This window comes from Rattus rattus, chromosome 9, assembly GCF_011064425.1.
Source record: "Rattus rattus isolate New Zealand chromosome 9, Rrattus_CSIRO_v1, whole genome shotgun sequence".
NCBI lineage: Eukaryota > Metazoa > Chordata > Mammalia > Rodentia > Muridae > Rattus > Rattus rattus.
Window position 1 is genome coordinate 90392849 of NC_046162.1, and position 72089 is coordinate 90464937.

General features: G+C 40.2%; 1 protein-coding gene and 1 pseudogene across 1 annotated transcript; one reads left to right on the plus strand and one right to left on the minus strand.

Moving 5' to 3' along the window:
- Positions 1-4439: 4439 nt before the first annotated feature.
- On the minus strand, positions 4440-50356 carry Suz12 (SUZ12 polycomb repressive complex 2 subunit). The gene is made up of 16 exons (XM_032911911.1): positions 49854-50356; positions 47705-47751; positions 47560-47624; positions 42286-42354; positions 30979-31028; positions 28092-28177; positions 24876-25107; positions 23092-23185; positions 18682-18787; positions 15132-15309; positions 12946-13037; positions 12179-12322; positions 11495-11652; positions 9022-9220; positions 8488-8567; positions 4440-6706 (listed from the first exon to the last, which is right to left on the minus strand). Exons 1-16 carry the CDS (start codon positions 50122-50124, stop codon positions 6361-6363), a joined length of 2217 nt encoding a protein of 738 aa, XP_032767802.1. The 5' UTR covers positions 50125-50356; the 3' UTR covers positions 4440-6360.
- Positions 50357-68413: 18057 nt separating this feature from the next.
- Positions 68414-68930, plus strand: LOC116910015 (annotated as a pseudogene).
- Positions 68931-72089: the final 3159 nt, after the last annotated feature.

The window sequence follows — 72089 nt, forward strand, 5'->3', positions numbered from 1 at the left end:
CACACACACAATGTATGCAAACTCAAAATTAAAATATGTATTGGCCAGGCGATGGTGGTGTACATCTTTAATCCCAGCACTTGGGAGCAGAGGCAGGCAGGAGCATCTCTGAGTTTTAGACCAGCCTGGTCTAGAGTGAGTTTCAGGACAGTCAGGGCTACTCTGAAAAACCCCGTATCAAAACAAGTACATGTTGTTGTCCTTCTCAGCTCTGGCCTGCTACTTGTGAAGGAATGAAGGCCAATCTGATTGAGCCGTTGATAAACTGGAGGTTGATGTGTGAGATGAGCCCTAGGGAAGCTCCCCAGTTTCTTCCATGAATTTGTCCGTGGCCATGTGCCTCCAGTCCTTGCCTGTGTCTGTACAAGGTTGCTACTCACACTTATTTACATATGCACGTATGTGTCTGCTTGCCCACGTGTGCCACACCATCTCTGTGGAGACCAGAGTGATTAAGGTGAGCCTCACTTTACTAGGCCCAACAGCAAATACTTCCCCCACTGAGCCATCTCAAATGCCCTTACTGCCTCTTAGGGATTTTAGTCACACCCAGATAATCCAAATGAGGGAATTTCAAACTTACAGGTTTGTTTTTATTTTTTTACACCTTTGTTTTGTATCTCAAAAACCATTTCCCAAAGTATGGCCACTACAATACAAAAAGTATTCCACATTTGAACCTGTGCATGTCTTAATCAGTGGCCCTTTGTTCCAAAACACATGTTTAGCTGGAGTGAAGCAACAGGCGAGGCTGCCTCTCTCTCCATGCTTTAGTCTGAGAGTGGACTTTTGTTGGTGTATGCTAGGTTGTTTCTTCTCTTCAGTCTTATCTGGAGTAAAGACGATGGGGATAGGAATGCCACACCATGTTGTTTTCATGTCCTAAAGCCCCTAGCCAATCAGCTCTCCAAAAAAATGAAGACATTTTAAATGTGTATATTGTGTACGTATGTGAGAGTAGTGCCCACAGAGACCAGAAAAAGGCATCCGATTCCCTGGAGTGGAAGTTACAGGCAGTTTTGAGCCTGCTGAGGGCTGGGAACTAAACTCCATCCCTCTGCAAGAATGGCAAGTGTTTCTTAACTGTTGAGTCACCAAGTAGGTGCTAGGAACTGATACCAGGTCTCTAGAAGTGTAGCCAGTGCTTTCGGCCACTAGCCTCTCTGTCCAGCTCAACTATTTTAAAAAAAAAAAAAAATTGATCCCGCTCCGTGCTGGCTCCAGCTCCTGCAGCCTCCCACCCAACGCAGGCACCTTCGCCCGGTCCAGTCTGACGCGCCCCTGGCCGCCTAGCGCGGCTCTCCTGGCGAGGGGAGCGATGGAGGGAGGTCTCTGGCCAAGCGCTGCGAGGAGTCTGGGGCCACTCATCGCCAGGGCGCTCCATTTTGCCTCCACCTCTTACTCTTCCACAGCGGCTCTCCTCCTCCGGGTAATAATCTTTTCAAGATGAATGCAGGTTTGCCTCTTAGGGCTCTTGAAGGCCAAGGTCTTCCAAGTCTAAGCATGTTACAGGCTTTGGCTAAAAGTCTTTCAAATTCTCTTGACGATCTCCATGAAACTATTCTTGATGACCCATCAGGACAAGCAACCATTTACTCTCGCGAGTCTGGATGCCCCTCCGTTCTTGATGTGCCTCAGCACTTCTGTGAGGCCCACCCAGGGCCTAACCAGCAAGAAGGGAATTCATCTCTCTGTGGGGAAACCCACTTCCCTTTTCTCCCTTGGCCACAGCATTTATTTAGTTCAAACCTCTCCACTCCTAAGGAGATAAACAGTTCAAAGTTTATCTTCTTGATGCGTACAAATAATTTTGCAACATAACAATTTCTAGTAGTCAAACTCTTGCTGATGCTTTGTTCCTGAGGCCCCTAGCCTTTTCAGTTTCCTAACATCCTGCACATAGCACTGCTTGTCTGGATAGAGTGTTTCTTTTCAACTCTAAACTAGATGCTAAGTCTAATGCACTGAAGGCTTTAACCATTCACAAGTCTCTGCTTTCCACATTAAGCTGTTGAAAGGGACATTTCTTTTTTCTTTTTTTTAAAGATTTATTTTATGTATGAGTACACTGTAGCTGTCTTCAGACACACCAGAATAGGGCACTGGATCCTATTAATGATTGTGAGCCACCATGTGGTTGCTGGGAATTGAACTCAGAACCTCTGAAGTCAGTGCTCTTAACCACTGAGCCACCTCTCCAGCCCCGAAAGGGACATTTCTTAGATTCTCAGCTTGAAGAATTCTCAGAGCTCTTACTGTCCCCACAGAGTTATGTGCTATAATGACTTGGTCCTATAACCTTGAGAACTGAGCAACTGCAGGCATACAGGTCAAAACTGAGCCAGTAGACGTCTCTAAAGAGTCTTTTGGCATATAGCTGTCATCTAAGAAGCTCTGCAAGAGCCTGATCAAAAACAAAAACAAAAAGGTTGATACTCGAAGCCAACCATTGGACTGAGAACTGGGTCCTCAATGGAGGAGTTAGAGAAAGGATTGAAGGAGCTGAAGGGGTTTGCAACCCCACAGGAAGAACAGTATCAACCAACCAGACCCCCCAGAGCTCCCAGGGACTAAACTAGCAACAAAAGACTACACATGGAGCAACCTATGGCTCCAGCCACATTTGTTGCAGAGGATGGCCTTGTTGGGCTTCAATGGGAGGAGAGGAACTGGGTCCTTTGAAGGCTCAATGCATCAGCGTATGCCAGGGTGGGGAGGAGGGTGTGGGTGGGTGTCTGGGGGAGCACCCTTAAAGTAGCAGGGGATGGGGGGTGGGATAGGGGATTGCTGAAGGGGAAACCAGAAAAGGTGATAACATTTGAAATGTAAATAAATATACCCAATAAAAGAAAAAAATGACCTTACTTATGAGTACATTATAGCTGTCTTCAGACACACCAGAAGAGGGCATTGGATACCATCACAGATGGTTGTGAGCTACCATGTGGTTGCTGGGATTTGAATGCAGGACCTCTGGAAGAGCAGCCAGTACTCTTAACCACTGAGCCATCTCTCTCAGCCCTCCCAGCTCAGCTATTTTAAGAGAGGTTTTATGTGTGTACATGTCTCAGGGCATGTGGGTGCCAGAGGCTCTCAAGCTGGCTGAGCTGCTTGACATGGGTGCTGGGAACTGAACTCACGTCCTTTGTAAGAACAGCAAGCGCTCTAACTGCTGGGCTGTCTCCTCAGTCCCTTACTGACCTTTTACAGATCATGATGGATGATACATTCCAATAAAGCCATTCTTAAGCTGAAAACATCAAAAGGAAACCATTTACCACCAAAACAGTATTACCGTGAGTGCACTGCAAACTGGCAATTACCAACACCATTAGGCAGCTGTACAGAAGGTTGGTGCCAGCTATCACTACCCCAGGAAAAAATAAGAGTCTAAAATCAAATTGGTGCCTACTGAATCCAGCCTAACAGTTTGATATCATAATGCAACAAGTTAACTAATCATTTCATGTCTTTACTTGAATTGCTACTAACATTTTGGAAGACCAAGAAAACTTCACTTTTATTTCAAACACTGAAAAAAGCCACATGTGGCCTAGAGATGGTACACATGCCTTAAATCCCTGCACTTGGGAACCAGAGGCAGGTGGATCTTATTTGAGGCCACCATGGTGTCCAGACTGAGTTCCAGGACAGCCAGGGCTACACAGAAAAACCCTGTCTCAAAACCAAACTAACCAAGCCAAAAACAAAACAAAACAAAAACCCAAAAACAAACAAAAACACAAACAGTAAACAAAACACACACACACAATAACTAAATCATTTTTAAAAGAAAGTCAGGTGTGATGGTGTACAACTGTAATCCTGGGGGTGGAGTGCAGGTGAGGGTGGACAAAGGCAGACAGATCTTTGCTGCTAACCTGGTCTACAGAATCAGCTCTGAGCCAGCCAGGGCTAGGTACACTGAGAGAAACTGTCTCAAAACAGTAACAATAAAAGATAAACAAAACACACATATATTAAGACAAAAAGCAAAAACAAAAACTACCTACAACTGGAGATACCAGTTTGAGTTACTGGCATTGCTCTGAACTATGTACTTAGGGGAACAATTTGGGGCCAGTAGTATTTTCTAAATGAATTTCAAGAATAGCATTTGTCTAAATGGCAGAGGCACTGACTAGCGCAGGCCAGGCTCCAACATCACACACAGCAGGTCAGAATCACTGTACTTGACTGTGTATCACCTGGAAGTGTTGAGAGCAGATTTTTGTTTTTCTTGATTTCCTACTAAGCTCTCTGGTTTCCAGAGTTGAGTTCTAAGACAGCCAGGGATATACAGAAAACCCTGTCTCAAAACCAAACCAAGCAAAGCAAACCAGTGTTCTTTTCTGGATCCTTCTTCCTAGCCATCTAAGCAGAGCCTAAATGCACACATCTACAGTGCAGACCAGGGATGAAGGAAAGCAGGACACAGCTTTATATTAATGAACTTTATGTACAAAATCATTTCATTTCAAATAAACATTTAATGTAGAAACAAACGCTTCTTTTAAACTGAATTTTTTTACATCTATTGTACCATTCAAATGCTTTATCATCTTACATGATTTCTTCAAAATTTGTTCTCAAAGGTACATATAGAAAAGCTTTTTTTTTTTATAAATAGAAACAAAAGGCATTTTTAGCTTTTATTATAAGATGACATAAAAAGTTTACTCAACAGAAGTAATTTCATTACTATTCAGGGGAGGGAAATCACCAATTTTTTTTGTGTGTGCAAACAATGCTAGCCTTCTTTTAAGCATTAAGAGCATAACTGCTTTAAGAAATGACATAAGCAATAATTCTACACCTACATCTTCCCTAAAATAATCTATTTTTTTTTTACATATGTGCACAGCTTTAGCAAATTAAAGCCCAGGAGAAATGCTTAGAACCCACTACCCAGAGGCAAATGAGAGTTCAGTGAACTCACAAGGAGAGTTTACCGGCCAGGGAGCCTACAATGAAAACTGCAGCTTCCCTCTTTCTTATTTTTTTTTAAACACAAAAACCAGTAACTAAGAACTTAATACTGGATGACAAGTCACATCCACACTATTTAAATAGCCTCACAGTTAAACACATCGTAAAGACCAGCCAAATCAGTATTTACATTTATAAATCTCTGAAGACACCATGAGAAAGCTTATGTCCCTTTACTAAACAAAATAAGGAACTGCATCTGATGGTGGTGGAATGAAATTAAAACATTAAAAATACCAGTATTTACAGCAGCATTGATCCTTTATAAATAAAGAATATGAAAATGCAGTATCTTTAAAGGATAATAAAAAATTGAGGTGATGTTATTCAACCACAGTGCTTGGAGTTGGATAAAAACCTATTGGTGCTCATTAATATGCCAGTAGTGAAACCACTTTCTGTTGGAGAAAACCCAACCGCAAAATATGTGCATAAAACACAACACAGGGAAAATTGCTCAAAACAATTCAAGTCAGCTTATCTGTATGGATATTCTAATCATGAAGGACATCACAAAGGAAACAAGGTGTGACATCTTCTGGTTCACGCTCAGGACACTTCCACCACAAAGTGGTGCCTTTTTAATCTCCAACTCTTTCTCTTGCTTTAGCATCCTAGTGCAAAGTGTGCACGGAACAATTCCCCATGGGATACCTAATCAAAAAGGGAAAACTAAAAACATGCCCAAGTCAAAAGCTAAACTGGGAAGTGATCACTAAAATCAGCCACTTAAAAACAAATAGTGACTTCTATCAGTGCACATGACACTGTGTGACTGCATGGAAAGGTCACATCGCTCCCAGCAGGCAGGAGGCGAACTGGTGCTGTTTTAAACCTTGTAACAGGAACTGATGCAGAACTTGCATTTTAACTTCTCATCCCAAATGCACAAATGATTTCTGAACAAACAGTCAAAGTTTGGGGAAAAGTGGCAATGTAATAGTTTCACAAAAATTCTCCATCTCTAAGACAGCATTAACATCCCAACCTTCCTTTCCCAGAAAATGTCTCATAATTACAAAGCAGAAACAGTCACAAATGAAACAAGCATTAAAATTTAGGTGTGAAATTTCTAGATTAACCCAATATATTTAAAAGGATGACTGTTACAACTAAGAAAAAAAATTAACTATTTGAAAAACTGCTTTTCAGGCTATAAAACCAAATTGTGAAGACATCACTAAAGCTGATAAGCACGTGAGGAGAAGCGAAGCAGACCCACAGAACCTCCGTGCTGATCAAAGACATCATCTAACACTGCCTGTTCCAAATCCATGATTAAAAACCAAACAACCTAAAACCAAAACTCTTGCTAGAGGCTGAATTCCCTAGATGCAACTTCAGTGTCTGTCCACAACACGGTGCCCGATCTCAGAGTTTTTGTTTTTTGCTCTGTTTTGGAACCCCTGAGACACCGTCTGTTTCCAAAGCTTTCTCTTTTGAGTTAGTTTCACTGAATCCATTTGCTGTCCCATTTTGTTCCTCAGCTATGTCTTCATTTGCAGGGGCCGCAGATTCTCCTTTTTCTAGTTTTTGCTGCATTTCTCGGAGCTTGGTAACAGCTTTATCTATTGACATTATGCTAATAAGATTAAAGTCATGCATGCTGACTAGATGAAGCATGAAGTTTCGACATAAATTCTTCTTAATTATTTTCTGTCCATAATTTTCTACAAACAGCATACAGGCATGATTCATTTGATTGTCAGCAATAAATCTATTCAAGAAAAACAAAGCATTAATGATACAAATTCTTTGGGAAATCAACAAGAGATAAGCAATGTGTACTATGACAAACACACCCAAGCATGTTACTTAGTACAAAGTCCCTACTAGTAAGACATGATATTTCAATCACCAGGAAGACTAACCAGGAGCCTCAACAAATAAACCTTCATAGCTATCCATACTTACACATTTAGACCAGGAAATTGACTAAAATCATGACTTCCAAGATGTGAGAGATGTTGCTCTATACATTCTAGGTAAGCAATCTACTTAAAACATTGACTACATTTAAATGGGCGTATCAAGGGGGGAGGAGGGAAACATTTAATCCAATCCTTATGAATGTTTATGGATCTTTAATATATACATATATGAAATTTTTGCCTGCACATGTGGCAGCATACCACATGTGTGCCTGATGGGGATTGAACCTGGATGCTTTGCTCTTAACCACTGAATCATTTCTTCACTCTTCCATATTTCTTTTTTAAAAGTTTTATTATTGTGTATGTACATGTGTGCATCAGGACATCTTTGTGGAGTTAGTTAAGTCCTTTTATGTTTCTGTAGGTTTCCTCTGAGGCAATCAGGATTGTGTGGCAAGCACTCATCACATGATTTTCCTAATTTTTAAGCACATCATATTTTTTGTATTCAGTGGCAATATAAAGAAAAATGGAATCAAGGATGGTGGCACATCGCCATAGGTTTAGGTATTTGGGATGCTGAGTCAAGTGGATGTGGTGAGGGGCTAAAGAGAAGACTAAGTGGTTAAGAGCATTCATTGCTCCTATGGAGGACCTGAGTTTGGTTCCCAGTACACGTGGGGAGCACTGTAAGCTCAGGAAACTCCAGCTCCAGGAATATAATCTTCTGGCTTCTAGCGGCAATAGACACACACAAATACACACACACACACAGACACACATTCATTAAAAAAAAACATAAACAAGAAAACCTCCATATGTATAAGTACTTTAGACAATCTCAAGGCCCTTTAAAACCATGGAGTTCATTCTGTAGCAATCATTGGCTAGTTTAATTACATTTAATATACTTTTGGATGAAGGTAATATTTAGAAGACTCATTCTGGCAGGTGAATTCTCTCATCATTACCACACTCCCTTTAAATCTTTGCAAGGCACCATGTGAAAAACGATCTTCGATGGTGTGTGGTACATCTCTTTAATCCCAGGACTAGGGAAGCTGAGACAAGGAAATCTTTGTGAGTTTGAGGGTTGCATGGTTTACAATAATGAGTTCCAGGACAGCCAGGGCAATGTAGAAAGACCCTGTTTCAAAACAACGAAAGTTTTGTCTTTTCAAAAGGACAGGGGAAACAAGATGTCACAGTGGAAAGGCATGTGTTCCATGCTCTTTCTATGACAGGAGGTATCTGATAACCAAAGATCTCCACATGAACAATATAGCATGTGTATGTCAGCACCCACATAATAGTAATGATAATGGTAACAACAGCAGAGTGAGTCACATATGGTCTTGCACATCTATAATTTTAGCATTGGGGCAAAGAGAAGGTGGGATGTCTCTGCTTAAGAGAATATTTTCTTGTAGATGCCCTGGGTTTAATTCCTAGCATCCATGAGGCAGCTTACAAGTGTCCTCTGGAGCCGCTAAGCACACAGAAAGCACACAGACATACATGTAATCAAAACACCCACACACATAAAATAACTAACAAAAAAACTGCAGACTCATAGAATGAGAAGCAGCAAAAAGAACATAGTAATGGAACAGAAACACTCTACCCATGCTTCATGACATGGAGATTCCACAGTTTCATTACTTCTTTCTCTCCTTCATTCACATCAGAAAATTCTTCAATTTGCTGAAAGGAAAAAAAATATCTATTACATTTATAACATATTAGTATTTTTAAGAAAAATAGGCTATCAAAGAAAAATATTTTGGAACAGAAAAATAGCAAAGATGTAGCTTTTCTTTCTTTTCAGAGAGGGTCTCTCTACACAGTCCTGGCTGTCCTAGAACTCACTCTGTAGACCAGGATGTCTTCAAATTCAGAAATCCACCTGCCTTAGCTCCCAGAGTAATGGGACAAAGGCACGTGCCACTACATCCAGCAGCATTTAATAAAACCAACTTTTATTTAAGCATTTATCTTAGAAGAAAAATTCTACATTACAAAACAGCAATGAAGTAAAAATGAAAGTATCCAATGAAAACTCACACAGGAAAGTAAATTTTTCCTTACTTAACTTTGTAAATGACAGTTATAAAACTTGTATGAGACTGCTGGGGAGGAGGAACATAAAGGTAATTACAGTAATGGTTTTTTCTCTCAGCCATTCCGGATCTTTCTCATCTTCACTATCTACTTCCATTTCTTGTGGCCGAAGAGGTAAGCAGGTATCACTGTGGAAATACAGACGATTGTGGCCACTACTGTATGTTCTCTGCTGCTCTACTTCTCCATCTTCAGATTCCAGAAACTCCGACATGCTTGCTTTTGTTCGCTTTGGCCTAATGAAATCAAGAGATCAAACAAGACAACTGCTACTCCCATATGATATTGAATATGAGCTAGTATCTGTAAGGTTACTACACTCTAAAACAAAGAACATAATAGTACTTGAAGCAGCAACCTCTTATACTATTTTTTCAATACATAATGCAACATATAGCCCCTCAATAGCCCCAGTTCTACTTATTGAACAAAGTTTCAAAGACAACAATGGCTTTCTGGTTATGAAAAATAAACTTACATACAAAGAAACAAAAAACAAACAAACAAAAATTAACGATGTATATGAGAGCCTGGCAGGGGTTGCCCACATCTTTATTCCAGGCAATCATGAGGCAGAGGCAAGCAAGCAGATCTCTAGGTTCAAGGCCAACCTGGTCTACACAGTAAATCCTAGGACATTGAGCAACCCTGTCTAAGAAAGCAAATAAACAAAAATGCACACAAGGAAAATTAATAAATTGCTAGGTAGGACACATTAAAAACATTCAAGGGGAAAGGTGGGGTGGGGCAAGCCTTTGATCCCAGCATTCCAGAGGGGTTCCTGAAGCACCTTGCTGCTTCCAAGGACTTGCAGATAGCAAGCCTGGTGTTTTCTTCAATATTGAACTACAGCTGCCTGATAACTGCTTGCTGAAAGGACCTGGCTGCAACTGCTGAATCTTATGTGGTGTTTGCCACAGGAATGAACTGCTGCCAAAGAAGATGAGGCTCGCCCTCAAAAGAACTATTGTTAACCAGGTCCATTTGTCCCACATCCTAATAACTTTTCTCTTCCACTACCTCTGTTGTGTAATGCACTAGAGGTTCAATCCTCATTAAAAGTAGGTTGCAAAAAATGTATGTCTACAGTGGTCTACAACCTGAGGTTCAAAACGGGCAGGGCTACACAGAAAAACCCTACTACCCCCCTCCCCTGCAAACCCAAACAAACCAAAAAACAAACAAGAAGGAGACAACAAAGACAAAACAAAGAGGAAACACTTGAGGGAGCTGGATAAATAGTTCAATGGTGAAATGGGCTTGCCGAGGATCCTAGTATCACATGGGGCAGATCCTAACTGCTTGTATTTCCAGCTGCACGGGATCTGACTCTTTTGGCTTCTTGGGCATCCACATGTACATGGCATATACTTACTCATAAATGCTATGTGCTGCATAGTGAAACTGTCTCACATACATTATTATACATTATTTTGGTTGTGAGCCAACCTTTAATGGCTGAGCTACCTCTCCAGCCCTATATTTATCTGCTATAAATGGACTAACACAAAGTAGAACAGTTACAGATACACATCTGCCAAAATTTCTGACTTTTAGGCTTTATGACTGCTGCTGTAAATTCACCGCTATTGTATGGTCACAAAGCTCATTAAAGGAGAAATAATTGGCTATCTTGGTATAGCATCTCATAAGACATTACGAAAACAGGGGAAGAATCATTTATATTTAACACTACCCAAATAGAATATATCCCTTTTTTTGCAGGTTACTGTGTACATATGCACACAGACCTCAGTTCTTTGCAAGAGCAACTAATTTAACCATCCAGCCACCCTGCCAGCCCCAACGCGGGAAATTCTTTAATTCCACAAATCAATGTAGGAGTGGCAACATTAAAAATCGCCATCCAGGGGTTGGGGATTTAGCTCAGTGATGAGCGCTTGCACAGCAAGCACAAGGCCCTGGTTTGGTCCCAGCTCGGGGGGGGGAGATCAACAGCATTGAAGCAATTGTTTAACGCTGGGGTTGGGGATTTAGCTCTGTGGTAGAACACTTGCCTAGCAAGGGCAAGGCCCTGGGTTCGGTCCCCAGCTCCGGAAAAAAAAAAAAAAATCACCACCCAGGCATGGTGGTACGCATGCCTTTAATTCGAGCAATTGGGAAGCAGAAGCAAGTGAATTTCTTTTGAGTTCCAGGCTAGCCTGGTCTACAAATGGAGCCAGGGCTGTTATAGAGAAAAAACCTGTTTCGAAAAAACAAAGAGTATACTACTTCACTGGCCAATACTGAAATGAAGATTCTACCAAAATACTCTTTATCTCCATCCCCTTTGTTATTCTAACATCAATAAAGGTAGGAGACATGCTGCCAATTTAGGTCTGACTGCCTAAATTCAATTCATGGAACCCACATGGTAGGAGGAGACACCAACACGAGCCAGTTCACCTCCTGCCCTCCCTCCCTCCCTCCCCTCCCCCCCCCGTCTCTCTACACACAAACACACACACCGATAAAAAAAATAAAAGAGCATTATCTATCTCTCTGCCCACCTGCACACAAGAATGTGTGTGATAGGTGTTCTCTTTACTGGTCCATTTCGACTAAAGGCAAATCCAGGTTGTCGATGAATGTCCTGAGGATTTCCTGCATAGGAGCCATCATAACACTCATTGATAGAAACATCTATCCTAGCACCTTTTGGATGATACTATAAAGAAAACAAAAACAGGGTGTTTAGAAAAAGAAGTTATTAATAATCGTATATGAAACAACTAATTTTTTTCTTTTAATTTAAATAGTTAGAGAAAATATTATCAGTTTAATGGAAAAGCATACCTTAAGACTTAAAGGGAAAAAAAAATGCAGGCCAGGCCCTGTGGCTCTACATACAATCCCAGTTCTTGGAAGGCAGATAGGAAAACAAGGCAGCCTAACTACAGAATCGGACCTCCTCTCACAAAACAAAACCCCTACAAAAAGTGAGTTAAAATGCTAACGGTCTCCATTTATTGGTCTGGAGACGTTATATAAACTATTTTTCTTAATTTAGAAGAAAATTCTCCTTAAATATATTCAGCAAATATGATATATGCAAATATTATTCAAAATATACAATGAACTGAACCACCCATTGTAATGTGAACAGAACTTACTGTTTACATGCAAAGTGCACGTTATCTAAGGCACTAAGGTGTGATGTGCACTCTTGGTAAACACAAAGCAGAGCTACTTACTACATAATTGAAGATGAATCTGCTGTGGCAGAGTTTTAGATGCTTGAGTAAGCTGTACAGTTTCCGGCAGTTGAGAGTGCACCACGGGCAGTGCAGGTCGTCTCTGGCTTCTGTCTGTTGTCTTGTATTATTGTTATAAAGGAACTGAAGAACAAAGAGTGCCAAGCTCACAACTTGCACCTTTCTACACACTGCTTCCTTGTAAAACAGTGTACCATTCAAACACTCAGACACTGCTTCCTTGTACAACAGTGTACCATTCAAACACTCAGACACTGCTTCCTTGTACAACAGTGTACCATCCAAACACTCAGACACTGCTTCCTTGTACAACAGTGTACCATTCAAACACTCAGACACTGCTTCCTTGTACAACAGTGTACCATTCAAACACTCAGACACTGCTTCCTTCTACAACAGTGTACCTTGCTTCCTTATACAACAGTGTACCATTCAAACAGACACTGCTTCCTTCTACAACAGTGTACCATTCAAACACTCAGACACTGCTTCCTTGTACAACAGTGTACCATTCAAACACTCAGACACTGCTTCCTTGTACAACAGTGTACCATTCAAACACTCAGACACTGCTTCCTTCTACAACAGTGTACCATTCAAACAGACACTGCTTCCTTCTACAACAGTGTACCATTCAAACACTCAGACACTGCTTCCTTGTACAACAGTGTACCATTCAAACACTCAGACACTGCATATAGAAAATGGATTTTCTGATTGTTTTAAGACCAATCAGTTTTATTTACCTGATAAAATATTCTTAACTTCTGTCGAGTTTCATTTGAAGTATCCTTTTCTTTTCTTGTTTGCATCTCTGTAGTCAGTGTCTCCTTAACAGCTGAAAATACATACCCACATAATTGATGAAAGACTCACTTCTATAAAGTATCTTGCCAAAATTATTAAACAAAGATATAGAATTATGGCATTTCTGTTAATTTCAACTGATAATAAAAGGCCTATATTGAGGACTCATGACACTGCACTCCATAATTCTGTCTGTATAGTCCTTGCTGTCCTGGAACTCTCTCTGTACACCAGGCTAGCCTTGAACTTAAGATATCCACCTGCCTCTGTCTCCCATGAGCTTGGATTAAAAATATACACCACACAGCCCTGGGAAAACTTTTTTTCTTCAAAAAAAAAACAAAGTCAACAAAAATAAAATAAACCCAAAACACCCAAAGAACTCCTTGATATCCTAAGCCACAACAAAAAAATAAACCATAGTGAACCACAGAGTTTTTTAAGGTCACAGCTATTTTTGTTGTTTTGGGTCATGCTGTGGTTTAACCCAGGCCCTCCCAAATGATAATAACCTGCTTTGTCACTGAGGTTCAAAACCCAGGCCTGACTGTGGTTTTGACTGGTTATTAGAAAGTGAAAACTTGGGCTGGAGAGATGGCTCGGCGGTTAAGAGCACTGACAGCTCTTCCAGAGGTCCTGAGTTCAATTCCCAGCAACCACATGGTGGCTCACAACCATGTGTAACAAGATCTGATGCATTCTTCTGGTGTGTCTGAAGACAGTGACAGTGTACTCATCATATATAAAATGAATAAATAAAATCTAAAAAAAAAAAAAAAAAAAGGTGGGTTGGGCATTTAGCTCAGTGGTAGAGCGTTTGCCTAGCAAGCGCAAGGCCCTGGGTTCAGTCCCCAGCTCCGAAAAAAAAAAAAAAAAAAAGAAAAAAAAAAAAAAAAAAGTGAAAACTTTGGTTTTAAAAATCAATCCACCCTCAAATCATCCTTCAAGTTTTTAGTACATTTCACCAGACTTAATATCAAATATTTAAGTAACATTATTATTTAGTGTGGGACAAAACTAATGATCTCACATATAATCTCCTGTCGTAAAGCTTTGTTTACTGGTTTCCCTGTAATTTTTTTACCCATTTCATTAGCTCAAGAATACTTTGAGAAGTGACCAAAACACGAATTACTTAGGAAATGTTTCCCAGGACAAGGAGCACTTCTTTCTTAGCTTTTAAATTTTATTCATTATCTTTGTATACAAGTTTTAACATTTGTTAAGTGGAGTGTTACAAAGTGGAAACTACTTACAAAATCTGAATTATTGTTATGTGGAAACAACTGACACACCCCCCAGAATTTCAGACTTTCCCCCTGAGATGCCTAAGTACCATGTACCAGGCACACATGTGGAGGTCAGAAGACGACTTTCAGGAGTCAGTTCTCTCTTTTCACCATGTGGGGTTTGGGAATCCATTTACTTTGTCAGGTGTGTGTAGAAAGCAGATAGGGTCTCACTATAAAGCCTCCAACCTGACTCTTCCTGCTGAGAATAAATGTATCAACTGCAGGCCACACCTCATCTTTTGATGCATGTAACACTTACAAATGATCATACAACATCAAAGAAAAACCTCCCCTCTTCTGAGAGATAAAAATACTTAGATGCTCTAAAGTCAAGAGCAGTGTCCTGATGAGATGGATTTAAAATATCTTTTAAGACTTAAATACAACAGTTCTTTAGGTGCAGAATAGGGGTTTGAACCCAGGGCTTAGATCATGCTAGGCAAATATTCTACGAAACCCCATCCTTTACATTTTAAAAATGTATTGAAAACCAATCACTTTATCTGTGGCAAATTAGTGGAAAAATGTGTTCTAAACACAAGGATAATTAGAGACACACTTGAAGGTAGTAAACTTGACATATCAATACTGCTAAATTTTAAAGACAAAGTGGAATTCCCAGAAACATGTCACAAAGGTTCTAGAGAGGGGACTGCTAGTCTTTCACACAGAAGTCTACATTCAATATAGGTGAACTCAGCACAGATAATAACATGGCTACTCAGTAAGACAAACAGTACCTCCTGACTAATTAACACAACAAAACCAACTGAGTTACTTACTTTAAGCCTAAAACATTAAAACCAAAATTTAGATAGCAACAGTATTTTTACCAATAGTTTGTGCAGGCTTAACAGAACCAGGCTTATTTTCCTGATGAAGGCTCTCCGAATTTCTAGTGGCAAGGGGCTTGGCAACAGGAGCTGTAGACTTATCATTGGTTTCTCCTGTCCATCGAAGAGTAAATTGCAATGTAGGTCCCTGAGAAAATGTTTCAAATGGAGGCAGTCTCTAAACAATAAAAAGAAATCAATAGATAAAACAGGGAAGAGCTATGACGACGTCAAAGATTTTGCAAAAATGAAGATACTCATTATAATATGCCAGTGTGGATTTATTTAAAAATTAGTATTTTTCCACCTTTAATTTTAAAATTATATATAAGAACATGTGCACAGCTGTGGTGTGCTTTAGTGCAGTGCCAAAGAAAGCAGGAGGAGGGCATGAGATACTCTGGAGTTGAATCTTGAACACAACATTGATGCTGGGAATTGATCAGGTCCTCTAGCATTATTATGGGAAAACAACTGACACAAAGCAGACTTTCAAAATTTTTTCCTCTGAGATTCATAAGAACTGGAACTAGGTTCAGACTTCTCAAGAGGCAGAAAACAAATTTTCAATAAAAATCTCCTTCAATTATAATTTATCAAAAATAAAGCCAAACAAGGCGGAGTGTCATAGAGCATACTCAGAGATCCCAGAGATTGGGACATAAAGACAGGTAGATTTCTGAGTTTGAAGCCAAGTGGTCTACAAAGACAGTCCCAGGACAGCCCGGGCTAGATAGTGAGACCTCTTATCTCAGAAAATTGAAAAATAAAAACTAAAAGGTAAGACAAAGCAAAGCAAAATTGACACCAAAGACTGTCAACCATCCACTACAGTCTTAGGTGACCAACCCTACCACAGTAGAGTGACACGTGGTGATTTTTTCTCCTTGACTGCTCCCAACATGCTTGCTTGTGTTTCTTTGGTTTGGGGACAGGGATTATCTCAGGTGTCTGCTGCTTCCCCTAAAGAGGGAATTTGTCCTAGGTCTCCATCTGGCTGACTCAAATCTAGCCACTTGCATCATTCTCACAGCTATCCTTCAGTAATTTATCAATTATAATGACTGTCACACAATCTCATGTCTCCAACAGCCTCTTACATATAGCCATTGATTGTATTCATGTAGCTTTGATGTACAATATGTTTAAAAATGAATCCATTACATTTTCTCTTAAAATATACACTTTTGCCTGGCAACGATGGCAAACACCTTTAATTCCAGAATTTGGGAAGCAGAGGTAGGTGGATTACTGAGTAGAAGGCCAGCCTGATCTACAGAGTGAGTTCCAGGACAGCATGGGCTACACAAAAATCTGTCTAGAAAGAAACAAAAATATAATTAAACAAAACCACTCTTTCCGAGGTATGATTTTTTTTTTTTTTTCTTTTTTTTGGAGCTGGGGACCAAACCCAGGGCCTTGCGCTTGCTAGGCAAGTGATCTACCACTGAGCTAAATCCCCAACCCCGGTATGATTATTTTTGCCCCTGGCATATATTCTACTTTACCCTTTTCTCTATTGCTCTTGTGGAATGACCTTGTAGAATGTACAGCAATGATAAGAACAGTTTCTTCTGCTACAGTATCATAGCTGCTTCCCCTAATTTTCATTCTCAGACAAAGAATTTGCAAGACTGCCTTTTATTTTTCTCAGAAAGTTTTATCGAATTATGTGTTTGTGTCTGCATGTGGGTATGTGCACATTAAGTGCAGCATAGTGCCCTCTTAATGGCTGTAAGCACCTCAACTGTGCACTTGAGTCCCCTAGAAGAGCCAATGCTTAAACATTAAGCAATCTCTCTAGCCCCTCAAAGTCTTCTTTATCAATTTCAGTTATACGAGAAAAGCATCCGTATTCATAAAAATTAAAGTTATTTTCATTTTTGCCCATATGTATGTCACAGATGTGACTGGTGCACTCTAGAGATCCCCTAGAAATACACTATGTAGAGGGGAAAAAAACCTTTTTTTTTTTTTTGGTTCTTTTTTTCGGAGCTGGGGACCAAACCCAGGGCCTTGCGCTTCCTAGGCAAGCGCTCTACCGCTGAGCTAAATCCCCAACCCCCCCCCTTTTTTAAATTTGTTTATTATATATGAGTAAACTGTAGCTGTCTTCAGACACACCAGAAGAGGGCATCAGATCTCATTACAGATGGTTGTGAGCCACCATGTAGTTGCAGGGAATTGAACTCAGGACCTCTGGAAGAGCAGTCAATGCTCTTAACTGCTGAGCCATCTCTCCAGCCCAGGAAAAAAAAAATCCTGAAGTTGAATTTTCTACTTAAAGCCTCATGAATTAACAATATGCTAGAAATTATAAACTAGGCAGGTTTGGTAGCACTTTTAATCCCCACACTCAGGAAGCAGAGAAAGACAGGTTATCTCTATATGACTGAAGCCACCCAATTCTGCAGGCCAGTCAGATATACACAGTAAGACCTTGTCTCAATAAATAAAATTCTTATTTGAAATTAATTCCCATTAACCCACTTTCAGTAATTTTAAGAAAATGTAGGTTATATGTAACAATAAGTAAAATTAAGAATAAAAAATCTTGCTGGATGGTGGTAGCAAACACTTTAATCTCAGCATTTAAGTGGCAGAGTTAGATAAACCTCTGAGTTTGAGACCTGTCTGGTCTCCAGAGAAACCTGTCTCCAAAAACCAGACAGACAGACAGACACACAATCAGAAATCTTGTCAAACTACCATCTTTCTTAATAACTAGCTGTTTAGATATCGCTTCTTCCTGTTCTTCACTAGCTAAAACTTGCTGGTTAATGTTGAGATGGCTCAGTGTAAAAACGCTTGCTACAAAGCCTAATGGTCCAAGTTTGATCCCCAGGATCCTTATGATAGAACAATTTATACAAAACATATTTCTTTTTTTTTTTGGTTCTTTTTTTTCGGAGCTGGGGACCGAACCCAGGGCCTTGCGCTTCCTCGGTAAGCGCTCTACCACTGAGCTAATCCCAACCCCACAAAACATATTTCTAAATATGATATTTCATTAAAAAAATTTTTAAATAGAATTTCATTCTTATATTTTATCTTTTCAATTCTAGTCCTCATTTGAAGAAACAAGACATTTGCTTAACCTTGCAAAAGCAACAAAACTAACTAGCAGCAGAGATGGGACAGCCAGGTTCCTCAGCACCGTGCCCTCAGTACATTTTCTGACTAGGCCATTTCACTTGTATTTTTCTAAGTATTAAAACCACAGGGAATATAAGGGCAAGTAATATGGCTCAGTGGGAAAAGACACTCCACACCAAACCTGATGCCCTAAGCATGTCACGTTGTACAGATTTAGTGCTGAATGTGATGCATGCCTTTAACGCTGGCAGAGGGATCTTTGTGCCTTTGAAGCCAGAATGGTTTACAGAGTTCCAGGAAAGCCAGAGCTGTATTAGTAACATCTTATCTCACAAGTAAGTAAATTAATTATTTCATGTGAACTAAGACTCCTTATTTCAAATAAAATTTCCACTTGGGAATGAAAACATTAATCAAAATAAAAGTTGACAACCAATCTTTAAGTAATCCATACCTTCCCATCAAGAATAGTCTCCCATGTTGCTCTTTTCTTGCTTATTGGACATTCTTCCATTTCCTGCATGGCTACTTCATATTCACCATCTAAAAGTTGTAAACGCCTGGAAGAAAAACACATATACTTTATAAAGTAACTTGTGTATTACAAAATCTAAGAAGCATTAAAATGGTATACTAGCTTGCATACATAGCAGGCTTTAAATGACCTACAATCCAGATCTGACAAAAGCAGTATTAACAAAAAGAGAAAAGTGGATCAGGTATTCTTTGGTTAACACACACCCAGCTCATTCTTCAGCACAAGTGTTTATGAACATACCCACATTTTTCTGAAGCTGTAAAATGTCTACATTTACGTTCATAAACATGCTGGAAAGTTGGCTTTTTGAAACAGGGTCTCTCTATTATGTACACTCAATGAAATCCACCTGTCTGAGTGCTAGGATTAAATTTATGCACTACCATGCCTGATTAGTATTCTGGAACTTACTAAATATCTGTTTATATCCACAAAGACCATATCAAGAGAAATTTGTATTACTGTAGCTACACAGACATAATGCCCATTTCAAAACCTAGTTAATTTTCTGCATTAACTGTAAACTATAAAGCAGATTTCATGCTTTTAAAACCAGGACAAGAGCAGTGCTACAATTCTCCCTTCAGGGAGTCATTACAAAGTCTGCATGTCAGTGTTTGAACTGCAATCATTTTTGCCATGTTTGCTCAGTAAACTAATGATATAATGACAAACCTGTAAACTAAAGATACCTAAGTGAACCTGGCACATACAGGTGCTCAGTAAATGATGAATCAAACAAGGTTATACAGCACAGCTTTAACATGTGTGGACATGTTCATGTACTACATGATTTACATCTTATTTCCATGCTTATACAGTGACGTTCACTACTATTCTAAACCCATTCCTTTACTGTGTTAACAGCAGACTACACATAGGAAGACTGTGGCTTTTCTTCTACCTCAAAGGTCCTGTTAGACGATGACACTTAAGGTGTACTGAACACTTTAGCCTGTGACAGGCACTGGACTAAATGCTGCTACTTTAACCTCCAACATCCTTACATTCCAGGCCTTGTAGTTTTTAGAAAAGGAATGCAAGACAGAAATACTAAGTATCCTGCCTTAAGAACAGTAACAATAGGGGTTGGGGATTTAGCTCAGTGGTAGAGCGCTTGCCTAGCAAGCACAAGGCCCTGGGGTTTGGTCCCCAACTCCGAAAAATAGAAAAAAAAAAAAAAAAAAAAAAGAACAGTAACAATAGCCAAACCTAGCAAGTGAAAAGCCAACCACTGAAGCCTGATTCTCACTATCAATTGTTGAGAGTTAAGGTTCTTTTGAGCTCATCTCCATACTCTTACTACCTGAATTTAGTTTTTCATGGTGTAACAAGTTAATTCAATTTTCTTTTAAAAATTAACTTTGGATGTTGCAGAACACATCACTTTAGTGGGAAACACAATCCTTCATTATCAAATTTAAAAGCCGTCTTCTTTCTGCTCTTATACAGCTACACAATATTCTCTATTATGGGTGTTCATTTGACAGCTACAATCTAAACCACTTTCCTACCTCTGACATGTTAGAAGGTTTTTGCCCCTCACCCTTATAAACAGTGCTTTATCAATGTTTTTGATTTGTCAATCTCATTAAGTGATAAAATAATGTCTCAGTGTACCTTTACTTCAGATATCTTATCTTTTTAATTGTTTAAAAAGAATATACATATTCTCTTTTAAATTTATTATATACTTTGTTATTCTACTGAATTATGGGACTAGTTTGAGACAGTGTCTTTAAGGAAGCACAGGCTAGCATCTAACTTGATCTATTTCACTTTCCTTAGGCCACAGTCCTTAAAACCTACATAGTTTTCACTGTGGCTATAATAGCTTATATTCTCTCAGTCTTAGGTTTTTACTTCTGCTCAGTATTTCAAACTCTCTCTACATGGTTTTTAAATTTGGGCTATTCTCTCAGAAGACATCAATATGAGATTACAAGAAAAAATTTGATACATCTAACCGTAAGATTGTGGTTCATAACTATAATTTCTTTACTAAAAGCAATACCAAGACTCAAGTAATAGAAACTCTCAGAAGAATTAACAAAAGGACATTTTAAGTTTTAAATAAGGAAATTGTAAAGGAAAAAAGAAATGCTGGAATCTGCTTGAAAGGGCTCCTCATACCCAAACTTGGGATAATCTGAGCAGCCAAATGAGTACTAGCATGGTCAGATGAAAACTCACTCACTAAAAATAACATGCTAAGGGCTGGAGCGATGGTTCAGTGGTTAAGAGCACAGACTGCTCTTCCAGAGGTCATGAGTTCAATTCCCAGCAACCACATGGTGGCTCACAACCACCTGTAATGGGATCCGATGCCCTCTTCTGGTGTATCTGAAGACAGCTACAGTGTACTTGTATATGATAAATAAATAAATCTTAAAAAAAAAAATGCTAATTCACACTGACAAAAGTCAAAAAATCCAAAAGAAAACATCCCCTCATAGAAAAAAAAAATACCATTGAAGAAATGATGAAATGATGGGAGAAATAAGGAGGAAAACGCATACAGAAGGCCCTTTGTTCAATATTCAGCACTATTAATAACAACAGCAATGATGATGATGACACTGTTAGCCCCTCTGTGCAGGTAAGTGGCTGTCAGGAAATGCCTTTGTTCTTTGGCAACACATTCTGAAGCATAGAGCAAGGCAGAGAGGAAGCATATGTTTCAAATGTTTCAGCACAAAAATGAAACAACAAAAATAAACCATCTGAAATGTTACAGTCAATATAAAGGATGTGTGGATGTTACACAAACAGTAGGTCTTTGAACTTTCCTACACATTTTCGAAATTAAAGCTTAAGGAAAAATTCACCTAGTTTCTTCTTAGCATTTTTCTTCATTGAAACAAAAGCAGTAGTCTATTCCATATAAATATATTACCTCAACTGAAAAGCCAAAACAAATTAACTGGGCAGTGGTGGTGCACACCTTTAATCCCAGCACTTGGGAGGCAGAGGCAGACAGATCTATGTGAGTTCTATGCCAGCTTGGTTTACAGAGACAGTTCCAGGTCAGGCAGGGGAACACAAACTAAACCCATCTTGAAAAACAAAACAAATTATTTAAATTAAAAAAATGCATATACACATATGCTTATATGGTCCAAATGATGATGATGATGATGAAGATGAAAAAACAAAAATGTGCCCCTAGCTGCACAGAAGACAGTATCAGTGAAGCCTACAGTGGGTACCTCCTCACCATTTGTCACTAGACTGCATCACTGTTTTCTAGTGTGTCTACTGCTGTTTTTCTAAGCCTCTCCTAGTCATCCTATTTGGGATCAAAGCCCAGGTCATACACATGCTAGTTTAGCTCTCGGTCACTGAGCTGCCTCCTTCCCTCCAGGTGTTTTCAACTGAACACATTGATGTACAATCAAATCTGACTTTAAGATTTATTCTCTTGAATTATATTGCTAAGCACCAATAATCAGCCTAGTGTAAGAAGTCATAGCACCTCAGATACCATTCAATGGTTTGTTAAAAAAAAAAAAATCTATGTATTTCCTACATCTTTTTTCTTTTTCTTTTTTTTTTTTGAGCTGGGGATCGAACCAGGGCCTTGTGCTTCCTAGGCAAGCACTCTACCACTGAGCTAAATCCCCGACCCCACATCTTTTTTTCTTATGCTAAGAGTTTCACTCCTTGATATCCTGTGCCAAACATACAGACGGTCACACAGGACTATAGGAAACTGGCTTTCTTAGCTTTAGATGCTATCCCAACATTTGTCTATAGCCCATGTCACCTTGGCCTCATACAAATACACTTTTTTTTTTTTTTTTTTTTTAAGATTTATTTATTTTATGTACAGCATTCTGCCTGCATATGTGACTGCAGGCCAGAAGAGGGCACCAGCTCCCATTACAGATGGTTGTGAGCCACCATGTGGTTGCTGGGAATTGAACTCATGACCTCTGGAAGAGCAGTCAGTGCTCTTAACCACTGAGCCATCTCTCCAGCCCCAAATATGACTTCTAATATGAACAATAGCGACTTACTTGCTAATATTTCTTCACAACACTTGCTGATATTTTTAGAGTTGTCTGTAGCCTACATTAGAAGCATGAAGAAAGGAATTTTGTGCTTCCTCTCAGTTTAGAAGTATTTGTCAGAGCAGATACTCAGAAAATACTCGAATAAACAACTGAGGCAAAAACAGTTCCTTATCTTTGTTCTCTGCTCTCTAAGACAGAAAAATATTCAGTATGTGCATATTCAGTAGAAGAACAAACAGGAGCAATTCCACCGACAGAGTAAAAACATTTCAAGAACAGTACTGAAGCCTTATTTGCCCATTACTATTACCTGTTTTTGTCAAACACTGTCATTTGTGCAACAAATGTCTTTTCCCCATCTTCACGATTTCGTTTTCTTCTGGCTGGAAGTTCTTCACTGACATCTGAATTTAAAAGACAAAAAAAACCCCCAATTACTTATAAGAAGTACAAACTGCAATTTCTTGTTTTATTTGTGACAGGGTCTCTCTGTGTATCCCTGGCTGTTCTGGAACTTACTCTGTGGATCAGGCTGGGCTTGAAGTCAGAGTTCCACTTGTCTCAGCCTCCTTGGTGCTAGGACTAAAGGCATGCGCCAGCACTGCCCTAGTCTATAATAATGTTTTATAAGGAGGGTCACTTGCTTCAACTTTAGGTTTTTAACGTGTGTTATGACCTTCATTTATTTGTCTACATTATGATCTCACAATATATCCCAGGCTGGCCTGGAAATGGCTATACATTGGCTGGCCTTCAACTCCAAACTCTATGACTTGCTGTACTGGAGGAGCTGGGACTACAGGCCTCACAACTCGCTGGGTCTGCCCTTTACTTCCTAACATTACTGTCAGAATTTACCTTTGCAGGCGCTGACCTGTTTAGAATGATGACTCATGCTAGGCAGGTTCCTCATCACTGCTCAGGAGTTCCAGTGTGAATAAAAGCCTTTCAGAGAGATTTGTTCTTACTCTCTATGTAGGATGTGTTTGCCTGCACTTACACTATGTACCACACGTACACAGTGCCCATAAGAGCAGATCCTTCAGAACTGAAGTTACAGACAACGATCAACCCACACGGCAGCTGAGCCCTCTCATGACTAACAAGTTTCTAGACCAGAACCATCTCATGTGTGTTTCCAACATTACCTCACATATACCTCTATTTACAACTGTTCATTTCAATGCAACTTTTTAATTCTTATCTATCCCCTAAACTGAGTTGCAAACCTTCTGAGAATAGCATTGCTTGTTTAATTATCTTTGTATTGGCAGCACCTATATAACAATCAAATCATTACCTCAAAGATGAATTCAGATCTGCTGGAAAAAATAAAGAAATGGGTACATGGTTCAATATGTAATATGAGCTACACTGTTCATGCTCAAGTTAGCACATGGACATGCACCTACAGTTCCAGCATTTTGAAAGCTGAGCTTTAAGAATCATGAGTCCAGTTTGAGACCAGCCTAGGCGATGATGAGACTATTTCTCAAGACAGAATGAAAGTAAGAAGAAAAAGATAAAGAGAGGAAGAGAGATGTAGGAAGAAGGGGAAGCAGGTAGGCAAAAAGGGGAAAAGCTCATGGTTAAGTACTGAGTAGACATCCAGCTTAAGGAAGGTCTAAGGTCAATTTCCAGTAAAGTAAGATAACAGTCTTATCTGTTAAGAGAGGAAACAAGGTTTTACGGGGTTGTTTTTAGTTATTTTATTATTATTTGGTTTATTTTGCTCTTGAACAATGTCTTGTTAAATTATGTAGCCTAGGCTAGCCTCAAACTCATGTTCTACTGACTCAGCATTCTGAGCACGGGATTAAAGGAACAAACTACTTGGCAGAAAGTCAAGGTTAAAAAAAAGGAAACTTGGGGTTGGGGATTTAGCTCAGGTGAGCGCTTAGCTTATAAGCGCAAGGCCCTGGGTTTGGTCCCCAGCTCCGAAAAAAAAAAAAAAAAGAACCAAAAAAAAAAAAAAAAAAAAAAGGAAACTTTACACGCAATTATAATATGATGAAAAAATACCAGTTCATACAGTTCGACAACCACTTTAATCTCCAATAATAAAACCTCGTGAAATTTCAGAAATAAAATTACCAATATTTTCATTGGTTTCTCCATTAATCATTCCATTAAACTCTCTTCTTCCAGGACGAGTTACTCTGAACAGCAATGAGTAAGACTTCACCATATGGCTGTTACTAGGCTCAAATTCATTACTGGAAACTGCCAGGGATGGGAAATTTCCTGGTTTTGTTTGATTGAGGTCAGGATTCAAAGGCACCTGCTTTTTACCAGTAGGAACTTGCCTTATTGGACAACTTACATCCTGCAAAGTAAAGATTCATAAATTATACTTACATAGCAACAACAGTAAATTATACTTAAAACTTAAAATCAAAGCTATAAGAAATGCAGTATAAGTCACAATTACAAAATGGAATATTAATATAATATACTGCTGAAAATTAGGAAGCAAAAATTAAAATTGAACATTAAGATTACCAATAGTAAAGTAATTGAAGATTAGTACGAATAATAAAAATGATGATACAATTTATCCATTATTGACCTGAAAATACTTCCAAGTTTTCTATTACCATCATGGAATAAATGGGTTGGAGTAGAGATATGGGCCTTGGAATACAGAACAGTGGTTAAAGCACTTGCCTACCATGTACAAGGCTTTGGGTTCAATTACCAGCAATAAAAAAACAAGTAAGTAAAACAAGACTAAGAAGGTAATGCAGGTGGTAGAATTTCCCTTGTATGTACAAGGCCACGAGTGCTGTGCTGTATGAACAGGCATGGTGGTACAGGTGGAGGATCAGAAGTACAAGTTCATTCTGGACTGTATAGTAAGTTGGGACCGGCACAACTATTTTAAGACTATTCCTCAAAATAAATGAGTAAAGTAAAATTAAACCTAAAATATAAACAAAATAACTAGAAATACAAGAAAAAAAAGTTAAGGGGCTGGTGATAAAGGTCTGTGGTAGACCATGCATGAGTCCCTGGGTTCAATCCCAAGCACTACAAAAAAATAAATAAATAAAATAAAATTGAGTAGTGATGTTGGGTGCCTTAATTCCTAGCACTAAGAGGCAGCAGATATCTGTGTTTTAGGAGTGCATAGTCTACATAGTGAGATCTAGGACACCCAAGGATACATCAAGAATTCCTGTCTTGAAAAACAAAAATACCAAACAAGCAAACAAACAAAAAAAAAAAAAAAAAAAAAAAACCCAAAAAACAAATAGAGAAAAACCTCAGAAATTAGAAGGCATGTTTAGGGCTGGAGAGATGGCTCAGTGGTTAAGAGCACTGACTGCTCTTCCAGAGGTCCTGAGTTCAATTCCCAGCAGCCACATGGTGGCTCACAACCATCTGTAATGGGATCTGATGCCCTCTTCTGGTGTGTCTAGAGACAACTACAGTGTATTCACAGCAAACAAACTCTTAAAGGCTTTTTTTTTTCCCCAGAGCTGGGGACCGAACCCAGAGCCTTGCACTTGCAAGCGCTTTACCACTGAGCTAAATCCCCAACCCCCAAACAAACTCTTAAAAAAAAAAAGCATGCTTCAACTCCCCCAATTTCAACATTTCCCTTAATTTTCCATTTTGAGTAATAAATGGGAACATCAGAAAAGGAAAATACGTATAAACACCATTATAAAACAGTAATCTGTAGCTTCTTATGTTCCTTAATAGAAGAAACAGCAATCACCTGAAAAAATACTGTCACTACATAACTAATTATGTAGAAGTATAGCCAAAAAAAATAGTGCATCTTATGTGCTAACTATATTTTCAACAGAAGGTTGGCCTCAAGCTTTGATGCTCCTAACTCAATCTTCCTTGTGGTGGGAATGTAGACATGCGCCTACACACCAACATAGTAACTTCTTTTAAAGACATACAACGAGGCTAGAGAAATGGCTCAGCAGAAAAGAGCACTGGCAGCTCTTCTAGAAGACCCAGGTTTGATTTCTAGCACCTACATGATGGCTCACAAGTTCTAGAAAATGAGATGTTATCCTCTAGTCTCTTCAGGCACCAGGCCTGCACATGGTGCACAGATATACAGACAAGCAAAAATAAAAATTATGGGGTTGGGAATTTAGCTCAGTAGTAGAGCGCTTGCCTAGCAAGTGCAAGGCCCTGGGTTTGGTCCCCAGCTCCGGAAAAAAAGAAAAAAAATTATATATATATAAATATAAATAAAATGAATACTTAGGGATGAAAAAAATTCTACTCTACACAAGATATCTCACTAATACCCTAAGCTTTAGATTTCACAAATGACTAAAACCTTCTGGGAGAGCATCACCAGCAGGAGCAGTTCAACTGCTGCTTATGGTGTAATGACACATCTTATTATAACATAGTAACAAAAAAATCCTCAATCACTCTTTTCTGTGCTTACCGAACACCCTCAGACACACATACTACTCCTCTTCTTTTGAAATACTTATTCCTATTGTAGCCTTATTTTTTTTTTTTTTTTTTTCGAGCTGGGACCGAACCAGGGCCTTGGGCTTGCTGGCAAGTGCTCTACCACTGAGCTAAATCCCCAACCCCTACTGTAGCCTCATTAATTTTGTTGCTGTTAATAAAAGACTCAAGGACTTAAGTCCATTAATTGTACGACGTGTAGGTTTTAGTGGGTTACTTCGGAAATCAGCACTATGACAACTGTTTCTATCATGAAATGCCTGTTATCTTTTAAATAAAATCTGAAGCAATGCAATAGTAAGTTAATGGTTGATAATGTTGACAGTGAGTTTTTCCTCTGTACAATAAAAGACGTAATCCTTTATGGCTAGAGAAATGGTTTGGCCATTAAAGGCTAGGTTTACAACCAACTAAATAAACAAATGGTCCATACTAATGTATTAGTAGATACAAGCTAAGAGACTAAATGGTACAAGCAAAGCGGCTGAATCTGTCGTAAGGCCACAGCTTCTTCCTATGACTCCTACTGGATGTTTGTACAGATGCTCAGACCAAGGTAAACAACAATGGTGGCAACAGGCTATATAAGTGAAAGTCAGCTACTAAGTAATTCTCTCCCCATTCTTCTCTAAGACATGGCCTCACTATGTAGCTCTGGCAGGCCTGAAACTCACTGTGTGGATTTGGCTTGCCTCTGCTTCCCAATTGCTGGGACTAAAGGTGTATGTTGTCATGTGCAGCCTCAACATCGTTCTTATTTCTAAGGTTTTAAAAACGGCTCACGAACTTAGTAGCTATGCAGAAACATGTTCAGTTAGAGATTATTCTACTTCATCTACTACTATTTTTATACATTACCTTTCTCTTTTTGTGGCAAACTTTCACAAGCAGGACTTCCAGAGTAACAGAATTTTGTTCATTTTCTGAGTTTTGTGATGGCTTATCTAAATAGAAAAATCAATGTCTTAAAAATTTTTTTTAAAAATGTATACATAAGAAAAAATTTTTAAGTTGAAGAATCTCTCAAAAAAGGCTTCCTACAAGGAAAACATACCCTCCCAATTTAGCTCCAGACTTGGAGCTCCATTCTTTTTAAAAATAAATCAACATAAAACAGATATTCACATCTTCCTATAGATTTTTTTTCTCAATTTAAATAAGACAGCTCAATTATCTTAATTACAGTAAATCTATTTATTGATCACATTTCATTTGAAAACTTAACATTTATTTTTATGATGGTAGAGAAAATCTTCTCTTCAAAACATACAGAAGCAGGCAAAGCTTCTTGGCAGGAAGCTTGATTTAAATAGTTATAGGGAAAAAGTATGTTGTCCTTCTTTCAAAATCCATTGGTCAAAAATGTATATAGTGAGACACGGTGGTACACATCTTTATTCCCAGCCCTGGGGAGGTAGAGGAGGGCAGATCTCTAAAAGTTTCAGGACAGCCTGGTCTATATAATAAAACCTTGTTTCAGAAAGTGAGCAAGAGGGCTAGAGAGATGGCTCAGCCATTAAAGGCTAGGCTCACAACCAAAAATACAGTTCAGTTGCCGGCAGTCACTTTATGGATGGGAAACCAGGAAAGAGGATAACATTAGGAATGTAAATAAACAACAACAACAAAAAAATCCAATAAAAAAAGAGACTAACTCAGAAAGAAAGAAAGGAAGGAAAAAAGAGAGCAAGAGATGGAGAAAGAGAACTGATCTAAGTGGCAATAGGAAACTTAAGTTTTTATTTACTACTTGGCGATGCTTTGGCTTACGAAACTTAGAAATTATAGTTTTGAGTATGAGTGTATAATTTCTGATTAAATAACAAAAACCTTTGCAAGCAAAGACTCATCTTTAAAATTTTCAATAGTATTAGTTCAAACCTAAATATTTAAACACTATACTTCAGTAAAATGCAAAACTATTAGATCATTAATGCACATATATACATACATACATACATACATACATACATACATACATATATCAAACAACTGTTTCTTTTCTGACTTAGATTTTTAGGTAACTTTCTTTTTAGCATAAAAATCTGTCTTTTGGGCTGTGGGCATTTTTCTCAGGGTTTGACTGCTTTTCTAGTATACTTAAGGCCCTGTGTTTGATATCTAGCATCCAAACCAAACGAAAACCAATAACTAAAAGCGCTAAAAAACCAAGCAAACAAATAAAACAAACTCATTTCATCCTTTTTATGCAGAGTATACGTAGGGAAAAAAAATGGCTAAATAAGCTTTTTGAAAATTATAATTGAATGAATGTATTTTAAGACAGCAAAAATAATCCAGTGTCCAAAATAAAGATTGCCATACAATGCTTACCATGAAAATGGAGCCCTAACAAAGTGTATAAATTCTCAGATCTAATAATTACTGCTATTTTACCCATTTGGTTTGTTTGACATGGATTCATGAAAGCTAGGTTGGTCTGGAACTTCTGATCCTCAGACCTAGGCCTCCTAGGTACTAGAGTTGTAAACAAAGGCACATGCCACAATATCCAACAATGTTAGAAACCTTAATCTGGCTTTCTATTCTGGGTTTTTAAGTGTTCTTTTTAATAACAGAAAAAAAAATCTTTATTCTCTCAAACTTCTGTTCATTTTGTTTTGAGACAATGTCTACTGTATCTGTGGCTGCCCTGGAACTCTTAAGAGATCTGCCTGCCTCTGCCTCCTGAATGTGGGATCAAAGCTGTGTCCCAACACATTTGGCAAGGAAAAATTTGTTCCCCAAAAATACCATTGTAGTAAAAATATGTATGTTTTTAACAAGTCCCTAGAAACAGAGCTAATGAATCCAAAAAAGTTAAACTACAGCTCAAATGAGTTCATATGAGTACTGCAGAAAACAAATTGATAAAAATAAGAATTGTAAACAATTACGAATTAAGAGAAAAAAACCCAGAAATTCAGAAAAAAAGACCCAGTGTAAGACAAAGCCTAAAAAACTATTAGCTAGGAATATACATGATTTGATATTTAGTTTGTAATATAAAAACCATGGATTTTGTATCAAGCAGTTGCCTCATTACTTTATTAACCCCTGTAGGGCTACAGACACAAGGCAGAATACTGCCTACTAAGCAACCTTTGGGATGTTTTTGCTTTTTGAGTCAGGATCTCATTATGAGGTCATGGCTGGCCTAGAACTCACTATAGACCAGACTGGCTTTGAACTCATACAGATCTGCTTGCCTCTGCCTCCAATCTGTATATACCACCATGCCTGGCCCTTATCCATTTAAAACAACAACAACAACAACAACAACAACAACAACAACAAACAAAACTCAAGTACCCAATCATGCTTTGATTAAAACTAATATAAAATACTATGTATTTTGTCAGTATAACTGACATTATGACAAATCCCGTTAGTAGTAGTGGTTATTACAGCTGTTTATTGTTCAACTTAAAACAATACCAAAGCAATGCTGATGACACAGCACCAACTCAACACAACTTGGTCAGACCAAGATCACTGGCCTCTGACCTTCTGAGGTAACTATTTAGAATTTTTCAGCATTATGTTTTTAACTTAAGACTGAAAAGCATCATCAGCGGGATATGGATATAGGTCAGCAGTAACACAGTTGCTCTGTCTGAAAGGGATACTGGATTTAATATCCACCACAAACAAAAAACAAAAACAAGAAACTCCAACAAATAAAAATAAGTTGAAAAGAACACAAAGAACTCAGAATCAACATCTTTTCCATTCAAATACTTACCATTTTTGTGGAAGAAACCAGTAAATGTAAGTTGTAAATGCGCAGACAAGCTAAATAAAACAAAAAGTTGTTTTAAAATTCTGTAATACAGCACAGACCTTAAAATACTCAGAGAGGAAAGGTTAACTTATAAATGTTTGATTTCTCTCTTAACTACTGTGGCTTAGGAACCCAATGCTTCTCCTCTTTAAGTGTAGCAATCAAAATAAGCCTACTTCTATTGCAATACATAAATATTCTATAATCACAGTACTTTATTATCTTTGATATAAAGTGGAAGGTGTCTTATCATTCCAGGTTACAAAAGAAAAAGTTGCCAAAAGAAGGTAAGTCAATGTAAGAAGTATTAATATTTTCCCCACTGTGCTGGGACACGTTAGGCAAGTTTTCTACCTCCCAGCCTTTAAACACATTAAAGCAATGGAAATTCATTCTTCCTAACAGATTATGTAGAGCCATTACTTTATTCTACAATTAAAAGTAAAACACAAGGGGTTGGGGATTTAGCTCAGTGGTAGAGCGCTTGCCTAGCAAGCTCAAGGCCCTGGGTTCAGTCCCCAGCTCCGGAAAAAAAAAAAAAAGTATAACACAGTCACAAAATTACTATGGATGAATAATTTACTATTTTAGCATGTCGTTTTCACATATGAGTTAGAAGCTCTATAATAAGAAAACCAAGCATGAACTGCCAGTAACTTTTAATCTGAAAAATTATCTAATATAGAAAAACTAATGGGGCTGGAGAGATGGCTCAGTGGTTGGTTAAGAGCACTGACTGCTCTTCCAGAGGTCCTGAGTTCAATTCCCAGCAACAACATGGTGGTCCACAACCATCAGTAATGGGATCTGATGCCCTCTTCTGGTGTGTCTGAAGACAGCTACAGTGTACTCATATATATAAAATAAGTTCTTTTAAAAAAGAAGAAAAATGATTAGCATGGGATAATACAAACAGAAACAACAGGCTTTTGTAGTATTTTTAAACAGGAAAAGAGAACATTTGTTGCAGTTTCTATGGTGACAGAGAATCCGGGATTACAGAAGACTAAATAGAAAAGACAGCAGACAAGAACAAGGTATTTTTACATAGAACTGAAATAAACAGCAACGGAGCTCATTAAAAGAAAGGCTATAAATGGTACTTAGAAACCTCATAAGGTTAGGAAACCACATTTGTGGATGAGGCTAGGATGTCAGTTCTAGAGCAGCTAATGAAAACTGGGACCTAATGAACAGATTCAGAATTATGAAGACATTATTGGGACATGTGTCCTCTATGTCCCATCTCTATTTTCTAGCTGACACGATAGGGAGTTTACTACCACTATGTGTTTTCCATCCCATGGACTGAGACTTCAGAAAACATGAGACATAAATAATGTCTTCTTATTTTGGGTATTTTGGTTCACAGCTACATAAAAGTCATAATCCAGTACATAAGGTTTTGTTAAATGGTGAGGACACTCTGGGTATTTTTATAGAAGTGGTTGTTTCAGAGAGACAGTGAAGCAGGCTACAAAGTGTTACACAAATAATGACTGGAAATGAGAACATAACAGAGGAAGCTAATACAGAAAATCTTCCCAGGACTTCCCCCAGTAACAGATATCTTTATTCTTAGTAGAAAATGACATGAAAACTTGCCTTCTAGAATGCTACAGGGTCAGGAGTGCTGAGATGGCATTTCAAGAACAATGCTAAGAATGCAAGAGGAGTCCTAGTTTAACAGAGCAAGTTCTAGGACAGCCAGAGCCACACTGAGCATCCCTGTCTTGAAAACAACAAAATCCAACCAACCAAAAAAGTGTTACCAATAAAAAACAAAACTATGGGGGTTGGGGATTTAGCTCAGTGGTAGAGCGCTTGCCTAGGAAGCTCAAGGCCCTGGGTTTGGTCCCCAGCTCCGAAAAAAAAAAACCAAAAAAAAAAAACAAACAAAAAAAAAAAAAACCTATGGAAAAAGACAAGACTATGGAAGTGTAGTAAAGACAGAAGCGGAGTTAGAAAGCATAAAACATGAAGGAAAAGCAACAATCATAACTCAAGTAGCAACAAAACGGATATACAGTGGGATTGGGATTCATAAAACAGGACTGGCTTCATGGTATATGCCTGTAATTACAACACTCAAAGAAGCAGCAGGAGGACTCAAAGCCATCACTAGCTACATAGCAAATTTAAAGCTAGCCTCAACTGTATAGTTAAGTTTAAGGCTAACTTGGCTACATGAAACCCTGTCTTTGTTTTTGTGTACCCCTATTTTCTAGTACCCAATACTAGAACTCAAGAGATCTACCTGTCGCTTTCTTCTAAGTGCTGGGAATGAATACCCCCATTTCCCACTCTCAAAAAACCCAAAAACCAACCAACAAGCCAGCCAGCCAAACAAACTGTTCTGATGAGATAGTACAACAGTTAAGAGCACTGGCCACTCTTCCAGATGACCTGGGTTCAATTCCCAGCACACACAAAGTGGCTCTGAACCATCAGTAATTTCAGTGCCATGTAATCCAATAGTCTCCTCCTCTGCAAATGGGGTAGACAAACAAGCCAGCAAAAAAAGAGTAAATATATAAATTATAAATAGCAATTTAAACAAGAGGCAAAAGAGAACAATGCAAAGGCAATCGATCATTGCACTCCGGAGGAGGACGTTCACAAATTCAAGGCCAACCTAAGCTACATAGATATATCTTAAATAACAAAAGCAGAAAATGATTCATGTGTTGCAAACACTTTCTTATTTATTTTATTTATATGAGTAAACTGTAGCTAGTGTGTCAGACACACCAGAAGAGGGTATCGGATCCCATTACAGATGGTTGTGAGCCACCATGTGGTCACTGGGAATTGAACTCAGGACTTCTGGAAGAGTAGTCAGTGCTCTTAACCACTGAGCCATCTCTCCAGCCCGCAAACACTGAGCATAAAGTCCTATTACTCCTAACAAAGAAGTTATCCACAATGGATAGTTCCTAGAAGGAAGAACGAATTTTCTTTAAAAGAGCGACACTGGGTATATAAAATCACACTTGCTATTAGGCCACATGGTCAGAAATAATTGGCCAACACAAAACAGATTCCATGGTTTTGTTTCCTGAGACAGGATCCCATTATGTAGCCGTGGCTGGTAGAACTCACTGTGCAGATCAAACTGTCCCTCTAAGAATTTTGGGATTAAATCCACAGACCACTGCACATAGCTGGATTTCTGCTTTAGAAGACAGAGAAAAAATATAAAATCAAGTGGATATATGAGAGGTCCTTGAAGGAGCTGGGGGAAGGGGAAAATGAGAAATTAAAATAAACAAATCTGGGGTTGGGGATTTAGCTCAGTGGTAGAGCGCTTGCCTAGCAAGCGCAAGGCCCTGGGTTCGGTCCCCAGCTCCCCCCCAAAAAAAAAAAATCCAAAAACATGGAGTAAGGAAAGGTTGACAGTATCAGTGGCAAGAATATTCTAAATGTTTCTTTATCATGTCACATCTGGGTTTGACAAAATGCAGAGCTACATATTCAAGAGTGAATGACCACATGTAAATGATACCTTAAAAATAATAAGAAGAGGCCAGGCTGTGGTGATGCACGCCTTTAATCCTAGCACATCCTAAGTTCCACCCCTGGGTGGAAAGGTGAAAGAAGAGATCCAACACCACAAAGCTGTCCTCGCAATACACACACACAAAGATACAATAACAAAAATATTTTTTAAATTTAAAAAACAATCACAAAGAAATGTAAGAGTTGGCATAATGGCTAACTAGGTAAGGGTACTTGTCATCAAGCTTTGGTAACCTGAGAATTTGATCCCTGGGGCCCACGAGGTAGTAAAAAATGACAGTATAAAGTATTCCTCTGACCTCCAGTTGTGCAGTGACACACATGTACTACTTGTGTACACACCCAATAAGTAAATAAAGTATCTTGTGTATACCAGGCTGTCTGTTAAGCTCACTATGCAGCCATCAATCTTCCTACCTTCTTCCCTACACTGTGACTACCGGTGTATACTACAACAAGCCTAATAGACCTCTTCTAAGAAAAGAATGACAATGTTCCCTTTCCCTCTCCTCTCCCCTTTTATCTGCTGTGTCCTCTTTTTACAACTAGGTCAGATTAGGAAAAAAAAAAACATGGAAGGTTAGTCAGGCATATTTGATTTCAGGCTAAATTGTTAGGATAACCAGGATTTACATAGCTAGTTCTAGGCCAGGCAGGGTAGTTGATTCTAAGATTAAATACCTGACAGCTCTGAAGCAATCTACAGAAAAAGAATAAGCAAATCCTTAAGGGACTAACATTCTGAAACAAGATTCACATACAAACCTCAAATCTAAATACTCTATCCCACAAAAGACCCAAGTTTTTATGCTGAAGAACCTGTGATCACTGCATTAAGTGTATATGTGTGTGTGTGTGTGTGTGTGTGTGTACACATCATTAACTGGGCTAGGTGTATTGGTGCATGCCTTTAATTCTAACACTTGGGAGGTAGAGGCAGGTGGATCTCTTTTGAATTTGAGGCCAGCAAGGTCTACAAAGTAAATTCCAGGGCAGCCAGGGCACAGAGAAACCTCATCTCAAAATAACTGGAAACAAAACCCCAAAACAACAACAGCAACGACAACAACAATAACAACAAAAACCCTGTATAACTGTACGACCCCAAAATAGGAAAGTTAATATGATACTCTAGCATCTACACTGTGCAAGAGTAGCCACTTCTCTTTCAAACATTCACTTATCTTGTGTGGCACATACAACTTTTGGGAATCTGTTCAACCAAGAAGTTGGTTGTAGGGTACAAGCTACGGTCATTAGATTTGGTGGCAAGTGCCTTTAGCAGTTGAGCCACATCACTGGCTTAACTTCCCTTATACATTTTACCACATAAAGTTAAAAAACTTCTAGCTACACTATCTAATCCATTATTCTAGAACACAAGGTCTCAAAATGTAGCATTTAGGTATATAGGTAGGAAGACTTTGAATGGGAGATAGTGTATTGTCTATTACACAGAAATAAATCTTTTGGGCACTGACTGCTCTTCCAGAGGTTTGAGTTCAGTTCCCAGCAATCACATGGTGGCTCACAACCATCTGTAATGGAAATACATAAAAATAAATAAATCTTTTAAAAAAAGAAATCTTTCAAAACGTAGAGTGCTTATGTGGAGCTCAGTGGCATGTACTTAGAAAGTAGAAAAACGGGGACCAGTTTAACGTCAACCTCAGCTACATATAGAGTTCAAGCCAGCCTGCACTACAAGAAAAAAGACAGTAACGAAACCTTATAATCATGACTGGAGTGCTTAAAAAGGACAGACATTGGAGAAATATACCCAATCAACTGAAGAAGCTTGAACATTATCTACAAAACAGAAGGGCAGCGAAAAGCTATTATTGCCAAAGTACTGTTTAAAATAATTTCATTAGTTCTGTAGTTCAATGACAGAGCAACTGTCTAACAAGTACAAGGCTCCAGGTTCCATCCCCAGAACTACAAAGATATGTACATACAAAGAACTTAGTAGCATTGTCAAGATAAAGACTACAGCAAGTATCTATTGATTAAAAGACTGAGTATCACAAGAAAAGATCTCACAGTATAACTATCCTGAAACTCACTGTAGACCAGGCTGGCCTTGAACTCGGAGATCCACCTGCTTCTGCTTCCCTTGTGCTGGAGGTAAAGGCGTTTACCACTTCTCCTGACAAGACCTCATCTTTATACAGATTCAAAGAAGACCCTGTATTATTAGATCATAGACATCTTTTCGAGGCTTCTCATGACACTCCTGCTTGATCTGAAAAACTGTTTACATCATGTTCCCTTTTCCAGAACCATGAACAAGCTCAGTGTCCCCCACCATTTTATTCCTCTACTTGTTTCATATTTCAGCTTATTTCTCCAGGCAAGATTTGGCCATGTCATTTGCCAGACGGTCATTACATTCCCATATTCGATAATTCAGACAAGGACTGCTTCTCTTGTATACTCATGGTTTCCCTGTACTTTCCTTACCACTGTTTATTAGATGACCATGTCTGTCCCTCCATAAAAGCAGACATTTTACTCCCATTATATCCTTAAGACTTACTTAAATATAGTGCTTCATACATGACACACTTCTCTGGCTCCATATGTAGATACACTATGTTTTATTTTGGTTTTTGGAGACAGCGTTTCCCTGTGTCACGGACCTTGCTGTCCCAGAACTCAAACAGCCACCTGCCTCTGCGTTCTGAGTACTGAGATTAAGGGCATGTACCACTACTGCCTGACTCAGACTTTGCTATTGTAGAAAAAGATGCTTACCAAAAGAACTGCTTACAAAAGGAAGACAGGTGATTCTAAAGTTTAGGTTTTAACAGAAACAATGATAAAAGGCCCTTTGGGACTAGTATTGTCTCTAAAAAGTTAAGAGAACTTCCTTAGTAAGCACAAGGCCCTGAGTTCAATTCCTAACAAAATGACTATAAAAACCAACTAATAGAAGTTCCACTTGGGGTTGGGGATTTAGCTCAGTGGTAGGGCGCTTGCCTAGCAAGCGCAAGGCCCTGAGTTCGGTCCCCAGCTCCGAAAAAAAGAAAATAAAAAAAAGTTCCACTTTAGCAAGGCATGACAGGATATGCATATAATCCTGGCATCTGAGAAGCTAAGGCAGGCAGGAAAACAGGAAACTGAAGGCTTACCTGGGTAACATAGCTTACAATAAACCAAGAAAATCTAATTCAGGTTAACTTTTCATGGGATTTCTCCAGTTACTAATATTAAACCAAGAATGCAAAATGATAATAGGAAGACAGAAGGCATTTTACTTCTCATCTGCTCCTAAAAGATACCTTTGAAACAAACTCCAATTTTCAAATTTTTTGCATGATGCGCTCATCTATAGAGAAACATTTATAAGTAAAGAGTTCTGCCAGGCAATAGTGGTGCATGCCTAAAATCCCAGCACTTGGGAGGCAGAAGCAGGATCTCTGAGTCAGGCCAGCCTGGTCTACAGAGCAAATTCTAAGATAGCCAATACTACACAGAGAAACCCTGTCTTGAAAAACAAAAAAAACTAAAAAATCCCCAGAATTGCTACCAAAAAAAAAAAAAAAAAAAAAAGAAAGAAAGAAAGAAAAAAAGAACCAAAAGAACCCCCTAGGATCCTACTACTAGATTAAACAACTACAGCACAGCACGAGAATGTACTTAAAGCCATTATGCATGGTCAAAACCTACAAAATCAAACTTGAACACCAAAACCAAGAGTCTGAGGAAACAAAGTATTTTAAGCTTTCTACAAAGTAAAGAACAGGGAAGGAGAGAGAGAGAGAGAGAGAGAGAGAGAGAGAGAGAGAGAGAGAGAGAGAGAGAGAGAGAGAAAGGTTTTAGGTATCCAATTACACCATAAAAGAGAGAGATGTTTTAGGTGTCCACACCACACCGAGAGAGGAAGGAAAAACAAAAAAGCCTGGGAAACAGTGTGACCAGCTGAGTTTGTAAACGTTGCTAGCTGCCTTGAAGTATGCTACTTTCACATAATGTATATAAACTATTAGTTTTATCATTGGACTTTAATATCAAAATAACTCTCTCCTACTGTGACAAACTAACATCTTAGAAATGCAAAAGCTGCAGGGCATGACTGCACCCAGCATTCAGGAGACAGAGGCAGGTTAAGTTTGAAGCAGCCTGATCTATAAAGCAAATCCCAGAAGTCAGGACTACACATAGAAACCATCTTGGAAAAAAAAAATATCAAAAGGAAAGTAAAAACCATGACGAGACTCAAAATTCTTTTTTCTGTCCATAATTTCTTCCAACAAGTTTCTATAATGTGTAAGACAACTGTAGATCTAAAGTATTAAAAACCATGGACTTAACTTATTTTGCATAAATAAATGTTAATATTTTGTTTCTTTTATATTTGCTATAAATTTCAAAGAATTTAGTCATTTATAGCAGTAGATTTTGGTTTGTAGTACTGTGATATTCCTGTGAGTCTAAAAAATCACCTTCAGATCTGGGGAATGAAATACATTGTGCATGGAAACAGAGAGATGCTAGTCTAACTCTGGAAAGTATGTGCTGAAGAACCTGAATTCCTGCAGAGGACACTTACAATGCTGAACGGACAGCTCTATCAAACTCAGTGAGGTCTGTGAATGCAGAGAAGATAAATGGAGGGGCTGGAGAGACGGTTCAGTGGTTAAGAGCACTGACTGCTCTTCCAGAGGTCCTGAGTTCAAATCCCAGCAACCACATGGTGGCTCACAACCATCTGTAATGGAATCTGATGCCCTCTTCAAGTGTGTCTCAAGACAGCTACAGTGTACTCATATATAATAAATGAATCTTTAAAAAAAATGGAAAAGAAATGCTCTTGTATATGATTGAAGACTTTAATATCAGTGAACAGAGACTCGAATTATTCTAAAAACAAACTTGACAACAGACCATATACTTTTATAGTACCTCATTACATTCTGATATCTAAGTTACTCTCCATACCCTACAATACATTAACATATCAATGGGGCTATAAGTAATCCACAGATGAGAAATGCACTGAAATAACAGTACTAGGGACTTTACAGAGTGGAGGAACTTAAAAAACTGGTCTCGAATTAGCTCAGGAAACAACACTGAGACAGTATTGTACAAATCTTGGAGGTTAAAAGACCTATTTACTGTAGAGGGAGGTGATCTCTGAGTTCCAGGTCAGCTTGGTCTACGCAGTGAGTTTAGGATAACTAGGGCTGTTATGCAGAGAAACTGTCTCAGAAAAAAAAAAAAGAAAAAGAAAAAACACCCAAAATTTGCCTTTCAAAATTGTGGTCAAGGAGCTGGAGAGATGGCTTGACTAACATGTAGGCATGAAAACTTGGGTCTAGAACTGCAGCATCCTCACACAAAGCCAGGAATACAATAGTACTAGGGTCAAGGCAATCCCTTGAAGCTCATCAGCCAGCCAGTGCTCATAATTTTGAGTGTATGTGGTGAAAAGTGTACACATGACTATGGATACTTAGGAGTTGATCTAAGGACATCCCAGGCAGGCATGAGGGCTCATGTCTTTAATCCCAGTTCTCAGGAAGCAGAAGCAAGCAAGCCTATGTGACTTCAAGGCCAACCTGATTCACATGGTGCATTCTAGGCCACTTGGTGTTATATAGAGTGGGACCATCTCAAAAAATAAAAGAGTCACACAGCTACAGTTAAGACACTATAGAATTGGTGTCAATTAGAAAAGAATCAAGGAATCATGTTTTCCTCTTATTGGCTTATTATTCCTAAACTCTTTAAGGACTAGAAGGCAAATTATCAAAGGCATAATATTAAAGGTGCATGCCTTTAATCCTATCACTCAGAAGCAGGCAGATCTGAGTTTGAGGTCAGCCTAGTCTACAAAGCAAGTTCCAGAACACAGAAATTCTGTCTCAAACAAACAAAACACTAAATAAGAAAACAAATTAAGTGTATTATCTGTGTTTGCTAGTTGGTTTTTTTTTTTTTTTTTTTTTTTTTTTTTTTTGAGCTGGGGACCCGAACCCAGGGCCTTGCGCCGCTAGGCAAGTGCTCTACCCTGAGCTAAATCCCCAACCCCAGTGTTTGCTAGTTTTATGTCAACTGGACATAGTCGTTTTAGCAGAGGAAACCTTTGTGGGAATTGTGATACACAGCTTTACTCTATTCAGGAGGCCCTTGGAATTCAAGGTTAGCCTGGTTTGCAGAGAAAGGTCTAGACAGACAGGGGTATACAGAGACGCCTCAAAACCAAAAAAATAAAAGAGAACTTCAGTCCAGAAATTCCTAGCCCAGATTTGCCTGTAAGGCATGTACATGATTGATGATGGACATGAGACGACCCAGCTCACTGTAGATGGTACCATCCCCTGGGCTGGGGTCCTTAAGAAGGGAGGTTTCACAAATCTTGGGAGCGATTCAGTAAGAAGCACTCCCCCCATGGCTTCTGCTTCAGTTTCTGCCTTCAGGTTCCTTCCCTTCTAGACTTCTGTTCTGACTTTCTTCAATGATGGACTATGATGAAGAACGAAGCTAAAATACACCCTTTCTTTCCCAATATACTTTTGTCCTGGTGTTTTATCACAACACTAGAAACACTAATTTGTTTTAACTGGAAAGATATTGCACAGCATATGCCTTTCTTATACTTGGAAGGTTAATTCAGGAGTCATAAGTGTGAGGACAGACTATATATATAAAATTTGCAAAACCCCTTTTCCACAGACAAATACACTGCCACAATTTTTCTATTTAAAAGGGTTTTTTTTTGGAAGGGAATTTATATATATCTATCTATCTCACATCACTGCTAGAGCACTTGCCTAACATTCACAGAAATCTGTATTCAATCTCCAATACAGAAGTTGAGGGATAGGTAGATAGAAAGTTACCCAAAATTTCTAGTTTGTAATTCTGTAGTCAATAAACAAATAAATGGCACCCTAATTCCTGGAAATATTTAAATGGAACATTATTGAATTTTTTTGTTTGTCTTTCTTTTTTGGTTTTTAGAGACAGGGTTTCCTTATGTAACAGCCCTAGCTGTCCTGAACATCACTTTGTAGACCAAGCCGGCCTTGAACTCAGAATCCATGTGCCACCATGCCCAGCTAAAAGTATGAACATTTTACGAATTAAGAGATAAATAAGGAAAAGCAAAAATGAGATCCCTCTCTCTTATTTAAAGATAATTATTTAGAGCAGAAGTTCTCAACCCATGGGTTGCAATCCCTTTGAAAGTCAAGTGACCCTTTTACAGTGATCACCTAAGACCATGGGAAAACGGATATTTACATTTTGACTCAGAACAGCACTAAAATTAGTTATGAAATAGCAACAAAAATAATTTTATGGTTGGGGGTCACCTCAACGTGAGGAACTGTATTTAAGGGTTGCAGCATCAGGAAGGCTGAGAACCACTGACTTATAGGAAATACAATACTGTGAAACACCTAGCACAAAGTATGAACTCCAGTTGCCACTTCTCCACAAGATGAGGTAGTAAGATTAAGACCAAGTGCCTATGTTAAAGAATTTGATAAGACATAAGCAACAATGACATATGTCCTATATAAAACAGTTCCCAATATTAGAGGTGGTCAGCAGTCTTGAAGAATCTCTGCCAGAGATGCTACAGAAATTAATTCCTGACTCATATGTATACCTGGAGCAACTGAGTCTAAGACTTTTTAAAAAACTTCCACCAACCTTGTGATCACTAGAGAAACGGCCACCCTAATTGTCACTCTTTGCTCAAGTATATCACTTAGTGTAAACTGACATTCTTACCTATGAGATTCTTGCTCTCCTTTCATTTTCTCTACTTTTGATAACATATCATCAACTTTAAATGTTTTCCTGGAAGAAACAGATAAACACAATAATCACTTCTCAACTAGGAAAAACACAAAATTATACTGCAGTAAACAAAGCAGAGATTTGATTTTGATTATTTTAAAGTAAATTAGATGACTAGTCAGAACACTGCACACACTACTGAGACAATGTGTTATATAATGCAAGTAGACATGCCTTCAAGCTCAACTACTAATCTTATTTTTTCATGAAACTCCTGTAATTATCTCAGTCATGAATAATTCTCCTTACTCATAGCATTTCATTTTACTGATTTTTAAAGTCTCCTACATATAAAACCTAACTTTTATTTCTATTACTAGACTATAATTTCCTGAAGGGCAATGCTTACTTTTTGTTAAGCAAATAGTTTTGCCATAAGACTTAGTAGGTATTTAAGTACCTATCAGGTTGAGCCAAACAAATGCAAAGTATGTATATTTTTAAAACATCCTTTTTTTTTTCTTTTTTTTTTTTTTTTTTTTTTGGCTTTTGAGACAGGGTTTCTGTGTAGCCCTGGCTGACCTGGAACTCACTCTGTATACCAGGTTCATCTTGAACTCAGAGATCTCCTATTCCTGCCTCCCGTGTTGGGATTAAAGGCATGTACCACCATGCCCCGCTGGTCATAAAATATCCTCAAAAGTTACTGCCAGATTTTCAGTTAAAACAATATTCCACAGCAAAAAGGTTAAAACAAACAAGTCCCTCAAAAATATAAAAAAAAAAATGTTAGGGTACACAACATTCGATCCTAAAATTATATACTTTAACCTGACACTTTGATTTTTTGATTGAGTCTCTTGTTATATAGCTTTAGCTAGCCTACATCTCAGGCTGGCCTCAAATATAAGGCAGCTTCTCTCTCTCGCTCTCCCTCCCCCCAGCCTCTCTCTCTCGTCTCTCCAAAGTAATGAAAGTTGAGTGGATTATAAAATATGTCTCAACTTACTCCTCAAAGTGAGCTACATTCTAGAAATAAAAGTATTGTTTCATATAACTTGTTAATTAGAAACAAATGTTTCTCTTTTTACAGAGATATTATTTTCAAACTTAGGACTTGAAAAGTTCAATGCATTCCACACTGTTACAATTTGATAATATTTATGTGTGGATAACAAAATGTACAGAAGACTTATTCTTCAAAAACAGACTTAAAAAACAAAACAAAACAAACAAACAAACAAAACCAGGCTCTTGACAAGCAGCCTAAAATTCAATAGCCTCCTTTCTGTGCCCTTCCAGACTTCATATTACAAATGTGTGCTGCTGGGGGCTGGAGAGATGGCTCAGTGGTTAAGACCACTGACTGCTCTTCCAGAAGTCCTGAGTTCAATTCCCAGCACCCACGTGGTGGCTTACAACCATCTGTAATGCTCTCTTCTGGTGAGTCTGAGGACAGCGACAGTGTACTCACATACAAATGTGTGCTGCTGTATCGGGCCAAATACTCAACTGCTATAACAGACATAGGGAACGGCTAAGAATTACAGTAAAATATTGAAAGAACACAACTGTCTATATTTTAGGGGAATTAAAAAAATTGTCTCTAGAACAAAAAAATATCAATTTTAAAGTTTTACCACAGAGCGTAGTAAGAAGTAGTTTAGAAAAAAGGGTTCCAGTTTCAATCTACAAATAAGAGAATAAAAACTGAAGGACTCTTAGGATCATTAGTAAGAATTGTTCAGTATAAATATTGAAGAATTTTTTTTTTTTCTTCCCCCGGAGCTGGGGACCGAACCCAGGGCCTTGCGCTTCCTAGGCAAGCGCTCTGCCACTGAGCTAAATCCCCAACCCCCAATATTGAAGAATTTTTAAAAATTACTTTAGTACTTAACTTTAACCACTTAACTTAAAATACTTAAAGAATAGTAACAGAGTTGCAGGGCTGGAGAGATGGCCCAGCCATTAAGAGCACTGACTGCTTTTCCAGGGTCCGGAGTGGACCCACATGACAGTTGACATGTGTCATCCACATGTAACTCTGTAATTTTCACAAAGACATACATACAGGCCAAACACCAAATGCACAAACAACAACAACAAAAAAAAAAAAAGAGGCGGCTGGAGGGATGGCTCAGCGGTTTAAGAGCATTGACTGCTCTTCCAGAGGTCCTGAGTTCAATTCCCAGCAACCGCATGGTGGCTCACAACCATCTGTAATGGGATCCGATGCCCTCTTCTGGTGTGTCTGAAGACAAGCTACAGTGTTGTACTCAAATAAAAAGTGAATAAATAAAAAGTGTTAAAAAAAAAAAAGGCAATTTTTTGATAACTAAGAAAAAAATTTAATTCTGCATGTAGGAAGAAAGGTCAAACTCAAAATCAGAAGCATTTTTTCCAATGTTGAGTTTCATTTAGGAGAAACTGGTATTGAACATTTTGGAGACATTAGAACTGAACAGTAGCAACCATGTAAAATAGGTAAGATCATAAGGGCAATTCAGCCTTCTGTAGAGAAAACTACAGAACAATAGTACCTCTCCCACAGCAAGCCCTTTAGAAGATCACCATACCACCGATATAATTAACAAATGAAATAATCATATGGTCACCAAAAAGTAAAATGATTAAACTTACAAGAAGTTTGAGGGAAGAGGGACTGGATGGGTTTAAAATAACTTAAGAAGATATCTAATAAAGTAAGATTCAATAAAAAGCTCTTTCTTGAGTCAGGTGTGTAGCTGGATGCCTGTAATCAGAGTACCCAGGAATCTGAAGCAGGAGAATTACAACTTCCAGCCTAGCTTGGGAGTCACTGTGAAATCCTTTCTCAATAAATAAATAAATATTTAAAAAAAAAAAAAAACCACTAAACAAAAGTGTTCTCATCTTTAATCCTACTGTATCATAGTAGAGTAAGCCTACAGTATTTGAATATGAAGACTATTTGGTCTATGAAAACTAAAGTAAGAGTTTAACAAATACACCAGAATTAGTATTATAACCAATGGTATGACTTCAGAGTAACATGAGGGCTGACTAAGGATATAGCTAAATGGTATGGCTAAGTATCTAGCATGCCAAAAACCCTGAATTCAATTCCCAACAGTGCCCTTCCCCACAAAATACTGTTATACTAATAGTACATAGTATACATAAATATAAATATATACGTTATAGTAAGAACCGAGTTCCAAAAAATCATGAAAAAGCATCACTGTGGAACATATACCTTTTATGTCACTAACTGCAAAGACCACTCATCTAAAGGTCTTAGTCCTAAGTCTTGAAGTTAGATATAACAAGAGAATTAAATATTCTATATGTATTTTTGTAAGGAAATAATCTAAATAAGATTAAAATGTTCCTAGGAAATTTGTTCCATGCTCCAAAGACAGTTTTAAGAATCCAAAGGGCATTAATCAGAAAACCAGTTTCTATTACGCAAAGTTTGCATTCTTTTTGACAGTCTCATTTATACAGCCTTGGCTGTCCTGGAACTCACCATGTAGACCAGAGTATCCTTGAACTCAGGAGACCCACCTGCCAATGCTAGTCCAAGTGCTAAATTAAAGGCACCTGCTACCATGCCTGGCTCAAACTTTTTCTATTGTCTCTATTGGTATATATCTAACAGCAAGACAAATAGTCTAATAAGCAAACATGTTATGAAAATAATAAATTTTAAAATGTGCTTTTAATCTATTCAAGATTAATCCAAATTTAACTTTTAAAAAGTTTATTGTTTTTAAAATAAAAAAATCAGGTCATAGCCTAGAGTAACTACATTAAAAAAGTTTGAATTCAAAGTTCGACAGAATGAATCATGTGTAAACAAGCTACAGACCACAAGTCAAATCTGGCTTACTTTTGTGTATAACCCACGAGCCAAGAGTGGTCTTTGAAGAGAAAGGTGAGGTCAATCTAAAGATAGAAACTGTGAATCCCTATTCAGTAAGCTACTCTACTCTCCTCCACCCCCCAAAACAAAAAGGATTCTACATTTTTCTCTAAGAGGCTTATATTACAAAACACTATACTTTGTAGTCGTATGTATTGAGTTTCATTAATAAAACATTTATAGACATTTTTCTCAAGTACTTTGGTAACAGTCTTGATTTTGTCTTCTAGCCACAAGACACTAAAATGTTTACTACTCCTTTAACAGGAACAGTTTGGTTAACCTTAGCACAGATCAAATAATGCAGTAGACAGGCATAAAGTAGACAATCTAATTTTGTTTTCTAATTTGCTATCTTCTTATAATTCTGTTTTCTTATCTTCTTCCTAGTTATTTGGGTGCTTAGCAACTTTTATCTATTAAATTAAATTATTTTCTCTTACTCATAGGTCCCTTAATTGCCAGAAGACAGTCTTACATTTCAAGTCTTCACAATAAACTATGATGCCCTTATAAAACTGTAACTTGCTCTAGAAATGTGATGCCTACCTAGTAACCAAGATTCTCCTAAGCAGTTTAGTTTCAAAATGTATTGGAACAGCATAATGATTGAATTAAGTCAAGACTACTAGACTTGGTGGCTCACACCTATAATCCCAGTAGCTGGGGTCCGGAGGGTGTGCTGAGGCAGAAACAGTCAGTTTTAGGCCAGTCTAGGTTATACAGTGAGTTACCAAGCCTGCTGGGTCTACCTAAGGAGAAGACTTTAACACAACAGACAAGCAGTAAGATTATATTGAGACCAAAAGTTTAACAGAAGGTCTCTCCTTTCAATCTAAAGCTCTTCACTGTGGTATACTCAAGAAAGTAAATCTTGCACATATATCCATTTTACCTTTGCTTACGTAAGTACTAAACATCACACAGGAGAAGTTTATGTGGTAAAAAAGTTCAGTATAACCCCTCCAGATCCTGCTTTAAGACCAGATGATCAAAATGTCTTACTTTTAGAGATCCTTCTATTTATTAACTTCAAAAGTATCAAAGATACACACCCTGGACCTTTTAGAAATCATTTAAGTCCTAGAAAAGCAACCAAACTTGAAAATAACTAATAACACAGGGTAAAAAAAAAGTAAAATCACTTCACTAAATACTGTAATAGGAACTAGTGACGAACTAAAATTACAAAAAAGATACTTTTAAAATTTTCAATGAGTTGATCTTTCAATTTTCCTAATATGTGACCAGAACTTTAAGACAAAAAAGGCTTTACAGTGCATTTTCCTGAGCTGCTCTCCCCAACTCTAACACAAAACTTTCTAATAGTTTGATCAGCTTGAAAGAGTCATAAAACGTACCTTTTGATGTTTGTTCTGGAGTTTCGATGAGACATGTAAGTAAGAGTTCTGTGCAAAAATATTGGCTATAAAAAATTAAAAATATTAAAATTACAGATGAAATTATAAGAATGAAATAATATTGGTAATTTCATTGACTACTTACTGCTATAAGATTTCGAGTTCGAAGAAATCTATATATCTGTGTTGGTTCTAGATAACAGAAAAAAAATCCAAACATTATCTAAATGTGCATTTTAATGAACTTGTCAGTAAATTATCAACCCAGCCCATGACAACCCACACCCTAACCAGTATAAGACGATCTCCCATTATGGAAATAGTGAATTACATAATTTATATCTAGAAAATTAGTAAGCACAAAAGGTCACTCAGTATAAGACATATACTCACAAAATCCTCTTCTTCCCCACACCCTCTCTCCCTGGAGGTAAAACCTAAGGATCTCTACAATGTCACTAACCCTTTGTAAGGTAGCTGCCATTAGTGAGCAAAAGCAAAGAGCAATAAAAGTACCCTGAGGTAACTCTAGTCCAGAAAAGCATATATTAATGCCAAGCAAGATGAAAATTTCAGGGGTTGGGGATTTGGCTCAGTGGTAGAGCGCTTGCCTAGGAGGCGCAAGACCCTGGGTTCGGTCCCCAGCTCCGAAAAAAAGAAAAAAAAAAAAAAAAAAAGATGAAAATTTCACATTAGCTGACTATTAAAAAAACTTGTAGTAACTAGTTTAACTCTTCACACATTCTAATACAGATACGAACAAAATCAGTATTGTAAAAATCCTCTATATCTTAAACTCTTAATTTAAGAGCTTTCGAAACAATTTTTCTCCAAAACAATCTTTTTTAATACTTACCACTTAAATTATTATAAAAGACTTAAGTTAAAGTTGAAATATATCTTCACCACCCCCCCATTCCAGTAATATTAGCTAACTACCAGAATCACATTTCTTTAAGGAGTACTAATCTAACTTTGAATACCTAGATTAATTAAGAACTTAACGTCCAAAAACCGAATTCAGTACTAGGAAAACAAAAGATCTCACTCTTAATGGCAACTGACTTCTTGCAGGTGGGCTCACCTGAAAGCTGGTGGTTAACTCCTAGAGGATTGCTTTTCTCCTAACATTTACAAAGTTTTAAATTTCCACCTTATCTTCAATTTAGTTTTAGTTTCAAATTAAAGTAAAAGGAGATGAGATGTTTTAGAAGAAGTACAAACAAGTGTATTTATTCTTATTACTGTCCTTCAGTTCTGCTTATATTTAAAAGCTTTTCGGATTTTTGTAAAAGTATATTAAGCCAAAGAATATCGATCTCTGAAGCAGGTTCAATATTTGTTTCAATGTTCAAAAATCGAAATGATTTATATTAAACTCCAATTAGAATTTAATGAAGCACCAATGTAAATGAAGGAGGAGTATTAAAACAATGTAAAACGTCTTTCCAAGCACAGATGATACCAAGAAAGCCCTTAACATATGCCACGGTAATATAGTAAATAGATCCAACGGTAAAGCTGAGTTTATTCAAGTTGCCCTAAAATATTCAGCTAGAAGACTGCGAAATTCCACTTCTACACAAAAATGAAGCAAAACAATCAGGATGTAATATCCACTAAGTAATTTTATTTATAGTCATAATGTTTATAAATTCTATTGTTTCCAGACACTGTATGCTCCCCTTTCCAAATAAGTCAGTTTCGCCCTCCACGTTATCTCTTAAAACGGAAAACTGAGATTTAAAAAAAAAAAATGTTCTGGAATTAAGACAACTCAAGGTTGTTCACGGTGAGGACGCTTGCCCATTCTGTCTCTCTCAGTCTACGTATCCATAAAATGGGCGGACAGGTTTGAAAGGCTTAAAGGTTTCAAATGGTGCATGTTAACGCATCCAAATACATGCGAAGGCATTTCCGACCAATGACAATTTCCTCGGCTTTAGGACACTCATCTCCGCACAGGATGCATCTTGTTCCCCGAAACCTACAACTAGAACCCCAGGACTTGTAGAGTAGGGAAGGCATGAAAGAAAACATGAACTAGTCTCAGGATCTGTCTGCGCTCAGTTCAACCGTCACGTCCTCACCTACAAGGCAGCTCTAAACCTAGGGGCCCCGGGCGAACCTTCCAGGCGTCAGGGACCGGCTCGGAACCCCAGAAGTCGGGACGTTCCTCCTCGAGCCCTCCCTCCACTCCCAAACCAAGTGGACTCTCCGAGACCCGGCGGAGTGCCCCGTGCCCCGAACGCTTAGAGAGGGGCACTCCAGTCCTCGAAGCCTTTCGCACTCACTCTCAAAGGCCTGGAGGAAAAGCTCGTGGTCAGCCTGGACGTGCTCCATTTTCGGCTTCTTCACCGGTAATACCGCGGCCCCAGCCGCCGCCGCCGAAGAGGAGGAGGCCGAGTAACTGCCGCCGCCTCCACAGCCCCCGCCGCCGGATTTACCGCCCGAAGCCGCCGCCGCCGCCACCGCCGCCGCCGAACCCCCGAAGCCGCCTCCCCCGGACCCCGCGCTGGGCCCCGAACCGCCCCCTCCCCCACCGCCGTGCTTCTGAGGCGCCATCGCGGTTCCTGCCTCCTCCCCCCGCCAGCTACCCGCCGGGCGGCCCCGGAGAGTGAGCGCCTGCTACACCAACCGCTCGCCCCAGCAGGCTCCGGCGGACCGAGGGGGGAAGGAGGAGAGAGGGGAGGAGAGGGGAAGGGAAGGGAGGAGGAGAGGAGGGAAGGAGGGAGGAAAAAAAAAGTGTCTCCTCCGAGCCCCGCTCCGCTTCGGAGGCCGCTCACCCTACCCTGGCCTCGCTCCGCCCACTTCCCCGCCCGGCGCCCTGATTGGCCAGCGGGAGCGCGCGCCGCCCGGCTGCCCAGCCCGTTGGTCCGCAGATTCCCCCGTCAGTCACGCGGAGGCGCTTCTCGCGGAGGCGCGGCTTGGTTGGCCCGTGCGCGCTGCCGATCGCGTGCCCGGGCGCCTCTTTGAACTGAATTCGCGGGAAAATTAGGGGTCGGAGCGGCCTTCCTGTTGGTCCCGGTGCATTGTGGGCAGAGGGGGACCAGTGAGCGGATTAGAGAGCCGTTTCTCGCCTTGAGAGCTTCGTCAGTCACCGCCCCCAGGGGGGTAGAGGACCCCTGAAGAGAGGCGGGTGTCTGAGAAACTGAGGGCGAGGGGCCATTGAAAGGAACCGAGATCCTCCGTGGATCCCGAGACCGTGTGGTCTCAGGAAGTGACCTGCCCGGGGTTTGATGTGTGCTCACAGTCTCATCTCCACGGAGGCAGGAGGAGATCGGGTCTCCTGGTCGCCACGTGCCCCGAGCCACCCACGGCCGAAATCCCCTAGCGTAACCACAGGGTTGTCGGACGTGAATGGGCACGCCTACGAAAGGGAGCAATCTGTTTTGTGGCGGGCCTTTCTCAGAAATAAGGAGACTTGGTTTTGTTTTGTTAAGTGCTGTGAGGTTTCAGGATTCTTTGGAATTAAGGTTGTGGCTTCTCAACACGGTGCGAGCAAAGTAGATGCTTTATTTTCTCCAAGACAAATAGGTGACTCGAAGGATTTCTTCAGATTTCTATTCATTGTTCTGTCAAAAACTTGTGAGGGACTCTGTTTTTGAGTGTCTTGCTTAAAAAGATGAATAGACCCGTCCAAGTCTGTTGGTACAAATTGGCTTACTCTGAACGATTTGAATTTCAAGTTAGATAAAATAATCAGCCTATATTTTAACTTTTTAAAAGTGTTTTTATGCTGGGTGGTGATGGCACATGCCTTTAATTGAAGCACTCTGGAGGCAGAGGCAGGCAGATCTCTGTGAGTTGGGAAGCCAGCCTGGTCTACAGAGTGAGTTCCAAGACAGCCAGGGCTACATGGAGGAACACTGTAACCACAGTCTCAAGGGATCTCAAATATGTGCAAGCAAAACACCAATGCATATAAAATAAAAATAAGTCGTTAAAAATGTATGAGTATCAGTGCGCCACATGGTTGTGTGCTGCTGTCCTTGAAGACCAAAAGAGGGTGCTGGGTCTGGAACTGGAGTCACAGATGGTTGTGAGCCTTTGTGAGAGCAGCCAATGCTCTCAACTGCAGAGCTCTATGTCCATCCCCACCCTATATTTTATACTCAGAAGAAACTTTAGAATACTCTCTTGTTATACTAGTCTGTGTATTTAAAATTATTTCTTACTGCAAAATAGGTATATGTTTTTTTTCTCCCTTTATAAGTACATCTCTGAGTAACGCTACCCCACTGAGATTTCTGGAGTTTTAGCTGCCCTTTTGCTTTATGGTGTTAGGAAATTCAGTCAGGGTCTGGATAATTAAATCACTCTAAGCAAATCCAAAACTATCGAGTTACAAACTAGAGTGCTAATTTAACTAGCCATAAATATAGCTGTCAAAATGCTCCCTCTTCATCATTCGTCAGGATTCAGTTGTAGGAGGGAGAGGACGGAGGGACAGATAGAGTCAAATAACCAAGTGAAAGATTATCATGAATGTTTGATGAAAAGAGAAATGGACCTAAGGGATTTGGGGTCTTCTTAAAGGAAATGGTAGTATCAGGCATTGATGTGATGTTATATATCTGTACTAACCAACATTAATCATGAAAAAGCCAGTCATGCCATGAGAGAGAGAGATGCTATTGACAAATTCTCACTTTTACATTCTTTATCTAGAATGTCTATAGAATTCAAACAAAAAAATGAAAGAAAAAAAAAACCCAATGACTTCAGAGAAATGTAATTAATTGAAGGGTCATTTCTGTTACATCATTATCTTGGCCAGACAAGTAGAGCATTTACAGACCACCTCTAGGTAGGTCTTGTCTTGCTGCCTTGTAACTTGGGATGACAAGTGCTTTTGAGATTTGTGATAGCAATTCATGGTCAATGATACAGATATTTAATTCCCCTACCAAACAAGGAATTCCAGTTGCTTTCCAAATGTTTTTGGTTTTTTTCCTTATGCCATATCTAGGACTGAATGTAAACTACAAAAAGTCTAAAGGCCGTGCTCCATTCCTTTTACATCTCCCAGCACATGGCCAGATGTGTGGGAAAAGAGAAAAGAATAGTAACTGTCTTTTATTTATTTTATGTATGTGAGTACACTGTGGCTGTCTTCAGACACACCAGAAGAGGGCATCAGATCCCATTACAGATGGTTGTGAGCCCCCATGTGGTTGCTGGGAATGAACTCAGGAAGAGCAGCCAGTGCTCTTAACCGCTGAGCCATCTCTCCAGCCCAGTAACTGTTTTTTAATTGTTTTATCACCTGCAGTTGCCAATATGCTCTTGGGTGGGCACTAACTCACTTTCTCATGGCTTTGACACGGGCATTACCTCCATCCTACAGGTGAGAGAACAGACCCAGGGAGGTTTATTCACTACAACAGTTTCTCTGTGCTCTTGTTACAATCAGCATAAAGTTAGCCTATGTTTAAAGTTTCTTTCAAAAGAGGCCACCCTCCTTTCTCTGACCAAAAACGTAATCTGTTATACTCTCCCCAGTATGCTCTCCCATCCATGCCTGTACTGTGCACGAGGCAGACTTCTACAATGTACATTTTCCAAAAGTTAACCAAGGTATCAATTTGTGTTTGCTTCTTTGTTTTCTTTGTTTGTTTCTGTTTGTTTGTGTCCCCCTTCTCTGTGTAACCCCAGCTGTCTTGGAACTCACTCTGTAGACCAGGCTGGCCTTGAACTCCCTGAGGGCTGGGATTAAAGGTGAGCACCACCACTGTTAACCTAAAATAGTATTATTATCTCCACTTCACTGATAAGGAAGAAAATAATGAAACTTGTACATGGTCAGTAGTGGAGCAGAGATTAGTTTTTTAATTTACATTTATGTATTTATGTGGGTTTGTGGGTATGCAAAGTATCTGTTCATTTTCTAAAAGTTAGCCAAGATATCAATTCTGTTTTTTTAACTTGTACAATGTCTTTCTCTGCTGTGTGCCCCTCCTCCATCTACCCTTATCTGCTTAAAGACAAGGGCTGAAATTACTAAAAAAAAAAAAAAAAAAAAAAAAGAAAGAAAAAAAAAAAAAGAAGCTTATAAACACTGTAGCAAGAATATTTGCCAGACTCTGAGTAAACTAGTTATGTTTTATGGTAATTTTGAGGGGAATATAGTTAAATTCAGCTTTAAAACAAAACAAAACCAAAAATGCCCCAAGGAAAAAAGCAGCAACCACTTGCCCAATAGACAGAGGTATGAAGGGATGGTTTACTCATCTTATTTGAAACTTAAGATAAAATGTTCAATCACTTTTGTTTCCTTTGTCTAGGAAAAGAAAAACATAAGAACCATGGGATGTTTGCTGCGTGTTATGAGGTTTTCATAATAAACCACTGGTGTGTGTTTGTGTGTGTGTGTGTGTAGGGTTAACTAGAAATAATAAGGGGGGTACTAAGCCGTAGTTAGAGCCCCTGGGACAAGAAGGAACTTGACACTAATAACCGGAGGGGAAACAAACCACCTGAGGCAAACTGGAACTGTCTAAAGCTGGATTTTGAGAGCCCTGTGTCTAGAAACAGCTATTATACCCATTTTTTAAAACTGTCACAAGTTATTCTATATTTAATTTTAAAAGTGAAGTGAATTGATATTTATTGAGCATTCTATCCAGATAGCAATAAACAATAATGATAGTATCCAAAACACTGAGTGCACACACACACACACACACACACACACACACACACACACACACACACACACACACAGGCATTCACTGAATTCAAAACTCAAAACTGAACTTTTGATTTTCTTGTCTCTAGTCCTCCCTCCCCTAGTACTACCCGACACCCAGTGCTGGGATCATAGGCTCGAGCCGCTATACCTGGTTTCTATGGAGCTGACAGTGGAACTTTGTGTCACATAATCACTCCACCAATCATGCTGCTTCCCTAGCCTTCAGTTTTATTTTATTCGTAAGCTGGTGCTACACAATGTGATGCGCTCTCTCTCTCTCTCTCTCTCTCTCTCTCTCTCTCTCTCTCTCTCGGCCCTGGCAGCTGCAGCTCCCCGTTCCGTTACTTGCTCAAAATGGGAAACAAATTGCATTTTTCTGTGCTCCGTGCTGCTGAGGTAACATGGCAATGTTCAGGGCGAGCAAACCAGGTTTTATTGAAAAGTAAAGTAACAGCTCCCCGCAGCAGGGGAGCCAGTGACTACATTCTTATTTTCAGCTTACAATGGACTCACAGGGATATAGCCACACTGTAAGCAACGGTGTGTCTGTGTCTCTCATGCATTCTCTGCCCGGGAAAGAGTTTAGTCTCAGTGTAATGACCTCTAAGTTCTGCTGCTTTTGTTGTTTTCATTCTTCTTTCTCTCTTTTTAAGATAGGGTCTCATTCCATAGCTTCTTGATGGCTCTGAACTTGCTAAGCCGACCCCACTAGCCCAGATCTCACAGAGATCTGCCTGCCTCTGCCACCTCAGTCTGAGGCTAAAGGACTGAGCTCCCCTGCCCTGCTTTTATTGTTTCTAAAATAAATGTTTGTTTCCATTTTCATGGAGGGGGGAGGGAGTGCTGTATGTCCATTCATCCATTTTGACTGCTATACCAGAGTGTGCTGCATACTGAGCAGTTTATAATTTATTTGGCTGATGATTCATGAAGTTGATAGAGAATCTCAAGATCCAGGATAGTCCTGGTGAGGGTCTCATGCTACACTGCTTTGTGTCACAAAATCTTTCCTGGGGAGGTGTAACCCAAGTCTATCCACTGCAGACAGGGATCCCATGACAGACTAAAATACTGTTGCTACCAAAGTCCAACTTGGTGAACCAATGAGTTTTATTGGGGTAACTTACAAGGATATGGGGTTACTTACAGGATAACTGAAAGACCGTCCATCACCGAAGCCCACCCCAGCATGGGATGGGCCCACTGACCTACGAACCTGGAGCTCACTGAGTAGCCCGCTGGAAGCTCAGCGGTATGGGGAGGTGTCCCTTCCCGGTGTCCCAGTTGGTCTAAACCTTTTCCAGGCCGCTCCCGTCTAAGTCGCCATGGCAGCTCCTCCTTTGAGAGGGTCTCAGTTCAGCTCTTACTGCTTACTCTGGCAAGGAGGGGCCTTGTGAATCTGGTCACCTTAAGGGACTTCCTGAAGCTACTTGAGTTCCTTACTGTCCTGCTTAAGAAGCTTCCTGGTCAGATGGAATATTTTAATCTAAATCTATAATAGTTTATCTAAAACTATTATATACAATAACTGCTTCATCCCTTGGCAGAAGGCATCACATGGTTAAAATAAAAACCTCGCCAGAACTAAACCCAAATTTAAAAACCTCTTAGGACAAGAAAGTATTAAACTCGGTTTTCTAGTAAACCCATTGTCACAAACCTGCTCCCACAACAACGTCATCCATCCACTCATAAGGACACCTTTATGTTTGGGGTCTTTGAGACCTTCATGGCCAGCAGAGTGACAAGCCCTGGGAAGCAAAGGCAAGAAAGCTCAACGCAACTCAGTACCCCACATTTGTTCCAACTTCCGGAGTCTGACTCCAAGCCATTTACTTTAGGCACAGCACAATTTTGCGAAAACTATTCTAGTGAGAATTAACTCAATCCCGTGAGCAAAAACACATCAGAACTCTCCTTGAGGAATGAAGTAAAGGTCTGGGGAGAGTTGTGTGCTGCAAGTCTCTGACCACACAAATAGAGCAAAGGTTAACAGGCTAGGAAGCACATCCACTCCTGCCTTCTGGGCAGATAACAGATGTCACAATCCTCCCCTGGAAGAACAACCCTGTGCGCTTAACATTCCAGGTTGTCCTCCTGCTTAACTGTGATTAAAAAGACCTTTGTGCCTTCCTTCTACACTCAAGACAGAATCAGCTCCACACTGGGGCTCCGAGTACTACCTGTCCATGAACACTGGGGGATATATTAAAGCCACAACCCTAAATCATTGTCCCTCATTAATCACGTCTATAGAACCAAGAATATAATTGCTTCTCTATTACTGTGATGCTAGATTTCTACTTAAGTTTTATAAATGCATGCCATTTTACAAGTGCTAATTTATTATGGTTAATAAAAACAAATGAGACCGAGGGAGATGGTGTACGACTTTAATCCCAGTGCTCAGGAGAGAGGCAGCAGAGTACGAAAAGACAATGCGGTCTATAGTACTAGTTCCAGGACAGCCAGGGCTACACAGAGAAACCGTCTCAGAAAAACCAAACCAAAAAACAACAGAGATACATGAGTGCCTTGGGATAGCATGTGTAGTCTGGGTTACTGTGTGAGTTTGAGGTCAGCCTGAGCTATACAGTGAGACCTCAATGGGGTTCGGGGTTGGAGCAGAATGAGTAAGAGGCCCGCCTCTATTTCCAGTTACTCATTACTACATTTAGCAACTAGTATTTCAAAATTAATTTGAGGGGTTGGGGATTTAGCTCAGTGGTAGAGCACTTGCCTAGCAAGCTCAAGGCCCTGGGTTCAGTCCTCAGCTCTGAAAAAAAAAAAATTTGAAATATAGACGCAAGTTTTTGTTTCTTATTGTCTTCTGAAACAGGGTCTTTGTATGTAGCATGGGCTATCCTAGAACTCACTAGGTATAGCAGGCTGCTCTAGGACCCACAGAGATCCACTGGCCTCTGCACCCCAAATGCTGGCTTTTAAGATGTGTGCCACAATACCTGGCTTCCGTGCTCTTGAAATGCACCATGTGCTTCAAACAACCAAAACTCCTCCTCCATGGCCTAAGGGGTGACTCGACATATGATCATGGGCTGCTCTTCTAGAGAGCCTGGGTTCAATTCCCAGCACCCACATGGCATCTGCAACTCCAGTTCCACAGGATCTGACACCCTCTTCTGGCCTCCTAGGGCACTAGACATACACATGGTACACAGACATACATGTAGGCTAAACACCCATACACAGAAAAAATAAGATGAGACATCTTCATCTACCTTATTCTACTTGGGATTTTATTTATGTTTGCACACTCCAGTAAAATGGCTTCTTGGGAGAACACTGCGATCATTTATAGTTGATTTTTCTTTTTCTTTTTTTCTTTTGTTCGGCTTGGTGTCACAGGCTTGTAGTCTTAGCTACTTGGAACACTGAGGCAGAAGGATCATTTGAACTCAGAATTTGAGACCAACCAGGGGAACATAGTCATACAAGCATGCATGCAGGTACGCGTGCACGCTCACCCACACCCGCACCCACCCACACATACAAACACAGAGAGAGAGACAGAGAGATAGAGAGAGAGAGAATAAATTCATGCTCATGACTTGCCTTTTTTAAACTGTAGAAAGAGCTCCCCCCCACCCCCGACCCTATAGCAACTGGAAACTTGTCTGGAATCCTTTTAAAAGCATTGCCCCTCCTTGTTCCCTGCAGTCCAAGTTAACAGAGCCAGCTTAAGAAAACTTCCAGCTCCCAGGCTGGGCTTGGTGCCACATACCTTTAATTCCAACACTCTGAAGGCAGAGGCAGATGAGTCTCTGTGAGTTGGAGGCCAACCTAATCTACACACAGGACAGCCAGCGCTATGAAGAAAGAGACTGTCAGAGAAAGAAGAACAAGGAGGAAGAGGAGGGAAAGGCCCAGTGGTGGCAAATGCCTTTAATTCCAGCACTCCAGAGGCAGAGGCAGGAAGATCTCTGAGTTTAAGACCAGCCTGGTCTATAAAGCAATTTCCAGGAAGGCCAGGACTACACAGAGAAACCCTGTCTTGAAAAAATAATAAAGAATAATAATAGTGATGATGGTGGTGGTGGTGGTGGTGGTGGTGGTGATAAAAGCAGCAAGCGAGTTGCTACCCTCATGGTTGAACTGAATTAGGTATCCTGAAGAAAGAATTCAATGATTTATTATCTGCTTTTTCAAGAACAATATACGGTCTATATGTTGCTGCTGTGTGCCCAGAAAAAGATTTCTTGGGATGATAAAAGTGTTTCACAATAGAATTAAGAATTCTGTAACATTTTCTTTCAGAGAGGAATGTAATAGAGTGAATGATTGGCAGGGTAGTTTTTTCTTTAATATTTATTATTTATTTATGTGAGTGCACTGTCACTCTCTCTCCTGACACACCTGCTGAGCCATCTCTCCAGCCCCAGCAGGGTAGTATTTTGATGTCAAGATAACTTTCTATACTTCTGGAAGTTCAGGATCAAAGTAACAAGAGATACACAAAAAATTAATTTGATTGAAAAGAGGTTTTTTTTTTCATAGAAGAGAAATATAAGAGCTAGAGAGATGGCTCAGTGGTTAAAAGCACTGACTACTCTTCCAGAGGTCCTGAGTTCAATTTTCTGCAACCACATGGTGGCTCACAACCATCTGTAATGGGATTTGATGCCCTCTTCTGGTGTGTCTGAAGACGGCAATAATGTACTCATAAGTAAAATAAATAAATAACTCTTAAAAATTAAAAAAAGAAAAGAAATATAATTCCAGCACACAAGCTGTCCTCAAACCTGAATTAGCAATCCCCATTAGTCTCCTGAGTGCTGGGATGTAGGCACAGACTATCACAAACTTTCTATTTCTACTTTAAAAAGATATTTTTCTCAAACTCTACAAAAAAAACAAAAAAAACAAAAAAACAAAAACCCGAGAATCAGTTATTCTATGCACTTGACGTTGTTCTCAATTCAATGTGGTTTTAAGGGATTTAACTTCTCTATGTCTCAGAGTCGTATTTGTTTAAAGCACGCATGCACGTGTATATGTGTTAGGGAGTTATGTGCACATTAGTCCAGGTGCCTGCAGAGACCAGATGTGCTACATCCCCTGCAGCTGGACTTGCAGGTGTTGTGAGCTGCCTGATACGGCTCCTGGGAATGAAACTCGGGTTCTCTGGAAGAGCAATGTGCACTTTTAGCCACTGAAGCATTTTTGAAACCCCAAGGTTGTTTGTTTGGGTTTTGTTTTTGTTTTTGTTTTGTTTTTTGTTTTTTTTGTTGTTGTTTGTTTGTTTTTTCTTTTCTTTTTTGTTTTCGGAGCTAGGGACGGAACCCAGGGCCTTGCGCTTGCTAGGCAAGCGCTCTACCACTGAGCTAAATCCCCAACCCCCTAAAACCTATTTTTAATGATGGTTTTTAAATGCTTTAACCTCTGTTTTAGCCTACCACCCACCAGAGGTAGTGGAAAAGAAAGAATACAGGGGGGAAGTGAACCTGTTTAGAAATGTCTTTGGAGCAACTCCTATCTGTTGTCTGGAAACCAGCAGTTCAGCTCACAGGTTAGCAGCAGCAGCTCGATACGCTCACAAACGCCTCACGAATAGACCAGCAATCCAGTTTGGTAGAGTTGGGATAGCAAACACATCAGCGGTGGTGGCACTGCCTAGCAGAGACAGCCAGGCTTCATCCTAGGCATGAGTCAGCAGGAGGAACCAGCAGGAATACCAGAAGTTCTTGGCTGTGCTTTTCTCAGGGAAGCCGAGGTCAGTACACAGCTAGCTCTATAAGCAAGCCAAGCTCTGTTTCTGCAATTCCGGGGAGTCCTACCTATACCCTCCAAGCATCACGTGCCCGCCACGTGTCTTGCCTCAGCATGTGCATCCAATCAGCCGGAGTCTGCAGAGTCCCAGCAAATGCAGCTCGGCTACACGATGTAAGGCAGACCAATACATGTGTGCTGTTAGCAAAGAATCTTTCATCGCGTGTCCTTTCTCAAACTTGCTTTAGCAGGACATCTTTTCTCTTGTGTCTGTTTCACCTAAATGGTCCTTCAGGAGTCTGGCTTAGTCTTTCACCTGTGTCCACTTAAGTTAAATGTTCCTCCACATGTTTGCCCCAACAAAACACCGTCCAACACAACTTTCCAAAGAACCCTTGAAGTTTCCACTTCAAGCATCTGTTTTTGTTGTTGTTTTAATCTCAAAATTGCATTGCCTTAAAAAAATTTTAATTTATTAACTTATGTATGAAGATATTTTGCCTATATATATCTGTGTACTTCATGCATGCCTAGTACCCATGCAGTCCAGAAATGGGGATTGGTGCACCTGAAACTGGAGTTACAGACAGTTGCGAGCTGCTGTATAGGTGCTAGAAAGCAAACCTAGGTCCTTTGAAAGAGCAACTGGAGCTCCAAACTGCTGAACTGCCTCTCCAGCTCTTTATCCATGTGTGTGTGTGTGTGTATTTATGTTTGTGTAGGTATATAAAAGCCAGAGTAACCTCGTGTCTTCTTTAATAGTTCTTCACTTTGCTTTTAATACATTGTGTGTGTGTGTCTGTGTGTGTGTGTGTGTGTCTCTGTGTGTGTGTGTGTCTCTGTGTGTGTGTGTCTGTGTGTGTGTGTGTGTGTGTGTGTGTGTGTGTGTGTGTGTGTGTGTGTGTGTGTGTGTGTGTGTGTGTGTGTGTGTGTGTGTGTGTGTGTGTGTGTGTGTGTGTGTGTGTGTGTGTGTGTGTGTGTGTGTGTGGGTCTGTGGGTGTGTCTCTGTGTGTGTGCGTGTCTGTGTGTGTGTCTCTGTGTGTGTGTGTGTCTGTGTGCGTGTGTCTCTGTGTGTGTCTCTGTGTGTGTGTGTGTGTGTGTGTGTCTCTGTGTGTGTGTGTGTGTGTGTGTGTGTGTGTGTGTGTCTGTGTACCTGACACTACGTTCATGTGGAGGACAAAGGCTAATGTTCAGAAGTTTTTTTTTCTTCCTCCTGCCATGTGGGTCCCAGGGAACTTGGATCATCAGGCCTGACACCAAGTGTCCTTACCCACTGAGCTGTTTCACTAGGCCATACTTTTTTGTTGTTGTACATTTGTTTAGCATGGGGGTAGGGATAGGTGTGCATACACATTTTCATATATGGAGGTTAGAGGAAAATCTTTGGGAATCAGTTCTCTCCCTCTACTCTGTGGGTCCTGAAGATGGAACTCAGGTCGCTAGGCCTGACAGCTACAGCCATCTTGCTGGCCCTTTGCAATTGGTAAACGGTCTTCTAACTCCTTGAAAAAACAAAGAAAACACAGAGAGTTCCCAGAAGATTCGGCTAGACTGATTGGCTAACAAGTCCCAAGTATCCTCCTGTCTGTGGAGCTGACACATATGTGTGTCGCTGTGTTTGCTTTTTTCTAGGAAGGGGGAAAGGGGGATTAGTGATGCAGTTCCAGACAGGATTTCTCTGTGTAGCCCGGGATGTCCTGAAATTAGCTCTGTAGACCAGAATGGCCTCAAACTCACAGCGATCTGCCTGCCTCTGCCTCCCTAGCTGGGGTTAAAGGCAGTGCGGCCGCCTGGCTCTGTGCCTGGGTTTTAAGTGGATGCTGAGGACCACACTCAGGTTCCCTGCTTGTACAGGGGCTTAAGAAACATTGATTACTTTAGAAACCATCAAAGCAGATTCTAGAAATATTACCTATTACACTACCTTTTTGCCAAATCCAGCAACTAGAACATTGTTTTCCTCAATGACTTTCGAGCAGCCAGCACTGGGCACAAAAGTTGTCATTTTCAAGGCTGGAGAGATGGCTCAGAAGGTAAAAACACCAGCTGCTCTGTAAAATGGCTTATTTTAATATAAATATAAATATATTAATCCAGTGGCTGTATTTCTTTACCCTTGCTAGTCTCTGATAACCACACAAAGAAAACAAGATTTATTTCAAGCCACACCTCAATACTGGGTACATAAGTGATTTGTAATAACTCCCTGAAATATTCTGGCTACCTCCCTTCATCCCAAACACTTGCATATTATTGGTCTGGATCTTTGGACTTCAGATGTTTTTTTCTCAAAGTATCTTCTCAGATACTCTCCTCCTCCTCCAACCTCGCAAACTCTGTCTCTCTGCCTCTATCTCTGTCTCTCTCTTTCTCTCTCTAACTCTGATGCCCATCCTATTTCTCTTCTGCCCAGCCATTGGGTGATCAGCATTTATTGACAAGGCAGAGAATAAATGGTAAGAACTGTTTACACAAACTTGAGACAGGAGATTCTTGGTATAAGCATTACAATGCTGCACCTGCATTGAAACTAGTTGTGAGGGCAGAGAAATCAGCATTTGAATAACCCAAGGGTAAACTTTACATAGTGCACAAAAACGTCAAAAACAGTATGCCTACAAAGCCCTTACCACAGGACTAGGTTTTGGTTCCTAGAACTCAGATAGAGGTTCAAAACCATTTTTATCTTCAGTTCCACCGGATCCAATGCCTTTTTCTGGCCTCTGACAGCACTGCACACATACATTCCATAGGCAAACACACACACACACACACACACACACACACACACACACAGAAAAAAAACACACACACACACACACAACATAAAAATAAGTAAGTCTAAAAATAAAAAACTACCCTGAAGTTTGTTCTTTCTTTCTTTTTCTTTTTTGTTTGTTTGTTTTGTTTTGTCTTTTTTTTGAGACAGGGTTTCTCCGTGTAGCTCTGGCTATCCTGGAACTTACTCTGTGGACAGAGTCTGTTGAGGCTGGCCTCAAACTCATAGTCCTGAGTGCCTCTGCCTCCTGAGTGCTGGGGTTAAAGGTGCCAACACTGCCTGGCTTTTTGTTTTGTTTGTTTGTTTGTTTGTTTGTTTAAATCAGCTAGATTCTGGCATGCTTCCTGATAACAGAGTTTTAGCTGTTTGGCTTCAATCCCTATTCTTTCTAGCTAGTTCCCTCTGCGTGAGGAACCAATTCACCTTAAGGACTGTGCCCTCATTAGCTTTCTTGTATTTTTGTTTATACACTACTTCTGATCCTGTTGTTGAGTTCAGAGATTTTTGGAAGTTTGAAGGCCATGCATGATACTGGCTCATCCTGCTGCTGCTCTGGGCTTCCAGTGGCTTGATTTAGACAGGATCTCTGTGTGCTGGCCTGAAACTAGCTGTGTAGAGCATTCTGACTTTGAATTTACAGAGATCTGCTTGCCTCTTACCTCCAAGCGCTGGGATTAAAGGTATATACCAGCACGCACTTTTGAATTTTTATTTTATTATTGCTGTGTGTGTATGTGTGCTCGTGATGGAGGCAGGGACATCCACAAGCTGGGACGCGCATGTGGAGGTCAGAGGACAACTTTGTGGAGTCAGTACTCTCTTTTTACCTTACATGGACTCCAGGGATCAAGATGAGGTCATTAGGAATGTGTGTCAAGCACCTTTACCTGCTGAACCTGTTTTTTAAGGAATTACTTTCCTCTTCAATCTCTCTCTCCTCAGTACTTACTGTAATGGGCCCCGGCTGGTGCTATCAACATAGTTACTCATGTACTTACCAAACGCTACCATATTTTAGTGAAGAAGACTTTCTTTTCTTTAGGACCTTTAAGTGTAAGAGTGGAGAGAAATGACCACCGAATCCTGGAGAATTTTTCACAGCGCCCTTTGTTGTGAGTGCTGGTGAGAGAGACTAAGGGACTGACTAGCTAGCAAATGGCTTGAAGGCCAATTAGTTGTGCCTCAGGTTTAATGGGCGTCACTCTAAGCAGGAGATTTCCTCCCTATAGATATGTCCACATTCTAAAGGACATGTTCGGTTCACTGTGAGTGCTGTAAATTGTAATATGAAAATTCTACTTTTAGGATTCTTTTTGTTTGTTGTTTTTCAACACAGGGTTTCTCTGTATAGATAGCCCTGGATGTCCTGGAACTCACTTTGTAGACCAGGCTAGCTTTGAACTCACAAAGATACACTTGCCTCTGACTCCAGAGTGCTGGGACTAAAGGCATGTTCCACTGTGCCCAGCTAGTTTCAGGATTTTAATTGTATTGGTCATGCCATTAAGTAAAGCCGAGTTCCTTTTCTCCTCCTTAACCGGTAAGGAGGAGAATATCTTAAAAAGTCTTTGCTTTTTGGTTAAATATTTGAAAAGTAGAAGAAAGGACAGAGTCAGGGGCTGGAGAGATGACTCAGTGGTTAAGAGCACTGACTGCTCTTCCAGAGGTCCTGAGTTCAATTCCCAGCAACCACATGGTGGCTCACAACCATCTGTAATAGGTCTGATGCCCTCTTCTGGTGTGTCTGAAGACAGTGACAGTGTACTCATATAAATAAAGTACATAAATAATTAAAAAAAAACCAAAAAACAGAACAGAGTCACAAACCGAGAGAATGAGTTCACTATAAAACTCCCAAACGGAATTGAAGAATTTATTATATCATGAGCTCAGTGTTTCCTGATGCTTGAAGAAGCATTTTCTAGAGAGGCAGTATGGTATGTAACCAATAGCTGGGAAGGCTCTGAGTCGTGAAGATTTTCTAAGAGCCCAGCTCCTGACTCCTGCATCAAGAAATATTTAGAGAGCTGGGGGCCATGTTGCTTGCCTGTCATTCGTAGGGTCTTGGCTTCATTTCGCAGCATTGCATAAACAGCTGTGGTGACATGCTGAGTAATCCCAGTACTTGAGAAGTGAGCACAGCACCAGTTCAAGACCATCCTCAACTATACGAGGCATTGGAGACCAGTATGGGGTCCATAAGATCCCATTTCCAAAGGAAAAAAAGTTAAGACGGAGCCAGATATGATGCAAGCCAGCGACACAAGCACTTGGGAGGCGGAGGTAGAACCGACCGAAGTTTGACATTAGCCTGGCTACTCGGGCAAGCTCCAGGCCAGCCAGGGTTCCATTGTAAAGGAATTGCCCTAATTTTTCAGACAAAGGCCTTGAAAACTCAGAGAGTAAGAGGAAGTCAGGAGGATGGATAGAGAATGCACAGGAAGTAGAGCAAAGGGACATTGAGTTGGAAGGAGGTTTATTGATGGGGCATGAGTGAGGGCCATTCCTGGTGGGACGTCAGCTGAGGAGGAAGGTCAACTGGGTGCTTTCAGCCTCTCTGAGCTAGCATCCGAGTCGTCGTTGGTAAAAATCGAATGCTTGAGATTTTGATATTAAAAAAAAAGTCACAGTTGTACCTTGTGTCACACACACACACACACACACACACACACACACACACACAGAGCCAGTACATTGTGTAGGTAAGAGGGCAACGTTGTGGAATTGGTTCTCCCCTTCCACCTTAATGTGGGTTCAAGAGATTGAGCATAGGTCATCAGGCCTATAAACTAAACATTTTCACCAATTCTACTGAACATTCTTGTCAACCCCCTCAGCCCCTCTCATGAAGATTTTGTTTTTTAAGTTGACTGGGTAAGAGGTGTATCTCAGTGATAGAGTAGTTGCCTGTTTTCTTTAAGTCTCTGGGTTCAATTCTCAGTACCAGAAAGAAAGACAGAAGTTACCAGGTGCATTCATTCATGGCAGAATCCCAGCATACGGGAGCCTAAAACAAGAGGCTGGGAAAAGGACTAAGTAGGTAAAAGCACTTGCTGCTCTTTCAGAGGCCCAGGTTAGATTCCAAGGTCCCACAAGATGGCTCACAGCCACCTGTAACTCCAGTTCCAGAGCCTCCAATGCTCTCTTCTGACCAGAAATGCACACAGCACACATGTGTGTGCTTGAGGGCAAAGCAGTCAAACAGAGAAAACAATTTCTTTTTTTTTTTTTTTTTTTCTTTTTTTTTTTTTTTTCGGAGCTGGGGACTGAACCCAGGGCCTTGCGCTCGCTAGGCAAGCGCTCTACCACTGAGCTAAATCCCCAACCCTGAGAAAACAATTTCTTAAACTTAACAAATAGAGACTAAAGCAGGATGATGAGCACTGGTTCGAGACCAGCCTGGTCTACATAATGAGGACTAGCCTGGTCTACATGAGGAGGTCGTGGAAGCCAGCGTGAGATAGAGTGAGGTCCTGCTCAATCTACACTTTCCAGCCCCCCCTCCCCAGACAAAATAAGTCAGCTGGCCAATAGTTCCTTTGTGATCTCTAAGGACAATAATGCAGCCAGAATTAGGCCTGAAGGACCAGGACTGGGAGCACTGGAGGTGTTCACCTGTAGTCTGACCTGCTAGGGTGGCTGCCTAACAGGATGGTTTGAACCCAGGAGTTAGAGGCCAATCTGGTTAACAAAGAGAGCTAACTGTTTCTACTGACGAGAAGATTTGGTATGGAGGTACACATCTATAACCCCAGGAAGCTCACTGCCAGGTCAAAGTCAGCCTAAGCTATATAGTGAGAATCTGCCTTTAAAAATAACAGCCTGGGCAGTGGTGGCGCATACTTTTAATCCGAGCACTCAGGAAGCAGAGGCAGGCAGGTCTCTGTGAGTTCAAGGCCAGCCTGGTGTGTGTGTGTGTGTGTGTGTGTGTGTGTGTGTGTGTGTGTGTGTGTGTATACCACATGTATACCAAACAAAAACCAACAATATATGTAAAATACATGCTAAATCTTTCCTTTGCAGAGTCCTCCAGACTAAATGAGTTGCTTGTGCAGTGTTTCTATATAGACTTTTGTGTATCCTTTCTACTCACTTATCATATTTAATTGTGTTATTTGTTCTTATCTTTTATTTCTTCCATTACACTAGGGAGGCAGAGGCAGATGGAGCTCTGTGAGTTCAAAGCTAACCTAGTCTACATCACGAGTTCTGGGACAGCCAGAATGACATAGTGAAACCTGTCTTGGGGGGAAAAACAATAAATAAATATATGGAAAGAAACAAAGAAAAATGCCAGTTATGTTTATATTGTGAGCATTTTGTTCTTTTTTAAAAAGTTCTTTTTTAAAAAGAGACAGGGTTTTACTCTATAGCCCTGGCTGTCTTGAAACTTGCTCTATAGATCAGGCTGACCTTGAACTCAGAGATCTGCCTACATCTGTCCCCTTAAAGTGTTGGGATGAAAGGAAGGAAGGAAGTGCCAGCAAGCTGTATGCTTTGCCCATAGCAAGTACCTAAACAACCTTTGTTTGATGAACTAACAAGAAAGATGGATTGTGAATTAAACCTTAACTGTTAGTGGTTTCTATAGGTAGAACAGTAATTTTAAAAAGTTCACTCAAATAATGTATGAGACATAATCAGAAAAGTTTTTGAAAGATTACCCTGGCTTACATTTTTTTTCAGAGCTGGGGACCGAACCCAGGGCCTTGCACTTGCTAGGCAAGCGCTCTACCACTGAGCTAAATCCCCAACCCCCTGGCTTACATTTATTATACAAGGGACCACAATTATTTTGAAGCAATAATTGCAGGAGCTGGCTCACACCAGATTGCAAGAGGCAGTTGTTGAATTTTCAGGAATTTTGCAAGTTAGTTGTTAAAGAATTCATGATTAAAAAATCAGGTTTTTTTTTTAAAAAAAAGGTTTATTTATTTATTTATTTTATGTATATGAGTACACTTCAGCTGTCTTCAGACACACCAGAAGAGGTTATCAGATCTCATTACAGATGGTTGTGAGCCACCATGTGGTTGCTGGGAATTGAACTCAGGACCTTTGAAAGAGCAGTCAGTGCTCTTAACTGCTGAGCCATCTCTCCAACCCAAGAAATCAGGTTTTATAATATTCTGATTAAATAAATTATATTTGAGGCCATCAAGATGGCTCATTAGGTAAAGCACGTGTCATAGAAGCCTGCTGATCTGAGTTTGATCTCCCAAACCTGTGTAGGTAGAAAGAGAAACAACGGGGTTGGGGATTTAGCTCAGTGGTAGGGCACTTGCCTAGCAAGCACAAGGCCCTGGGTTCAGTCCCCAGCTCCGAAAAAAAAGAAAAAGAAAAAAAAGAAAAAAAGAAAGAGAAGCAACTCCACAAAGTTGTCTTCTGACTCCACAGGTGTGCCTTGGCATACACAAATCCCCACACACATCACTTCAAATTATTTTATTATTTTATATGCTCTTGAGATTATGTCCATCAACCTGTATGTCAGATGTATTGATATGATTTACCATTTTGTACCTCTTCCCAATTCATGTTCTGTGATATAGTCTTAGAAGTTTAAAACCAACACGAGGGCTTTTTGGCTTTCGGCTTGGAGGAGGCAACGGTGCAACTTTCTTCGGTCGTCCCGAATCCGGGTTCATCCAACACCAGCCACCTCCACCATGCAGCCCGAGTTCAACCCCAACTAGATCAAAGTCGTGTACTTGAGGTGCACCAGAGGCGGCGAGGTCCGCACCACATCCGCCTTTGGCCCCTAAGATTAGTCCTCTGGGTCTGTCTCCCAAAAAAGTTGGTGATGACATCGCCAAGGCTACCAGTGACTGGAAGGGCCTCAGGATTACAGTGAAACTGACAATCCAGAATAGACAGGCTCAGACTGAGGTGGTGTCCTCTGCGTCTGCCCTGATCATCAAAGCCCTCAAGGAGCCACCAAGAGACAGGAAGAAGCAGAAAAACATTAAACACAGTGGAAATATCATTTTTGACGAGATTGTCAACATTGCCCGGCAGATGAGACACCAGTCTTTGGCCAGAGAACTTTCTGGAACTATCAAGGAGATTCTGGGTACCGCGCAGTCTGTGGGCTGCAATGTGGATGGCCACCACCCTCATGACATCATAGATGACATCAACAGTGGTGCAGTGGAGTGCACAGCTAATTAAGAAGCAACAAGAAAATATTTAAATAAAAGATTATCGGATTTAAAAAAAGCCACAAGGGACAGATTTACACTATGCCAGTGGGCAAGTGCTACAAATCAAGGCCTTTCTTTCCTTCATCCTACTCCATAAGAGGTGGTGGCTGAGCATTGACAAGCATGCATACCATTGCTGAAAGTCAAAACTGAGGAGGAGGCAAGGGAGGGATGTGGGGTGGAGGACACTTGCAGACAGTAGAAAAAGACTGATGGCGTGAGCGGAAAGAGTAAAGGAATAGAATGATATGGACATTCCTGGATACCAATAATAGGAATTTAAAAGGAAAGAGCAGAGCTGCTGAGGTGGTGAGGTAGGTGTGTGTGTGTGTGTGTGTGTGTGTGTGTGTGTGTGTGTGTGTGTGTGTATGTGTGTAAAGAGACTGTGGTGATTATTTTTAATTGTCATTTTGACTCAATCTAGAATCATGTGGGAAGAGAGTTGCAGTAAGGGACTGTTAGATCAGGTTGGCCTGAGGGAGATTATATTGATTGTATGTGAAGATCCAGGTCACCCGGGGCAGTACCATTCCTTAGGCAGGGGGTTTGAGGACTGTGTAAGTTTAGAGAGGGCATGGAATGCAAGTTAGCTTACATACATTCCTCTCCCTCTCCCTCTCTGTCCCACCACCCTGACTTCTGACTATGGATGTGATGTGTGGGACTAGCCGTTTTCAAGTTGCCACCGCCTTGACTTCCCCACAATAATGGACTGTATGCAACCTGGAATTGTTATCTAAAGCAGATCCTGTCTTCACTAAGTTGCTTTTGTCAGAGTGTTTTTATCACAGCAGGAGAAATGAAGCTAGAACAGAAACATAATAAACAACTTAAAGGAGACAAAGTAACACAAAAAAGCTTCTAGAACTAAACTTGAAGGTTCTTAAACCGAGCCTGACTATCCAGCTCAATGAATGAAAAAATGCAGGTCAAGGCATGTCTTGCTGCCTTTTCAGAACACCAAAGATAGAGCAACCCTGTCCTCAAAAAACCAAAACCTAACAAACAAAAAGAATTATAGACTCAGACAGATTACCACATTAATCAAGTGAGGTGAGCAACCAAAGATATTTTGAAACGATTAAGATCTTTAAATTTTTTTATCATCTTACCCTTTTTCAGAAAGTTACTGGAGAATGTGCTCTACCAAACTAAAAGAAAAATAAATAAAGAATTCAGAACACAAGGGACTCACACAAGAGCTGAAATCCCAGGATGACAGTAAGGAGAAATCCCAGAATAACAGTTGTGCAATTGGCTTCCTATTCAACAGTTACGATCTTATTAGGAAGACATTGTGAATATTTGCAGTTCGGACAGAGCATTAGAGGAGACATTAATGCATCATGGGTACATAGAAAGCTTAATAAACCACATTTTGCAGTAACTGATCCCGGGGAAAACAAAAGGCTGGTAGAGGAAATACAGCTGCATTATACTACACAGGACTCCGCGAATAGTAGTTTTGATTCCGCAATAATGTAAATTAAAGTTTTATTTAGCCCACAATTGAGTTGCCGTTTGGAGTGGATTGGGGAAGATGAATGAAGGGCAGAATTGGCGAGGGACCAATAACAATACCACAGTTAGTGGAAACCAGACTCCCGCTGGTCTCTCTAAAAACAAAGTTTTCCTGCAATCTTGAGCCCCCTTCGGATTGATGAAGACTTCATAATCACCTGCTTTGGGGGAAGCTGCAGAGAGTGCTTTCCTCAACTGGGAGTTCTAGGTAGGGCCGCTTCTGGAAAGGCTGAAGCCCGGGCACCGCCCAGGGCCCTGACCTGAGCCTGCTTTCACAAGGATCTTGTGGCCGTGTGGCCGGGAGAGGCCGATCCGCCGCTCGCTCGCTCGCTCGCTCGCTTGCTCGGAGAAGGAGCAGGGCTGGGCCCGGGCGCCTGGACCGTGAATTGACCCTGTTGTCGCCAGCGCATTCGCGGGACCCAGGCGGGCGGGAGACTTCCGTAGGGCAGCGCCTGCCCCAGGAGGAAAGCATCAGTTCCACCCCTGCACCCGAGCCGCGACACCCAGCTAAACTAAGACCCATCTGCTGTTCGCCAGTGCGGACTCCACCGGTCCTCTGCTCCCATTCCTACCACACCTCAGACCTAGATCCCTCTCTCATCCCAGCCTCTCTCCCCACCACACCTCAGGCCTGGACTCCTCTCCCATCTCAGCCTCATCCCCAGCCCACTTCAGACCGGACCTGTATCTTTCTCCCACCCCAATTTCATCCACACTCCACCTTAGACCTATATCCCTCTTCCGCCCCAGCCTTAGCTCCACCCCACCTCAGACCTGGATCCCCTTTCCAATTCTAAGCTTATCTAAATTATCACTTAAGACCCACATATCCTCCCAGTACCTGCCCTCAACCTCTCTTCAGGCATGAATCCTCTTCACCTCAGATCTTGATCTCTGTCCCCCATCATGAGCTTCTTCCACCCTCATTCCAGACCTGAAACCCTCTTCCATACCTAGGAGCTACCTCCATCCTCACCTCAGACTTGACCCTTTCTTCCCACCCTGGCCTGATTCTCTCCTCAGCGCTAGATCAGCCCTCAGCCCAAAGCGTGGCCCTCACTGACTTACCCTAACTAACTCTGCTGGCCTCAGCCCGCAAAGGGTCTGCTCAAAGGAAATGCACAGGCAGGAGGGCTCTGCCCCACCCCCTCAACTCTCCTGTACTGCGTTTCTCAGCCCTGGCAGACTAGCAGGGTGTGTTCAGATCAAAGTGAGCCAGCCACACACACCCGGTTGGTTCTATGCCTAAAAGCTGGAGGGAGAGCAAGAGCTGTCAACCTGTGGAAGGGAGAAGGCTCCTGATGGGGGTGGAAAAGAACCCAGGGAACTAATAGGAGGGAGGGTAGTATCTGGGTAACACCAAGATGCTACACGTTGGTTCTAAGGAACATCTAGAAATTTGGTGGCGAATCACTAGAAATACCTAGAGACGTTTCCTATAATGGAACAGCGAAGTTAAAAGATGAGAGAGGGAATGTAAGCCGGCAGGGAATGCTATTACTTTTTACAACCTCAGAACATTCATTGGCTTTTAAAACGAAAACGAATGTAACCAAAAACTGTTTAAAAGAACCGTCAGTCACCTTTGTTTACTCCAAGTCCTAGA

What these genes read in the sequence shown, in the direction of transcription:
- Suz12 (XM_032911911.1), bottom strand. Translation starts at nt 50,124, where the DNA reads ATGGCGCCTCAGAAGCACGGCGGTGGGGGAGGGGGCGGTTCGGGGCCC. An exon ending in AGACTATTCTTGATGGGAAG is followed by an intron (nt 15,310 to 18,681) that starts GTATGGATTACT and finishes TTTATTGTTTAG; the next exon opens with AGACTGCCTCCATTTGAAAC. An exon ending in GATTCATCTTCAATTATGTA is followed by an intron (nt 11,653 to 12,178) that starts GTAAGTAGCTCT and finishes TTTTCTTTATAG; the next exon opens with TATCATCCAAAAGGTGCTAG.